The 72,089-nt window shown below is 34.8% G+C and overlaps 2 protein-coding genes and 1 long non-coding RNA gene across 15 annotated transcripts; 2 read left to right on the forward strand and 1 right to left on the reverse strand.

Annotated features, from left to right (window-relative positions):
* Positions 1-14,969: 14,969 nt before the first annotated feature.
* On the forward strand, positions 14,970-32,323 carry LOC141680438 (polyadenylate-binding protein 6-like). The gene is made up of 5 exons (XM_074486665.1): positions 14,970-14,998; positions 29,185-29,457; positions 31,391-31,650; positions 31,761-32,036; positions 32,127-32,323. Exons 1-5 carry the CDS (start codon positions 14,970-14,972, stop codon positions 32,321-32,323), a joined length of 1,035 nt encoding a protein of 344 aa, XP_074342766.1.
* An 883-nt stretch (positions 32,324-33,206) lies between these two features.
* Positions 33,207-33,846, forward strand: LOC141677428 (uncharacterized). The gene is made up of 3 exons (XR_012557418.1): positions 33,207-33,331; positions 33,514-33,563; positions 33,661-33,846. It is a non-coding gene; the product is annotated as an uncharacterized LOC141677428 (long non-coding RNA).
* Positions 33,847-34,584: 738 nt separating this feature from the next.
* LOC141677676 (protein disulfide-isomerase-like) lies at positions 34,585-38,098 on the reverse strand. Of its 13 annotated transcripts, none has more exons than XM_074483702.1 (10): positions 37,644-38,089; positions 37,366-37,435; positions 37,063-37,250; positions 36,899-36,984; positions 36,450-36,772; positions 36,232-36,262; positions 35,947-36,142; positions 35,491-35,608; positions 35,211-35,313; positions 34,585-35,089 (listed from the first exon to the last, which is right to left on the reverse strand). In XM_074483702.1, the coding sequence occupies exons 7-10, from the start codon at positions 36,082-36,084 to the stop codon at positions 35,023-35,025; spliced, it is 426 nt and encodes a 141-aa protein (XP_074339803.1). In that variant the 5' UTR covers positions 36,085-36,142; positions 36,232-36,262; positions 36,450-36,772; positions 36,899-36,984; positions 37,063-37,250; positions 37,366-37,435; positions 37,644-38,089; the 3' UTR covers positions 34,585-35,022. The 13 variants fall into 13 exon arrangements, 7 of the variants coding, with proteins under 7 accessions (XP_074339803.1, XP_074339807.1, XP_074339806.1 ...); XM_074483706.1 differs by having other exon boundaries at positions 36,450-36,575; positions 36,723-36,767; positions 37,063-37,435; XM_074483705.1 differs by having other exon boundaries at positions 36,450-36,575; positions 36,723-36,772; positions 37,063-37,435.
* Between the last annotated feature and the right edge of the window lie 33,991 nt (positions 38,099-72,089).

The following is a 72,089-nucleotide window of genomic DNA, read 5'->3' on the forward strand; positions in this document are numbered from 1 at the left end:
TAAATTTTGACTTAGCCAAAATTTCATCCAAAACAGAAAAATCAATTAAATTTCTGGCTACATTGCAACTTGCAAAAAATATCTGAAATGATTCAAGAAAAATTAAGCATACCTAACTCACTTATCGACCTTGAAAAGATGGATTCATCAAGTGGCTTGGTAAATATATATGCAAGCTACTTTTCACTTGGAACAAAATACAGTTCCACAGTACCATTCATCATATGTTCCCTTATGAAGTGGTACTTGATGTCTATGTGCTTTGTTCTTGAATGCTGTACTGGATTTTCAGTGATAGCAATTGCACTTGTGTTATCACTGAAAATAGGAATCCTATCCACTTGTAGACCATAATACAACAATTGATTTTTCATCCACAAAATCTGTGCACAGCAACTACCAGCAGTAATATATTCAGCTTCAGCTATAGAAGTAGAAACTGAATTTTGCTTTTTACTGAACCAGGACACAAGCTTGTTCCCTAGAAATTGACAGGTTCATGTTGTACTTTTTCTGTCTATTTTACAACCTGCATAATCTGCATCTGAATAACCAGTTAGATCAAAACCATAATCTCTAGGGTTGTCCTTGTAGCTTCAATAAGAGATCTGTTCTTTCTTTCCACTACTCCATTTTGTTGTGGAGTTCTTGCTGTAGAAAACTCATGCATTATCCCATTCTCTTCACAAAATGATCTTATCACAGAATTCTTTAACTCAGTTCCATTGTCACTCCTGATTCTTCTTACTTTAAAATTAGGATGATTGTTGACTTGTCTTATGTGATTGATAATGATTTCACTAGACTCGTCTTTAAAATTTAGGAAATATGTCCAAGAGAACTTTGAGAAATCATCTACAATTACTAGGAAAAATCTTTTCCTTGAGATGGACAACACATTGACTGGTCCAAACAAATCCATGTGTAGAAATTGCAAAGGTTCTTCAATTGTTGAATCAAGCTTCTTTCTGAATGATGCTTTAATCTGCTTTCCCTTTTGGCAGGCATCATACAGTCCATCCTTAGAAAACTCCACTTGAGGTACCTCTAACCAATTCTTTCTTGACAAGCTCATTCATGGTCTTGAAGTTTAGATGGGACAGCTTCTTGTGCATTTGATGAGTTAAAGTCATCTAGATACACATTTCCTCTTCTCACACCAGTGAGAACCACTTTGTTGCTCCTTTTGTTTGTCACAACACATGCTTCTGAGTTGAAGGTTACTGATTTGCCCTTATCACAAAGCTAGCTGATACTCAACAAATTATGTTTGAGGCCATCCACTAGGGCAACCTCTTCAATGATGACATTGTCTTTTGAAATCAAGCCATATCCCACAGTATAACCCTTGTTGTCATCTCCAAAAGTAATACTTGGGCCAGCTCTTTTCTTGAACTCAGTGAGCAGGGTAGAATCTCCAGTCATGTGCCTTAAACAACCACTATCCCGATACCAAAGATTCTTTATGTTTCCCTACACACATCAAAATCAAATCAAGTTGATTTTCGTAACCAAGTTTCTTTGGGTCCTGCCTTGTTAGCTTTCTTCTTTTGTTTCTTAGGTTTGATCTCATTTGACTTGGAAATTTCTGATTCATCCTTAGTCATTTGAGTTGGACCTTTGAAACTAGTCATTAAAACAGAATTATCATGCACAGTTTGATTAACAGGGAAAGGCATGCTATTAACAAACATGTTATTCCAGTAAGGCATGCTAAATGGCATTTGAGGCATACTAAATGCAACATAATAAGGATTAGGTGCAAATGGCATATTAGCAAATTGTGCATTCATATTCTGAGCAGACATAGCATTCATAGGCATAGAAGGCATGGCAGTCATGTTGGGAAAATAAGAGGGTATAGACATAGGAGTAGGCATGGCAATTTTGCAATTAACAGACAAGTGATTAACACTACCACACTTAACATATATTTTTCTTGGAGCATATTTATCTGGTGTGTAGTTGTTATGTTTGTTAATCCCTACTTTCCCATTTCTATTGTTTTTCCTTTTAGCTTATGTTTTAATCTTAATCTTCTCCAATCTGTCATTCAATTGCTTGATAGACATATGACCAACATTAACTTTCTTCTCCTTCTTCACTTGACTTGATTCTCCTGGAACAATGTTTTTGAAAACTGATCCATATTTCTCATTCAGCTTGGCAAGTTTGGCTTTGCTCACAGGTTTGCTTACAGCCGACGGATGAGGATATGTGTCACTCGACGGATAATCCTTTTAATTATCCGATGGATGACTCTCATCATCCGTCGAGTCAACATCTGTTAGCAATCCTTCAACCAAATTGGATTTCAGCTTCTCCTTACTCATTTTCCAGGCTGCATCACAAAAGGACTCAATACCTTGAACTTTAGTGATTTGAGCATGAACATCTCTGGATGATTTCCATGCCTTAATCACCTCTTGTTCTCGTTTAAGCTGCTTCTTCAAAATCTCTTCTTTCTTCAAGGACTCGGTTAATTCATCCTTAGCAATCTTACACTCAATTCTCAATTTTTCGAATTCAATAAACTGAGATTCTAGTACATTATTCCTCTCACTTAAAAACAAATTGTTTTCTTTAAGTTTAGTATTTTCTTTAGTGAGTGTCGTAAGTGTAACACGCAAGTGATATAATTCTGTAGACATGTCATTAATTGCATCATTACACTCAGCTTTAGATAAATGTGCTAGGTTAGTGGTGATTACCTGATTACTTGAAGAACTAGTTTCTGTTTCATCAGACTTGGCCATTTGGGCTAGATTGACATAGCTGACATCCTCATCTTCATCCAAACCATCAGCTGCCCAGTCATTTTCCTGTGTAATGAAAGCCCTTTCCTTTTGCTTGAGCAACTCAAAATACTTCTGTTTATAATCAACAGGCTCAAACTTCTTTTTAGTGAAATCTAACTTTCTACACTCACTGGCAAAGTGCCCTGCCAAGCCACATTTGAAACTTTTGAATTTATATTTATCCACCATGTTTTTATTTGGCTTGGCTGCTCCAAAGTTCTTTTTGAACTTGAGCTTGGCAAATCTTCTGGAAAGAAATGCTAAATGCTCATCAATATCATCCATGTCATCTTGGCTCAAATTGTCTTCATTTTCAGCTACCAGTCCTTTACCCTTGTTCTCACAGGCCTTTGATGTAGACTCAACAGCTTCTACCTTCATATCTTTCTCTTTTTCTAACTCAGCAACCAGTGCTATGGACCCTCCTTTCTTCCTTCCTTTCTCCATCCTCTCATCTTGCTCTATTTCAAGCTCATAAGTTTTCAAGATGCCATACAGTCTCTCCAAAGTAAACTCCTTGTAATCTTAAGAGTTTCTCAATGAGACTGTCATTGGTATCCATTACTTTGGAAGAGATCTAAGGAACTTGAGATTGGAGTCTTTTGTCTGATAGACTCTTCCATGCAACTTCAGAGCATTTAGTAGTTTTGAAATCTACTAAAAATGTCAGTGAGAGACTCACTAGCTTCACAATGAAATTGCTCATATTGCTGAATTAGCAGCTGCATCTTATTATCCCTTACTTGCTCAGTACCATCACATATAATCTGAATTGTATCCCAAACCTCCTTGGCTATTTTGCAGTTGATGATGTTATCAAACACATCACCATCAACTCCATTTAACAATATATTCATGTCCTTCTTGTCTTTCCTGACTTGCTCAATATCAGGATCTGACCATTCATGCCTAGGCTTGGAAATAGATGGTTCATTGCCTGTTGCAGCTCTCATTGGTACATGAGGACCTCTCTCTATGCAATACACATAGGCCTCATCTTGAGAAAGAAGATGTAGGTGCATCTTCACCTTCCAGTGGTGATAATTATCTTTGTCCAGAAAATGGAATCTTAACTCCAACATCCTTCTTGTTCATCTTGCTGTTTGTTGTGATCTTTAAACTCTTTGTAATTCAAGAGCTTGCTCTGATACCAATTGTTATTCCCTAACAATATAACAAGAATTACAGAAGGGGGTTGAATGTAATTCTGGCTTCTTTTTGCGATTTTTTAAAACTGTTCTAACTCAATAATATATAAGTGTTTGATTTGTAAAGTGCGGAATGAAAGAATTATATAAATCAAAGCACAAGTAATAAAAACACAGGTCTTTAAAACTTTCTGGTGGATTTGAATGTTCCACCATATATATATATATATATATATATATATATATATATATATATATATATATATATATATATATATATATCGAGAGAACCCTGTGAAGCTTGAATAGCTCACAACTGCTTTTATAAGTGAACAAACAAACTATAGAGAAATTCTTAACAGTTACAGCCTTTTCTATTTCTATTCTGAAATGTGTTTGCTTAGTTATTTATTCTACTAGCTACACTTGGTTTATATATCACCAAGTTTACATGGTAATAAGATAGGATAATAAAACAAAACCTATCAAGTCTAACTCCATGCTGCTTCACTACTCTATTCCAGCATCTTTGAACATCTTCATAATAGATGGAAATGGTAATGCTTCTTTGTTCTCATTTTCCTGCTAAACAGGCTGCCACATTCCTTTTGCAAACACCCAACGCATGTGATTGTGTTGTCACTATCAACAGATATTTGAATTGATCATCCGTCAGGTACTTTCTTGACATCCGTCGGGTAGCTTTGTTGCTCATCCGTCGGGTAGCTTTGTTGATCATCTATCGGGTAGCTATTTGACACTTGACTCCATTTCACTTATGCAGAATTACAAGACATCTTATATTTATAATTTATCAACCTATTATGCATATCTACTAGTAGTCAACATGAGTCATATGCTACTACAGAATCTACACAAAGTTGTTTGCAGAAATGTGTTGCTATACTTATTCTTACATAAGATACTCACTCGATGGATATCAAATCATCATTCCTCGGGACTATATTGAATCATCCGTCGGGACTATATTTGATCATCCGTCGAGTGCTACAAAATACACTAAGTTAAATCTATCAATGAGTTTTGTGTGAATTATCATCAAGTTCACAACATATTTCTAACAGCATTTACAGCCAAAGACATGAAGAAAGTTTAATGTTGGCTTCCTGTTCTTGAACAATTGGTAGCATGTCATGCATTTTGCTTGATTAAACAAAGAAATATTCTGAGTGTAGCATGCAGTATTCACAGCTTCAGCCCAGAAGTATGTTGGTAACTTTGATTCTTATAGCATTGTTCTTGCAGCTTCAATAAGGGATATGTTTTTCCTTTTCACCACTTCATTTTGTTGTGGAGTTCTTGCTGCTGAAAACTCATGCATGATCCCATTTACTACACAAAATAATCTCATCACAGAATTCTTGAACTCAGTTCCATTATCACTCCTAGTCCTTCTTACTTTGAAATCAGGATGATTGTTGACTTCTCTTATGTGATTGATGATGATTTCACTAGCTTCATCTTTGTATTTAAGAAAGTATATCCAACAGAACTTTGAGAAATCATTCACAATTACTAGACAGTATCTTTTCCTTGAGATGAACAATACATTGACTGGTCCAAATAAGTCCATGTGTAGTAGTTGCAAAGGTTCTTCAATTTGTTGAATCAAGCTTCTTTCTGAATGATGCCTTAATTTGCTTTCCTTTCTGACATGCATCACACAGTCCATCCTTTGAGAATTCCACTTGAGGAAGACCTCTTACCAAATCTTTTCTGACCAGCTCATTCATAGTCTTGAAGTTAAGGTGGGATAACCTCTTGTACCATAGCCAAATTTCATCTTGACTTGCCTTGCTAAATAGACAAGTGACAGATTCTGCATTTGATGAGTTAAAGTCAGCTAAATAAACAAATCATTTTCTCACTCCAGTAAGAACCACTTTGTTGCTTTTCTTGTTGGTCACAACACTGGCATCAGAATTGAATGTTACTGAGTTGCCCTTATCACAAAGTTGGCTGATACTCAACAAATTGTGCTTGGGTCCATCCACTAGGGCAACTTCCTCAATGATGACATTATCTTTTGAAATCAAGCCATATCCCACAGTATAACAATTGTTGTCATCTCCAAAAGTAATACTTGGGTCAGCTATTTCCTTGAACTCAGTGAGCAGCATAGAATCTCCAGTCATGTGCCTTGAGAACCCACTATCCAAATACCAAAGATTCTTTATATTTCCCTGGACACAACAAAATCAAATCAAGTTGATTTTGGTACCCAAGTTTCCTTGGGTCCTGTTTTGTTAGCCTTTTTCTTAGGTTTCTTAGGCTTGTCCTCATTTGACTTATGCATTTGAAGTTCATCCTTAGTCAATTGAGTAGAACCCTTAAAACCATTCATTATTGCAGAATTATGATGCACAGGCTGGTTAACATGGAAAGGCATATTTTATGCAAACATGCTATTCCTGTATGGCATGCTAAATGGCATTTGTGGCATACTAAGTGCAGCATAGTAAGGATTTTGTGCAAATGGCATATTAGAAAACCATACATTCAAATTATGTGCAGGCATAACATTCACAAGCATTGTAGGCATACTGGGAAATGAAGGAGGTGCAGACATGGAAGTAGGAATAACACGTTTGCAATTAACAGATAGATGATTAACACTACCACACTTAACACAGATTTTTCTTGGTGCATATTTATCAGGTGTGTAGTTGTTATGTTTGTTAATTCCTACTTTTCCATTTCTATTGTTTTTCCTTTCAGACTCTACTTTCACTTCAATTTTCTCCAATCTGTCATTTAATTACTTAATAAACAGATGACCTACATTGACTCTCTTGTTCTGTTTCACTTGACTTGTTTCTCCAGGAACAAAGTTTTTAGAAACTGATCCATATTTTTCATTTAATTTAGCTAGCTTGGCTTTGCTGACTGGCTTGCTTTCACTCAACGGATGTGACTTATTTTCTTTCGACGGATAATCCTTTTGATTATTCGACGGATAATGTTCATCATCCGTCGAATCCACATCCGTTGAATGTCCTTCAACCAAATTGGAATCAAGTTTATCCTTGCTCCTTTTCCAAGCTGCATCACAGAAGGATTCTATACCTTGAACTTTAATAATTGGAGCATGGATATCTCTAGATTATTTCCATGCCTTAATTACTTCCTGTTCTCATTCGAGCTGCTTTCTTAAAATATCCTCTTTTTTTAAGGATTCAGTCAGTTAATTTTTAGCAATCTTGCACTCTATTTTCAGTTTTTCGAACTCAACAAATTGAGTTTCTAACACATTGTTTATTTCACTTAAAAACAGATTGTTCTCTTTAAGTTTAGTGTTTTCTTTATTGAGAGACTTGAGTGTAACACACAGATGATATAATTCAATAGACATATCATTTATAGCATCATTAATCTTAACTTTGAATAAATGTGCTAGATTAGTAGTAATTACCTGATTACTGGATGAACTGACCTCTGTTTCATCTAATTTGGCCATAAGTGCTAGATTGACATAGCTTGTATCTTCATCCTCTTTTAATCCATCTGCAGCCCAGTCATTTTCCTGTATGATGAAATCTCTTTCCTTTTGTTTGAGCAACTCAAAATATTTCTGTTTGTAATCAACAGGCTCAAACTTTTTTTTTACCAGAATCAAACTTTCTGCATTCACTAGCAAAATGACCTGCCAAGCCACACTTGAAACATTTGAATTTAGACTTATCAACCATGTTTCTATTTGACTTGGCTGTTCCAAAATTCTTCTTAAATTTGAGCTTGGCAAACCTCCTAGAGAGAAAAGCAAGATGCTCATATATGTCATCCATGTCATCTTGACTAAGCTGGTCTTCATGTTCAGCTACTAGCCCTTTTCCATTGCCTTCAAAAACTCTAGGGTTTGGTGCATATTCAACAGCTTCAACCTTTATCTCCTTCTTCTTTCCTTGCTCGGTAACCAATGTAATGGATTCTCATTTCTTTCTTCATTTCTCCAGCTTCTCATCTTGCTCTATTTCAAGCTCATAGGACTTTAGAATCCCATACAATCTATCCAAGGTGAATTCCTTGTAATTTTGAGAGTTTCATAATGAGACTGTCATAGGTTTCCATTCCTTTGGCAGAGATCTAAGGAATTTGATGTTGGAGTCCTTTGTTTGGTAGACCAATCCATGCAACTTTAGAGCATTCAGTAGTTTTTAAAATCTACTGAAAATGTCAGTGAGTGTCTCACTTTCTTCACTATGAAAATGCTCATATTGCTTAATCAAGAGTTGCATTTTATTTTCCCTTACTTGCTCGGTTCCTCTTTAGCAGTTTTGCAGTTTATGATATTTTCAAACATGTCACCATCAACACCATTAAATAAAATGTTCATGGCCTTCTTATCCTTATGAACTTGTTCAATATTTGGATCAGACCATTCTGCTTTAGGGTTTGGGATAAATGCTTCATTTACTGTAGCAGCTCTCATAGGGACATGTGGACCTTTTTCAATGCAACCCATATATGCTTCATCTTGAGATAGGAGATGCAGGTGCATCTTCACCTTCCAATAGTGATAGTTGTCTTTGTCCAGAAATGGAATCTTTACTCCAACATCTTTTCTGCTCATCCTGCTAGTTGTTGTGATCTTTAAACTCTTTATTCTTCAAGAGCTTGCTATGATACCAATTGTTATTCCCAAAAAATCTACACAAGGATTACAGAAGGGGGGGTTGAATGTAATTCTGGCTTCTTTTCAATTTTAGGAATAGTTCTTCTATAAATATATAACTGTATTTGATTTAGCAATGGTGCAGAATGAAAGTGGTATTGAAATCAAAAAACAAAGTATTCAAATAGAAGTATTTAAAAACTTTCTGGTGGATTGATCTTTTCCACCAGATATATATTAAGTAGAGAACTTTGTATTACAATGTTGTACATAACTTCTTACAAGTTGAACTACAAGAACAGAGAAATTCTTTACAGATTATGTTATCTATTTCTCTGGTAATTGCTTACTAACTTGGATAAAAATTCTTATTGTTCTACTTGCTACACTTGTTTTATATATTATCAAGTTACATGATAAAAAGACAAACAAATAAGACAAACTGTATATAGTCTAATTTCATGCTTCTTCATTTCTCTATCCAACATCTTTGAATATCTTATATTTAGTATGGAAATGGAAATACTTCTTTGTTCTCTAAACCTTACAAATAGGCTGCCACATTCCATTTGCATACAATCAATGCATGTGACTGTTAAGTCACTATCAACTGCTCTTTTAAATTTGAACATCCGTTGAAACTTAGATTGATCATCCGTTGAAACTCTGGTTGATCATCCGTTGAAACTCTGGTTGATCATCCGTTAAAGCTTATTGAAACATCCGTTGAGACTGTCTTCGTGGCAGTTAACTCTATTTCATTTATACAAGATTACAAAGCATCTCGTATATACAATTAACCAACCTATCTTGCATATCAAGCTAGTAGTCAACATGACTTAAATATTCAGCAATATCTACTTCACTAAGGCATTATAATATGCAGTAATGTGCTACTAAACTTATTATTACATAAGCCACTCTTTCAACGGATGTTGAATTGATCATCCGTTGAAATTTACAAAATTCACTTAAATAAAATATACTAGAAGTTTTGTTCAAGTCATCATCAAGTACACATCATATTCCTAACAATTTATATATAATCAACCCATGTGACTGTCAAGTCGCTTTCAACTGCTATTCAGATTTGATGTTCTTTGAGACTTTAACATTATGCATTGAGTCTGTTATGAATCATCCGTTGAAAGTGGATTGAGTCATCCGTTGAGAGCTTTGCAGATTATCCGTTGATAGTGTTTCCTTGGCAGTTGATACTCTTTCACCTATGCAGAATTACAATGCATCATCTATTTATAATTAGTAAATCTATTCTGCATATCTTGCTAGTAGTCAACATGACTTGGAATTTCTAACAACTTCTAAACTTCTAAGATATTTTAGTATACAGGAATGTTCTAAGGACTTAATTAAACATAAGCTACTCTATCACTTTGATGGTTACAAAATCATTTAACTTATCTACTTAGAGTGTTTTGTTGAGTTATCATCAAGCCTACAACATATTCCTAATATTGTCCCTTAATAATAATACTTGACTATGGACCTTTAGGAATATTGATACTATTCTCATAATCTCATTTCTAAGTCACATACTTAGAGATATAGAATTCATATCATATTCCAGGGACATTTATTAATCTAACATTTATTTCGCAGTAAATTAAGACATAATAAATTATAAAGGGAATAATCGATAGAACATAAATATAAATAATCCAAATGTCTTAAACTTAAACATTATAGTGTTGTCTCTAGGGCAAAAATAGTAACACTTTTAACACAAAAACAATCCATTGTCGTTGCTTTTCATTTGTAAAGTGACAATGCCAAGAATAAGCATCGAGTTCATTTGAATACTTTCATTGATGTTTTCAGATTTTTGCTAAATAGTGCATTACCTTTTCGTGGTCATGATGAATCCTTAAAAGTCACTACGTAGAGGAAATTTCTTGGAAATGATAAAATATACTCAGAACCAAAATGAGATGGTCCATAAGGTTACACTAAAAATGCTCTTGGAAATAATCAAATGGTGTCTCCAAAAATTCAAAAAGATATTTGTCATTATTTTGCACAAAATTTTCTCAAATCTGTTATGAAAAAATCGGTGATGATGTATTTGCTTTTTTAGTTGATGAGTCTAGCGATGTTTTAAAAAAGGAACAAATGGATGTTGTTTTGCGATATGTTGATGACATATCTGGAACTGTGAAGGAGAGATTTGTGGGTCTTGTTCATGTGAAAGAGACATCTTTATTAACTCTTAAATCTGTAATTGATAGTTTATTTTTTGAGTTTGGTTTGAGCTTAGGACAGGTGAGAGGGCAAGGTTATGATGGTTCTTGCAACATGCAGGGTCAGTTTAATGGGTTAAAAATATTAATTATGAGAGGAAATAGCTCGGCATATTACATACATTATTTTGCTCACCAGCCTCCATTGGTTGTTGTGGCAATTGCTAAAAAAACTCTTTTTTGTAGGTGACTTTTTAGATATGATAGCGATCTTGATGAATGTGGTTGGTGGTTCTTGCAAAGGGACTGATATGCTTAGAGATAGTCAAAGAGAAAGGTTGTTAAAAGAGATGGGTCATGGTGAACTTGAAACAAGAAGTGGGTTAATCAAGAACTTTCTGTTATAAGAGCCAGATATACACGTTGGAGTTCACATTATAAAAGACTTTTACATTTGATTGATTTGTATCCAAGTGTAATTGAGGTGATTAAATATGTTAAAAAAAGGGAGACAAAAATGTGCAACAATGTCAAGCAAGTGGTCTTTAAATATATATCACATCATTTGATTTTTTAATTTATTTGCACTTAATATTGTATATTTTGGAGCTCCCGGATGTACTATCATAGGCATTGCAAAGAAAAGATCAAGATATATTGAATGTTATCTCATTAGAGTTGGTGGGGGGATTCTCTTTTGAAAAATATATTTCTTTTTATGACAAGTATAACATTGAAAAGTCAGATATGATTGAGGCTTATGTTAATCACCAATGAGCATTATTATTCTGTTAATTATTTCAATATTATTGTGGATATGCAAATTGCAGAGGTCAATGATTGTTTTAATGAGGTAAATTCTGAAATGCTTATTTGTATGGCTTCTTTAAATCCACGTGATTCATTTGTTGATTTTGATCCAGTGAAGGATGACGTTAACTGAGATTTATTTAAATGATTTTAGTCATCCTGACAAGATTTCTCTTCAACAAGAATTGATGATTTATATTGATAATGTGAAACAGATGAAATATTTGCCAACTTGAATGGAATAAGTGAACTTTCTAGAGTATTGGTTGAAACAAAAGAATCATTGATGTTCTTTAGTGTATCGACAAGTGAAGCTATCACTGGTTTTTCCAGTTGCAACCGTGACAATTGAGAGATATTTTTCAACAATAAAGCTTGTGAAATCAGATTTGCACAATCGTATTGGTGATGCTTTTTTAAGTGATTGTCTTACTTCATCTATAGAAAAGGAAGCACTTGCTAGAGTAACAAATGAAGATGTAATAAACATATTTCAAAAAATAAAAACTCAGTGAGAGAAAATTATATTATTATTAGAAATATATTGTATATATTATATATAAGATGAATATGGGAGAGAAGACATCATATGAAATTATATTTCATTCAAGTGTATATCTTACAAGATGAGACTTGAGTCCTATTTATAGGCTCACTAGAACATAGGTAGAGAAATCCAAAGGCCAAATATATGTACTTGAAAAGCCAAAAGCCAAGAGTTATGACTTTGGAAAGTTAAGTGGTTGTTCTAGAGTATTCTAGAGACATCCATATTCTAACACTCCCCCTTGGATGTCCAATTTTCTATAATCGTGCTCGTTAAAACCTTTCTAGGAAAAAAAACCATTGAGAAAAAAATCCTAGTAAAGGAAAAAAATTACATCGATTTTGAAAAGTTTATTTCAAGTTCTTAAGTCGACGCATGCCAATCTTATGTACCAAGATTTCAAAAACTGATGGGGGTAGCGACTTCGGGAATAGATCTGCAAGGTTGTCACTTGAGCGTATTTGTTGGACTTCAATTTCTCCATTCTCTTGAAGGTCATGTGTGAAGAAAAACTTGGGCGAAATATGTTTAGTATTATCGTCTTTGATATAGCCTTTCTTTAGTTGCTCGATGCATGCTACATTATCTTCGAACATTACTGTTGGTGTCTTGTCATGATGCATACCACATAACTCTTGAATATGCTAACATATTGATCTCAACCAGACACATTCTCGACTAGCTTCATGGATTGCAAGAATTTCTGCATGATTAGAAGAGGTAGCAGTCAAAGATTGTTTAACAGATCGCCATGAGATGGTTGTATCCCTATAAGTGAACAAATATCCTGTCTGTGATCGAGCTTTATCTGGATTAGATAAATATCTTACATCTGTATAACCCGTTAGCACTGCTTTGGATTTATTAAAATAAAATAAACCCATATCAGTTGTACCTCGAAGATATCGAAAAATATGTTTAACACCATACCAATGCCTCCGAGTTGGGGCGTTACTATATCTTGCTAATAGATTCACTAAAAATGCTATATCGGGTCGTGTATTATTAGCAAGACACATAAGCGCGCCTATAGCACTGAGATAGGGTACTTCAGGACCGAGTATCTCTTTATTTCCTCCTTTGGTCGGAACACGTCCTTTTTCTTATCAAGTGATCGAACAACCATTGGAGAGTTAAATAGATGTGATTTGTCCATGTAAAACCGTTTCAAGATCTTTTCTGTGTATGATGATTGATGCACGAAAATTCCATTTAGAAGATGTTCAATTTGTAATCCAAGGCAAAGATTTGTTCTCCCAAGATCTTTCATTTCAAATTCTGCTTTTAAGTAATCAACTATTTTCTGGAGCTCTACAGGAGTTCCGATGATATTCAAATCATCAACATACACAACCACTATAGAAAATGAAGATTATATTTTCTTTATAAAAATACATGGACAAATAGGGTCATTCTTGTAATTTTCCCTTAGTAAATATTCGCTTAACCTCTTATACCATATTCGACCAGATTGCTTTAATCTATATATGGATATTTGTAACTTAATAAAATAAAGATCACGAGAGTATAATTTAGATGCTTCAGGAATTCAAAATCTTTCAGGAATCCTCATATAAATATCTTTCTTAAGGGAACCATACAAGTATGTTGTCACAACATCCATTAATCGCATTTCTAATTTTTCAATAAATGCCAGGCTAATAAGATAATGAAAAGTTGTAGCATCCATTACAGGGGAATATGTTTCCTCATAATCTATGCCTGGTCTTTGTGAAAATCCTTGAGCAACTAAACGTGCTTTATATCTCACAATTTCATTTTTATCATTTCTTTTTCGCACAAATACCAATTTATAACCAACGGGTTTAGTCCCTTCAGGGGTTCGGACTACAGGTCCAAAAACTTCATGCTTGTTAAGTGAGCTCAATTCCTTTTCAATTGCTTCTTTCCATTTTGTCCAATCTTCCCTACGTCGACATTCTTCGACAGATTTTGGTACAAGATCCTCGTCTTCCATCATTATATCAAGCGCTACGTTATATGCAAAATTTTCATCGATGATGATGTTATTTCAGTTCCATTTCTTTCCCGTGACAACATATTTTATAGAGGTCTCTTCTATTTCAACATTTCCAGGTACCTGGTCCTCTTCCGGGGTTTGGTTATTCATGTCACGGGTCTCTTCTGGAGTCTCTCCTTGAGATTTTATTTCATCTATTTGGGCATCATCATATTTTGCTCCTTTTTTTTCGAGGATTTTTATCTTTGGAACCGATTGGTCTACCTCGCTTCATGTGAGGTCTTGACTCATTTGCCTTGATAATTTGTCCTTCAGGGACTTCAATTTTTGCAGGAGAATTTACAGCTGGTATGTGTGACTTAGTCACTCTATTGATATCATTGAATGCATCAGGCAATTGATTTGCTATGTCTTGTAAATGGATTAGTCTTTGAACTTCTAGTTCATATTGGTTTATACGAGGATCAAAAATGTTCAATGTTGGTGCATTCCATGTAATTTCTTTCTCCAGCTGCTTATTTTCTCCCCCTGATTTAGGGAAAATTTTAATCTCTCCCCCTAATTTTGGAAAAACATTTTCATCAAAATGACAGTCTGCAAATCTTGTATTAAATAAATCACCTGTCATTAGTTCAAGATATTTGATGATTGAGGGAGATTCATAACCAACATATATACCCAATTTTCTTTGAGGACCCATCTTTGTGCGTTGTGGTGGGGCAATTGGGACGTATATCGCACATCCAAATATTCTAAGATGGGAAATATTAGGCTCTCTTCCGGAGGCCAATTGTAAGGGAGAGAATTTGTGATAGCATGTAGGTCTGATGTGTATAAGTGTTGCTGCATGTAAAATGGAATGTCCCCAATCTGTGACTGGGAGGTTTGTTTTCAAAATTAATCGTCTATGTAACACCCCCAAATCCGGGGTCAAGATTTGGTGTCACTAAACAATCCTTACATAGAATAAAGAAATAAATAAATAAATAAATAACCCCTTGAATCCGGATCGTTTACAGGTTATGGTATGAAACAAGAATCTAATCTTCTACAACTTACAACAACTAATATACAATTGTAAATACCTCTGAACTAATGCTCGAATCATATTCTTCTAACTTCTTCAACCTCTCGCAGCGGAGATTTCTCGAACTTCTGCTGTCTATCTAAGCTATTCATTTGTATCCTTATCTGTTTCTGGCAGAAATAAGAATTGACAAAGCAAGAGTGAGCCAAAAATGCCCAGCAAGTATATAATTTGAGTCTTAAACATTAATTTCTCTGAAATATTTTGAAGAGCGAAACGCGAAATCATTTAAAGGATATACTTTATCAGCTTAAAATCAATTTGATTTGTATTGCTATAAATCACAAAGGACATAATGACATTTTTGTTAGAGCTTTTAGAGATCGCGTGTTTTCAAAATAGCTTCTGGTATCATCTCATAATTGAGCAATGGATGCACTAACTATTCATAAAGCGACGTTCAAGAAATTCCTAACTATTCAGTATCCATCATTATCGACTAAGTTTCCATAGACTTAGCCTGCTAAACCAGCCTGATAAGGACGGGTTGAATAATTAAGAAGATCTCAATTCATTCGAGATCCTAACTATCACTGAGCAACTAATGCTGCAGCAACAATCTGAACCTCGAATATATTTAGACACATTGTAATTTCCCAAAACTGAGGGCTAAGAAAGAATAACTTTAACCCATAATCACCTTTTATTTCAAGAGGGAATGCCATTAATGGCGAACAACAATAAATTGGACTGAACACTAGAAACCAACATATGCACTATAACCTGTTGATCAGTCAGAATATAGTGCGGATCTATACCCAACTGCATAGACCCAACCAACATTAGGAGTACTCAGGCAACTATGGCCTAAAGGGTCTGGTCCATCTCCGGCCCATAGGATCCAGCTCATCACTGGTCCTCATAATAATCATCCAGCCCGTAGAGTATTTGGATATCAAATCATTCTGATTTCAAAACATCCCAAATTAGGGTTCGCAAATAACCCGAACGAATGGGTATTTGCTCAAGAGAGCAATCGAATTATAGGAACAAGAATTTAAAAGAACTGGCATAATAAGAGTAATTGCAGTGAAATATAAAACAGTTAACTATTCTGAACTTAGAATATGAGCGAATAAATATTTGCAGTATTTAAGGAGAAAAGTTAGGAATACTTGTAGTATTTAAAAGAAACTCACGAATACTTGCATAAACAGAACTATTTAATCCAGCGATATGTAAAACATTTATATCTTCCGAACTGAGAATAGGGAAAGCAAATACTTGCATAATAAGTTTCAAAATAAATATCACTTGAACAATAAGTGATGATAGGGATACTTGCCTCAATAAGCTTTAACCGCTATTGACTTTGGTTCGACTTTGATCGTTCGGCTTTATTGACAAACTACTATTCGATTCTGGATACGATCCCGACACTCAGGTTCTTCGATTGGAACTTTATTAATCCCAACGTCTAATCACTAGATCATTCCTAGTCCAACGTCACATCTTGGGTCTTCCGTCTAAAACCTACAGGGTTGAAATACCCTAATTCAGATAATCGCTTAAGCTTACATCAAATTATCATCCTATTTTACCCATACGATTTCATAACTGAATTCATATTTATATGTATTATCAAAATACACATAGCAGTTATGGTTCACATCTTCGAAATTCGGTTCGGTATTCATTTTCAGAAAATACGTATACTCGTCGTTTTCAAAAACAGGGTAATCGATTATTTATAAATTATTTTGTCTCAATCGCAGTCCAGTTCATATAATATAATTGTATATGATTATTCGACGTCTCCGATAATTTATAGGTTACGTTCCCGAAATTTCGGAATTAATTTCCCGAAAATCGGGCAGCGTCTCCTTTGTTTATCGGCCTACCCGTCGAAATCAAATCGACGTCAAATCACAACAACAGCCACAACATAATTCAATCCACAATCCAATTACCAAGTCCCAAACTCCGATTCGCTTAATTATTATTACTATTCGTATTCTGCATTTTTATTCATATTTTTTTATTTAATTAATAACGTAGGACTCAGATTAAAATCATCACGGTCCACCGTTAGCTCACAAATGTTCATCGCTGACGGCGGCGAAATTCGCGGGTACCCGATTAATTCGGGTTTCCAACACGAAAGTCCGCCGATTAATATAATAATAATTCCCGTACGAATTTATTATTTATTTCACGAAATCCATCAAAATTTGATCTTGCAGAAAATAAAAATTCAACTCAGCAAAGCACTGGAGTTAACAAAACTACCACACACAGGAGCACCCACGGAACCACCACCATCTCGCCGGAATCCGGCGAGAGGCGGCAGCAACACAGACGCACACAAAACAACAGAACCAACTGAACACTCAAACGGAACAAAACAAGACAGTAACCCGAATTAAAACAAACTCAGCACAGCAAATATACATACGATATATACATTTACATGCGCCCGAGATCACCGTAGTCATCAAAAAGGTACCGATGGCTAGAAAATATAAAAACAGCCCAAAACAGAAGCTGCAAAGCCACCAACACACACACAACAGGCCACACGCACGATTGCATACAGAACCAGCACGTCACCGTGCCACAGTCGCCTCGCCGGAAAGCGGCAACGGCGGCAACAGCGGTGGCCGGAGATTACCAGGAGAGAAACATAGCAGCGGGGAAAGGAAAAAGGAGAAGAAAAAGAAATTGATAGAGAGAGGAGGAATCAAGAAAGATTGGATGAGAGAGGTCAGAGAGATTGATGAATAAAGAGAGATGTAGAGACGAGAGAAAGAGAGATTGAGAGGGTAGCAGAGAGAGAGAGTGGAAAGATTAGGAAGAGAGAGAGAGAGGGTTGTAATTATCCTTTATGTTAATCATTTTTAGTATAATTTCTGAATTCGTAACGGAATATAACAATTTAACGATCCATTTACGAGTAACATAACTCGAAAAATTTCCAAATTACCTTTTAAAATTTATCGAAGTAATTAAAAATTTAATAAATAAAATTTTCATGATTTTGCAGCATTCTGGAATTAAATATTGATTTTATAATTAAATGGGGTCAGGAAATCATTTTAAATTAAATTAAATTCATACAACTCGATAATTAATTATGACATTAATCTTCGCGTCCAACAAATCACAAACAATTAATACTACACATCGCATAGCTGACCGAATCATCACACATTGGATTTATTTAATAATTTGATAATTACATTTACCTTTTGGATCTGAAAATAGGTTACTAAGTCGCTAAGTAACTGAAAAGACGATACGATTTTAATATCAAAATTGGACAATTATCAAAACAGAGCTTCCTATAAAATACTTTATACGAAATTAAAGTGATAATGTCTCGCCTTTTGAGAATATAAATTCTTATCGATATATGAAATGATTTGCGTATCGAAAATTTCATACCGGTACTCCTACAGGTCAAATCGTAACCCGGATCGAAAAAGTCAAAACACGGAAAATGTTCGGAATTACCAGATTAGGTTAGGAAGGAGTTTCCGGAAGAGTTTCGGGTTATAAAAACGTAAAAACGGTTGAAGTCGGCTGATTCCCGGCTTTATAAATTAATTTTGTAATTATTCAGAAAATAATTAATAATTTCATAAATTATTATAAAATCATCTAACATTCCAAAAATTACCAGAAAAATACCTTAATTATCTATATTTTATTCTGGACATATTAAAATTAACATACTCACATTTTATTACATACAAACATCCAAATATTATTATCAAACACCAGATAATTCACCAAAAATTCATATAATATTCACATAATAATCATATATTGATATAAATAATTATACGATATTTCCCAAATGTTACATCCTTTCCCCCTTAAAAGGATTCTGTCCTCAGAATCACGCTAAGGAATAATACTATTATTTTTTTCAAGTATATAACTTTCATTTTCTCAGGTTAATCTCTCAACCTCATAAAAAAAATATTTTTTTTTTCATAACTTTAACGTATAATACCAATCTTTCCTTTATAGCCTCTTGCTAACATCATATTTTATTTATTGCTTGCATAACTCAATTCAACTCTCCATCTCCTATATATACTGGAGCTAACCTATTCCTTCCGAATATCTACAGATAAACGCCTTATGAATGCGCTGTATGGGTAACGGTGAAGCCAACTCACTTCTACTTATCATGTCTATTTACTACTTAGGAGGAGCAACATAACACATCTTAATTCTCTTTTTCTTTCTAATTCTAGTAACTCGTGCCTACATGCATTTCCCATTGTTACTCGGTGTTGAATCTCGTCCTCATATGTTTCTTCGTTCAAATAATCTAATTTGTAATCACTTCCTATCACACTGGAGGTAACCGTTCCTGTAATCTTCTTTTTTATTTGTAAATGATACACGGGAACCGGGGCGCATTGGCTTTCTGACGTTAACTATGATATTCCCCAATTACCTTTCCTATAATTCCTCGGTCTCATTATTTTAATCACAATTTAGCGGTCTTTTACTGACATTAAATCTGTCAGTTACTCACATAACCTGAATCACCCTTCATTTTTATACGTAGGGAACGAAATTACTTTTCTCAGCCATATATATTTAAATGTCTTATGAACTCGTTATGCCTATAACAAAAGGGTCAGCTCATTCGTAACCGTTCTATCTATCTCATTCTCTTGATGGATTAACTTGAGTTATACCAATCTGATTTTCTTTCTAATTTTAACAATTTGCGATTATGCACCTTCTATTTTCCTGACTGTTCAACTTTACTTCTCGCGTCTCCTTCTGTTTGGTTAATCTGGCCTATAATTGTTTTTAATCGTATTCGAGAACCTTTAGTTGGTTTCTTGTACTTTCACTCCGTATCCGCCCGATATACTAAACTCATGGCGTTTAATGCTTAGAAATGTTTTAAATATATCAAAACTAACAATTAAAAAGGCAATCTCGACCATCGCATTTAACTCACCATTTTGTAGTATTTTTCAAATTTTTTTTTTAAACAAATAGATTCATCAAGTGAAATCTTTTACTCTTTAAATAGAATATTAATTTGGAATAGAATGAACCATAACTTTATTCAAAACCGAATCTCTTGGTACTAATACTAATTTTATTGTCATATTAAATTAGATATAAATATGAACTTTGATGCTAACAACGTTCCATACTGAAGTCAACACCAATCATCTATATTAATACCACCTTTGATATTTAACAACAAAATAAGTATCAGTATATTCCAGAAGTCGGATCAAACCTGCTCTCAATTTCTAACTTTTCCTATCCCTTTATTCATTCCCCTGCTTACATGCATTCTTGGAACGAACTCCTATTTTCAACTATCGACGTTCCATCTTATTCTCCTAATAATTCTGGCACAACCGACGTTCCCAACTTATATATTTTCTGGATTATTTTATAAAATTTCTTTATCATCCTTTTGATTCCACTTCTTGTCTTGATTAATTCTTCGTTTTCATTATTCATTATCTTTTTCATACATAACAAATTTCTTTTTCTTAGTAATATTACTCTGTTTATTAGTGGATAGGTCATTTCTGAAGTTCATACTGGAATGAAGGCTTTTATATGTACTATTTAAATTCTTACTAATAGAATTATCGAATTTCCTCGGTAGCTAGTTTCTTATCCTTGCTTGGTGTATCACAAATCGCGTATTTGACTTCTCTTCATTGACTATCATCTCTTTTCCTGAGTTCACCTACGGACTTCATCAATCTCCGTCTTTCATCAGATGCTTGAATTTGCGAGCTTTCCATTATTCTACAACAACTTCTATTCAACCGTCGTTCAAAAGAAGTGTACATTCAAATATTTTATTAATTCATCATTCGATATGGGTACCCACCCAAGTTTTTCCTGGAACGCTATTGCATATGATATAATTTCTTGGTTTTATCTCATACCTTCCGGTCTTGAAATATTCTTCTTATTAGCATGAACCAATAACTTCCTATTCTTTTCTATTCATCAAAAAGAGCATATTCTTCTGGATCACACCTTACCCCTGATTACAATAACATCACGTTAATTGAACTAGGCCTTTTAATTTACGTTAACGCCATTACTTTCTCCAAATTTCTTATCACTCTAATTTCGGATCTGGAAATCATGTTAGAGTTTGACTCAATCTAATTGGAATCGATTTCCATTTAACTAACCATTAGTTGGCAAAGTGGATCAATTAACTCCTTTAAATGATCACTTAAACCAAGTGCTGACTAGCTAATTGGAATCAAAGACCAATTACATAAAGTTGGTTTTGGTCGTAACAACTTTCTCAAGCACCGAGATTGCAATTATTTGAAGTACTGACGAGAACGATAATATATTTCTTTGTTCTTAACTATAGGATAATTTCTGAAAATTTGGGCAGCACTTCCCCAATACCATTGACTACCAGTCGGATTCAAGCCGACATCATCAATCAACCAGATCATCCACATTCATATCCACCCACTTTTATTAACCAAAATCATCAATTTTTCCACAATTCACATTTTATCATCTTGATCAGCACCTGTCTGGCATATCATATATTTTTTTAAAATAAGACTTAAGGTCTTAAATCAACAAGGATTAACATAATCACTCCCTTTCCAGTTCTTTCAAAATCTTATAAAATTTTTATTAGTAAACTTTAAAATTTGTCTCGTTTTTCAAAATTTTATTTCGCGAGTATCTTAACTTATTTCTTATCATTACCCATTGTGTACAGTTACTTTTAAGAATTAAGCTGCGTCATTCCATCTCGAATCTTCACGATAGGTATCTTTCAGCGACGAAGAGATGTTTCACGTCGTAATTGCATGTCTGAGTCATTGTTCAGAATTTCCTTGATTGATGATTTTTTTTTTTTTTTGATCGTCGTCCCGATACTCGTTCGCTCCGTTTGACGCACACAACTTTACTTCCTTATTTTATAATTGATCTAATTATTACGGTTCACTAACGATTCGTTCCTTATCAAAATTTTCCAATTCGAAGTGTATCGCATTAACGTAATCTACCGTACTCATGAGATCCTTGTAACACGAACAACTGTCTTACTTGATATCTTTGTCATGTCCACATTTATCGGTGCATACATTTTTCCTCGTTCGCAGATGTCCACCATTCATCGATTTGCAGTCGTATCTATGTTCGTTGTATGGTTCCACGTATCACTCTATTTCATTTCTTTTGAAATCGTCAGAGAACAGACTCTACGCAAGAGGAGAGTTTGTGAATATGATTTTGATTGAAAATTGAATAAGAAATAACAATGCCACAGATAATCGGGAGAACTGGTAAATCAGAAAATTGAAAGAAGAAAAATGAGTGAAGAATGAGACAACCATATCCGTACTCAAGATGGCCAGTCTTTCATACTATATGGCATACAGCACATGATTAGGTGGCGTCCCACCCGACTCTTCATTATTTCAACAAAGCGTCATACCACAACACTGTTTGTCTCAATCAGAAATCAGTGATTTAAGGAGAGTAACAATTCAGAAGGAATACAACACACATGATTTATCCACATAAGAAACTTTATACGTATCCAAGAATCAAGAAGAATATATGCCATCATGTTAAGAAGAGGAATTTCAATGTTGATCACCTTCCACGCTTCACCTACGTATGCCTTCAGAAACCAACCGGATGAGAGATTCATAATTTAGGTCACATTATATCTTCGAAATGTCGTCTGAAAATGCCTCCATATTAAATGCTTTAATGATTTGATCGTAATCGCGTTCCTACGAAATTTATAATTTATTACTTCTGATTTCCTTCAGTCATCTGTTGTCCGCTCAAATTACGCATCTTTTAACAATTTCATGAATTGAAGAAATAATGTTTTAACAAGTTAATTTAATCATTAGTATTAAACAAAATTTATGTTCATCTTTCACAAAAAGTTTAAAAAAATTTTTTTCTCACTAGTGGGTCTATTTGGTCTTCCAGATTAATAACACTAAATCTACTTCCTTTCTTCTTTTTAGGTCATTTTCTGTTTATATTAACAAGAACATAAATAGTAATTCAACATCCAAATTATAAAACTCATTTAATACCAAAAATCTTCTGAAAGCTGATTAAGAAAATCTTTTCTTCAATCTCATTTTAAAGTTTTGGAAATCAAATATTTGGTCGTTATCACTATATAAGTTACTTGCTATTTTCCTGATTTACCAATGAAATGTCAAACTAAAATAATGCCCATATAAGGGTCTCTCCACTTTGGTACCTCTTCCACTTTTCCTTGGATTCTGCTCGCCCTTATTAGTCGCAGAAACTTCATTCGTCGTCGTAAATCATTGAATTCGCAATTCTATCACAACGCTGACATTTAGTAATATCTTTGACATTCTTGTCATCGTCCTTGACGTTATGCTTACAACCACACATGTGATTCGACGTTCCGTCTGTATATAGGGTCGCATCTTCTTGCTAGTTTTACCTATACCTATTAAGGTAGCTATTATTCCTCGCGCAGCTCCCGATGAGTGATAAGAATCTTCTCGCAACGATAGTGCCTTCAAAACATACAACATTGGTTCTTCATCAGCTTCCATCAACTGGTTGCCTTCGGCATGGAGCTCATCTTACTACCTAATTCTAAGTTAAATCGTAACTTTTCTTACACAAATTCTCACAAGAATCGATCGCATAGTCTTCAAAACCATATGAAAAGTAGGGTAACATAGCCCATCTTCGTCGATCTGTCGATCCCTCGTTACTGTAGGATCTAAGAATTCAATATACCTATAGCGTTGCGACATTCGCCTTACACTTTCTCAGCAATTCTATCTTAGTAACTCCATCTCAGATCTACTAACCCTAATTCGCAGTCAACTCAATTTATCCTGAATTTGCCTAGGGTTTTTCCTATCCTGTAAGACCTATCATTCCTATCTTACTCTCACCTATTCTTATTTCAGTGACCAATAACCTGTAGCTCTGATACCAAACTGTAACACCCCCAAATCCGGGGTCAAGATTTGGTGTCACTAAACAATCCTTACATAGAATAAAGAAATAAATAAATAAATAAATAGCCCCTTGAATCCGGATCGTTTACAGGTTATGGTATGAAACAAGAATCTAATCTTCTACAACTTACAACAACTAATATACAATTGTAAATACCTCTGAACTAATGCTCGAATCATATTCTTCTAACTTCTTCAACCTCTCGCAGCGGAGATTTCTCGAACTTCTGCTGTCTATCTAAGCTATTCATTTGTATCCTTATCTGTTTCTGGCAGAAATAAGAATTGACAAAGCAAGAGTGAGCCAAAAATGCCCAACAAGTATATAATTTGAGTCTTAAACATTAATTTCTCTGAAATATTTTGAAGAGCGAAACGCGAAATCATTTAAAGGATATACTTTATCAGCTTAAAATCAATTTGATTTGTATTGCTATAAATCACAAAGGACATAATGACATTTTTGTCAGAGCTTTTAGAGATTGCGTGTTTTCAAAATAGCTTCTGGTATCATCTCATAATTGAGCAATGGATGCACTAACTATTCATAAAGCGACGTTCAAGAAATTCCTAACTATTCAGTATCCATCATTATCGACTAAGTTTCCATAGACTTAGCCTGCTAAACCAGCCTGATAAGGACGGGTTGAATAATTAAGAAGATCTCAATTCATTCGAGATCCTAACTATCACTGAGCAACTAATGCTGCAGCAACAATCTGAACCTCGAATATATTTAGACACATTGTAATTTCCCAAAACTGAGGGCTAAGAAAGAATAACTTTAACCCATAATCACCTTTTATTTCAAGAGGGAATGCCATTAATGGCGAACAACAATAAATTGGACTGAACACTAGAAACCAACATATGCACTATAACCTGCTGATCAGTCAGAATATAGTGCGGATCTATACCCAACTGCATAGACCCAACCAACATTAGGAGTACTCAGGCAACTATGGCCTAAAGGGTCCGGTCCATCTCCGGCCCATAGGATCCAGCTCATCACTGGTCCTCATAATAATCATCCAGCCCGTAGAGTATTTGGATATCAAATCATTCTGATTTCAAAACATCCCAAATTAGGGTTCGCAAATAACCCGAACGAATGGGTATTTGCTCAAGAGAGCAATCGAATTATAGGAACAAGAATTTAAAAGAACTGGCATAATAAGAGTAATTGCAGCGAAATATAAAACAGTTAACTATTCTGAACTTAGAATATGAGCGAATAAATATTTGCAGTATTTAAAGAGAAAAGTTAGGAATACTTGCAGTATTTAAAAGAAACTCACGAATACTTGCATAAACAGAACTATTTAATCCAGCGATATGTAAAACATTTATATCTTCCGAACTGAGAATAGGGAAAGCAAATACTTGCATAATAAGTTTCAAAATAAATATCACTTGAACAATAAGTGATGATAGGGATACTTGCCTCAATAAGCTTTAAACGCTATTGACTTTGGTTCGACTTTGATCATTCGGCTTTATTGACAAACTACTATTCGATTCTGGATACGATCCCGACACTCAGGTTCTTCGATTGGAACTTTATTAATCCCAACGTCTAATCACTAGATCATTCCTAGTCCAACGTCACATCTTGGGTCTTCCGTCTAAAACCTACAGGGTTGAAATACCCTAATTCAGATAATCGCTTAAGCTTACATCAAATTATCATCCTATTTTACCCATACGATTTCATAACTGAATTCATATTTATATGTATTATCAAAATACACATAGCAGTTATGGTTCACATCTTCGAAATTCGGTTCGGTATTCATTTTCAGAAAATACGTATACTCGTCATTTTCAAAAACAGGGTAATCGATTATTTATAAATTATTTTGTCTCAATCGCAGTCCAGTTCATATAATATAATTGTATATGATTATTCGACGTCTCCGATAATTTATAGGTTACGTTCCCGAAATTTCGGAATTAATTTCCCGAAAATCGGGCAGCGTCTCCTTTGTTTATCGGCCTACCCGTCGAAATCAAATCGACGTCAAATCACAACAACAGCCACAACATAATTCAATCCACAATCCAATTACCAAGTCCCAAACTCCGATTCGCTTAATTATTATTACTATTCGTATTCTGCATTTTTATTCATATTTTTTTATTTAATTAATAACGTAGGACTCAGATTAAAATCATCATGGTCCACCGTTAGCTCACAAATGTTCATCGCTGACGGCGGCGAAATTCGCTGGTACCCGATTAATTCGGGTTTCCAACACGAAAGTCCGCCGATTAATATAATAATAATTCCCGTACGAATTTATTACTTATTTCACGAAATCCATCAAAATTTGATCTTGCAGAAAATAAAAATTCAACTCAGCAAAGCACTGGAGTTAACAAAACTACCACACACAGGAGCACCCACGGAACCACCACCATCTCGCCGGAATCCGGCGAGAGGCGGCAGCAACACAGACGCACACAAAACAACAGAACCAACTGAACACTCAAACGGAACAAAACAGGACAGTAACCCGAATTAAAACAAACTCAGCACAGCAAATATACATACGATATATACATTTACATGCGCCCGAGATCACCGTAGTCATCAAAAAGGTACCGATGGCTAGAAAATATAAAAACAGCCCAAAACAGAAGCTGCAAAGCCACCAACACACACACAACAGGCCACACGCACGATTGCATACAGAACCAGCACGTCACCGTGCCACAGTCGCCTCGCCGGAAAGCGGCAACGGCGGCAACAGCGGTGGCCGGAGATTACCAGGAGAGAAACATAGCAGCGGGGAAAGGAAAAAGGAGAAGAAAAAGAAATTGATAGAGAGAGGAGGAATCAAGAAAGATTGGATGAGAGAGGTCAGAGAGATTGATGAATAAAGAGAGATGTAGAGACGAGAGAAAGAGAGATTGAGAGGGTAGCAGAGAGAGAGAGTGGAAAGATTAGGAAGAGAGAGAGAGAGGGTTGTAATTATCCTTTATGTTAATCATTTTTAGTATAATTTCTGAATTCGTAACGGAATATAACAATTTAACGATCCATTTACGAGTAACATAACTCGAAAAATTTCCAAATTACCTTTTAAAATTTATCGAAGTAATTAAAAATTTAATAAATAAAATTTTCATGATTTTGCAGTATTCTGGAATTAAATATTGATTTTATAATTAAATGGGGTCAGGAAATCATTTTAAATTAAATTAAATTCATACAACTCGATAATTAATTATGACATTAATCTTCGCGTCCAACAAATCACAAACAATTAATACTACACATCGCATAGCTGACCGAATCATCACACATTGGATTTATTTAATAATTTGATAATTACATTTACCTTTTGGATCTGAAAATAGGTTACTAAGTCGCTAAGTAACTGAAAAGACGATACGATTTTAATATCAAAATTGGACAATTATCAAAACAGAGCTTCCTATAAAATACTTTATACGAAATTAAAGTGATAATGTCTCGCCTTTTGAGAATATAAATTCTTATCGATATATGAAATGATTTGCGTATCGAAAATTTCATACCGGTACTCCTACAGGTCAAATCGTAACCCGGATCGAAAAAGTCAAAACACGGAAAATGTTCGGAATTACCAGATTAGGTTAGGAAGGAGTTTCCGGAAGAGTTTCGGGTTATAAAAACATAAAAACGGTTGAAGTCGGCTGATTCCCGGCTTTATAAAATAATTTTGTAATTATTCAGAAAATAATTAATAATTTCATAAATTATTATAAAATCATCTAACATTCCAAAAATTACCAGAAAAATACCTTAATTATCTATATTTTATTCTGGACATATTAAAATTAACATACTCACATTTTATTACATACAAACATCCAAATATTATTATCAAACACCAGATAATTCACCAAAAATTCATATAATATTCACATAATAATCATATATTGATATAAATAATTATACGATATTTCCCAAATGTTACAGTCTAGCAATCAATTGGAGTCTTCTAATAAAAGATTCTGCAAGACCATTTTGTGTATGAACATGAGCTGCAGGATTGTCAACACGTATCCCAATTGATGCACAAAACTCATTAAAAGCTTTTGATGTGAATTCTCCGGCATTATCCAATCAAATTGTTCCAATATTATAATCCTGAAATTGTGCCCTTAATTGGATTATTTGCGCAAGTATTCTCGCAAACGCCAGGTTACGAGATGATAATAAGCACACATGTGACCACCTTGTTGATGCATCAATTAATACCATAAAATATTTAAATGGTCCACATGATGGGTGAATGGGCCCACATATATCACCCTGTATTCTTTCTAAAAATTTAGGAGATTCTGTTCCAATTTTTGCTAAGGAGGGTCTGATAATCAATTTTCCTTGAGAACAAGCAGCACAAGAGAATTCATTAGATTGAAAAATCTTCTGGTTTTTCAATGGATGCCCGTGTGAATTCTCAATAATTTTTCTCACCATAATTGATCCAGGATGCCCTAGCCGATCATGCCATATAACAAAATTATTTTTGTCAGTAAACTTCTGGTTTACTGTGGTATTTACCTCAATATTTCGAATATGGGTATAGTATAATACGGAAGAAAAGGCTGGCAGTTCTTCTATAACACATTTGCTACCCGAAGTGATACTTGTAATATAAAGAAATTCTTTATCCCCTTTATTCACCATTTCAATGTGATATCCATTTCTTTGAATATCTTTAAAACTTAATAAACTTCTTTGTGACTTTGGGGAGAACAATGCATCATTTATAATAACGGTAGTATCTATTTGACAGGTCACATGATGTTTAATGTTGGATGAATAACGGTAGTATCTATTTTGACAAGTAATTTATAAATCAAGTTCTCATGAAATATCCAATAAATGTATGAACTAGAGTCTTCTACTTCCCCTCTCCGACTTTTTCTTATTATACTATTCTTCTTCTGTATGTGTCAAAGCCTGGAAGAATTGTGAGCTATACCTCCTAGCAAACTTTGATGATACAATTTTATTTGCAGTGACATTGCCATACTTTCCGTCTCTTCAGTCTTCACTGGTAAACAAGCACGAAAGAATGGTGTTGCTAATCTCTATGTCAAGAATATTGACTCTTCAATTACCAATGCTTGCTTGCACACCATTTTCTCCAAATATGGAACTATACTTTCTTGCAAGGTGGCTGAGGAAAATGGAAAGAGTAAGGGCTTTGTATTCGTGCAATTTGATTCTGAGGACTCTACCCTTTCTGCTATAGCTGCTCTGCATCAATCTTTTCTTGAGGGGAAGCAGTTGTAAGCCCCCTACTCTTTCTGAATTTTTGCACTGTTTCTTATGTTATTTAGTAATATTTCATCTGTAACGTTAGGGTCAACTGCATCATGTAATTTCCCCTACTCATTACATGTATGTATTCAATTTCTACTGTAGTTGCTTCTTTGATGTTTCCTACAATTTAGGTGTCTGCTAATCTAAATGTCTACATGATCATTAACTTTGATACATGTGCTCTAAGTTATTTCTTCTTATTGAAGGGTTTTTAGCACATAAACGCAACGAAAAAATGTAAATTTAAATCTTAAAATCGAAACCCTCCGCAGGATCCATGCGAAAAACAATATTTAATTTGTAGTTCAATATGTTTACCTTAAGAAGCTTTACGTTAATGGAAAGATGGAGGTCTTGAATGATCACCACGTAGCCCATCGCTGGAACGATCTACGCCTTGAAGGTATCCACACGAATGATCGTCCGGAGGATGGGTGTGTACTATCACGTTCTTGAGGCCGCCTTCTTAATCTCTCTATCTCTCTTCAAGCTGCTAGGGTTTATGTTTTATCAAATAAAATGTGTAACCCTAATTCTATTAGGAAAAGATATTATATAGGCAAGAGCTAATGAGCCTTTAACCTTAAACTGAATTTTAGAGTTATTATTATTATTAAATTCAAAATTCTAATTATTGTATTATTAAATCTCACTTAATCATCCAATAACTTAATTTCGAATTTAATATTAAATTCAAATTTCCTATATATTTAATTAATTAAGTCACACTTAATTAATAACAAATAATTCGAATTACTTACATTTAATTTAAATCCGAATTTAAATTAAATAATCCTCTAATCATTCTTTGTGCGACCCTTTAGGTTATTATTACGTTGGCAACAATTTTAAATCTAATTTAAAATCATAAACAATAAGCGGCATCTAGTAATACATCATTGTATCAACTAAACCTTTCGTGAATAATGTATAATGTATTATAATCCCTTTAGCCTTATATTATAGATCAAACTCGAGGCATGCATTGTGTCATCCTCTAATAACGTTCAATCCTTCTTTCCTTGATCAATGAGTAAACTATTAAACAAATCAGTATTTGAGCACGACCATGTATTTTATAGTCCTACTCAATCAAGAGGCCAATAATATCACTCCTTTAATAAAGGAGGGCTAAATCCCATCTAGACCATTCATATTTCTCATACGATTCATAATGTACCCAATGTCTACTTTTATTATTACCCGGTCAAGGATAACTTTTAATAGTATCAAAGTATATTAATTCTCGTATAGAAATATAATGATTTCAGGTCAAAGAACCAATACATCATTATCACTGTGAGATTAACTTATGACACTATAAACATGTAGTATCTCACAACGGGTCAATCCAGTACCATGTATTTAATACATGTGCCTGTGTTTTGAATCTAGTATCATCATACCTATGATCAATGAGATATGATCATCAACCAACAATCACACTAGTCTCAATATATTTATTATCGTCCCTTAACAATAATATTTGACTAGGGATCTTTAGAAATATCAATACTATTCTCATAATCTCATTTCTAAGTCACGTACTTAGAGATATAGATTTACATATCATATTTCAAGGACATTTATTAATCTAACATCTTATCGCAGAAAATAAAGATATAATAAATTACTAAAGAATAATCCATATAAGCATAATTAATAATCTAAATGTTTCATAATATAAACATAATAGTGTTGTCTCTAGGGCACTAACACTAACATATTATCTACTTAATTAAGAGACTTCTTATACTGTCATGTTTAGTGTCATAAGTTGCCTACATTTATGTATATATTTGAGGCATTTCTAAGGAGCCTGAACTTTTTTAATTTCTTGTCATAGTTTCTTGGTGGAGTAAAAATCTTGTCCAATCTAATTATCTGGTCTATGTGTAGATATGTGTCCAAGTTTATAAAGAAGCGTGAGAGGGAGAATGCATGTGAAGAATCAAATTTTATAAATCTATATGTGAAGTATCTTAGTGAAGATGTTACAGAGGATGTCCTTCGCGGAAGGTTTTCAGAATATGGGAACATCTCCAGTATGGTCATCATGAAGGACAGTGCTGGAGTATCAAAAGGATTTGGGTTTGTTGGATTCAATTTACATGAAGATGCTAAGAAGGCCATGGAGGCTCTGAATGGTGCCATTATTGGTAAGCACACTTTCAACTTTTATCTTTGTGTGCATTACAGACTCATCAATGAATCTAAAAACTTATATGCTTCTTTCTGTTATGAACATGATCAAATAAGCTGTATGTAGGGAAGGCTCAGAGGAAAGATGAAAGGAAAGATCAGTTAGTATATGCCAAGAAAGAGTTGCTGAACTACCACAAACAGAAATTGAAGGCCTCAAATCTATTTGTAAAGAATCTCAACATATCCATCGACGACAGAAAATTAGAGCATATCTTTGGTGCTTACGGGAAGGTGACTTCAGCAAGAGTGATGCGTCATTACGATGGGTTTAGCAAGGGATTTGGATTTGTAAACTTCTCTACTGTGGAAGAAGCGAAAATGGCTCTGGATTCACTAAATGGTATTCTTTATATTCTTAACACTCTTCGGGACAATGCTTATTCAATATGTGCTTTATTTATCTATTAAATTGAATTTGTTTATTTTCAAGGAACTATTTTGGAAGGAACATGTATCCATGTGACTGCTGCTCAGTATAGAGAAGAACACAGAAATAATTGGCAAGATTGTTTTGCACTCCTTCCCCCATCTCTTTATACTCCCAACTACAGTGGTTTTCCTTCTCCTAACCTTGCATACAGCTACAGTGCCCCCTTTATTTCAGATTCTATTCTGCATCACGCATGAACTTATGCCAGAAAAACAGCAATCAGTATGCTACATCATCATGTACCTTTGCAGCACACAGTTACCAGGGAACTAAAGCACGCAGTTACCAGGGAAGCTATACCACATATGTAAGGGATCTCGTGTGTTTATATTCCTTAGCTTGTTATCTTATGCCAGGTTCTGCCTCTTATATGTATTTCCTTTAAAATGTTATGCAGATGCTAATGAGACAATCTCAAGAGGTGACAACTACCAAAAAGGTTTCAAGTAACTAGGAACATGTATGTTTTATTTTTGTTATATCTTTCGGATGCTCGAGTTATTGAGAACTTCATTTAACTTAATCTTGTTATCATAAATTATCACAGTATATATTCACTTCTATAATGAATTATTATTCCAGCATCTACGACCATTGCAATTATTGTTTCACATGTGGTTACTATTTTTTATGTTTGTATCATGCTAATTTTACTCTTATTCATTCATCTATTTACTTTACTTGACCACCTAAAAACACTGTAGATTTTCTTCCCCCAAAAAATTTCTACCCTTAATATGCTACTACTGTTTTCTTGGCAATGTAATATACAAACTTTTGTGTCAAAACCTTTAACATTCTGCTATGCCAATTGCATTTGATTTTGATACCAGGCCCTGTTTGAAAGGCTGTTGATTTTTTCTTATTAATTATATGAAAGGTTGTTATCACTCTCGTCTGGATTTAATGTTAGACTTTACCATTACAAGTAATTAACATGATCATTAGAATTTCCCACCTCTCTTTGTCTCGTTGAGGTCGAGAAGTCTCCTAAGACTGTTCCCTCTTGCGCTATGTCTGCACTTCCAGGTTTCAGATTCTATTATCTTATATTTATATTTTTATATCATTACTTGTGTTGTTTGTGTTCGTTTATAGAGGTGAAGGGTATGGAAAACATTGATGTTACAGATGCAGTTGGTTCTAATATTCGAATTGATGGTAGAGGTCCAGAGGTCATACGAATTATCCCGCGGTTAAATGAGGTATACGACACTACTCACTGAATGATACTATTATGGTTTTCTTCACTTACTTTTGATTGCATTAACTTATGATTTTAGATCAGCTATATGTATATATGTTTCTGTTTTGTATGTAATGGAAAAAAAACATTAGAAAGAAAACCTTTCTAATGTTTTTTTATATGTTTGATTCTTTTCATCAGGCAAGTGGATCTTCTATAGTGAAAGATTATGCAAAGCACTGACCCCTTATGTAAAACCTTTTTCTTAATCTTTTATAAACTTAGCATTTCTTTAATTAGCTTATGTTGTTATAGTATTGAGTAGAATGTGATGAATTTTGATTGCAGGTATGCGCTAGATGTGAATGTTGAGAGAGCAAAAGATGTTATTTTCCGCAAGAAGTATTGAATGTGGCGCATGACCCTGCTACTAGAATTGATAGTTCAAGATTATTTATTTTTGTAAATTCAGCTTATATTATATTGTTTAGAATTTATGAGATGAACATGTAATGAGGGATGGTAGTATGGTGATGGTGAAGGTAGTTATGTTTATTTGTGATAACTGATGTTATGGTTGGTGGATTGGTTGATTATGTTGGTTTTAAGACTATGGTCTTATTTATGGGCATGCCAATTTATAAACAGTTCCTTGCATTTTTTTTTTTTAAAAACGTTGCAATAGGTCTTTATAGTGTTGCTAATAATCAGTGTAAAATGTTGCAAAAAACACTAAAAACGTTGTAAAAAACATTAAAAAATGTTGTAAAAGGGTTGCATCAATACCCCACATGTGGGGCTCACATGTAGGGCCCACACATATTGTACTGATAGCCCAAAACCTGTTGTAAGATTTTTCAAGTCCTATTGCAACCCCATTGGTGTTACAATAGCATGTTTCTGTAACGGATAACCAAGGGTTGTAATAAGGTGTCTCCGGGATTGCAAAAAACTCTATTGACCCCGAAAAAGAGGCACAATAGCCTTTTTTTGGCCTTCAGCAACGCTTTTTTGGCCTTTAGTAATGATTTCTTGGGGTTGCATAATCCAATCTATGGCGTAGTGTTTTCAAAGTATAGCAACACATACATGATGTTGCAATAGGCATACGAGCTAACAAAATATGGGCCCCACATGTTGGCCCTGCATGGGCATGAGACGTGGCAGGACACATGGCATGACACATGATAGGACACGTTGCAAAAAAGAAATTTATGTGCATAATTTAACACTCTATTGCAACATACTAATAGGCTATTGCAACAACTGAACTGTAAAAAATTGAAATATACTTTTCAAATACTTGATTTCCCTTAAATTCAACCACATTCACAACCAATTCAATTCATCCAACTAGTCTTAACTACACATCCAACCATTACATTCTGTCCAACCAACAATTACAATCCATCACACCAAAACATAACTTATGAAATACAAGTACTCTTGCTAAGAACTAAACGTGCAAGATAACGCAAAAGCATACAAGGCTTTGAAAATAATGTAGAAGAGAGATAACAAATGGTCTAAGTGCTACAACCTCCGGTAAGAGGAGTACCATCAGATCCTGTGTCACCTAAAATTTAATACTTGGCTCTGACTTGACTAAGACTGGCTTCACATTGGTATCCCAGTTCTTTTGAACAAATTCAATCAAATCTTCTTTTGTTCTGTCTCCTTGATACTGCACCACTCTTCCGGTTGCTAATCTCAAGTACAAAGTGGGGAAGCCCTGAACTTCAAAAGTGTCACCTGGAACATCATTTGTTGTAGCATCCTACGCAGGCAAGCAAGAATGACATATTAAGAAGGCATGGTCAGTTGAACACTGATTTAGGAAACCAGCTGTTAAGAAACCCGATAAACTGGGCATACAAGATATGCTAAATTTTTTTTACAATATCACATCAGGATCATTCTCAAATGAGACAGCAACTTCGTCCAAAATTGGAGCCAGTTTCTTACAGTGTCCACACCTAAGTGCATAAAACTCGAGCAGAACTGCAAGATTTTGTGAAATGTAGTTACTGATTTTATTTTTATTTGTATATTTAAACACAGTGAAGGAGAAAAGTCAGTTTTAAGGCAAGCTCTTAACAAACCACAAACCATGTCTATCAAAATAAGCTAGTTATAGAGAGAAAATGGATCAGACAATAACAAAATTTACAAACATACCATTCTTTCCAGTGTTGAAAACCAAGTCTTGAATGCTGTCACAAACAACCACCTTCACAGGTTCATTGTTAACTTCAGGGATAGGCTCTGACTTCACATATGGCTTCAAATTTCTGTCCTAGAAAGTTGATGCAGAAGTTAAATGAGCAAGAATAGAAAAGAGAGTGATTGGTTGGGAAACAAAAACATAGTTGACCGACAACAGACCAATCGGAAAGCAGTTATCAGAGGACTATAAAGATAATAGGATACAATAGTAACACCATAAAGATGACAAAATTAGAGAACCAAAATACCGTGTCTTCCTTCAACCAAGGTGCAATTTGATCAGCTTCAACATTTTCCCAAAATATTGTTCATTCAAGACAGTAAGGAAAAGCCACATATCACATTAGATATCAAGTCAATAACACAAACCCAATACAAGCTTGATGATATTGCAAATGAGCTGATAACCTGAAAAGCGCCTTGACTGGCCTCAAGATCACCCAAGAGAAAGCTTACTCCCTTTCCTTTGTGTTCAGCAGCAACTTCATTGAACTTTTTCTTGAAATTGATTAGCAAGCTCCTTGTTTGCTTCTTCATTTGCATCATATTTCACCAAAACAATAGGAGGGTCACGACTGCTCAGTACTGAAGCACCTTTCTCATACTACACGTCAAACAAATGCATCAGTCAGTCTATCATAAACACAATACATAGATAAAAACTTATAACACAACATAGACAACTAGTAATACCTCTGGTGCAAGGTTTTTACAATGTCCACACCTGCCACAAGAACGAAAAATAAAAAATTCAGAACATAAAACATGTAGCTAAACACATAAATATTCAATCCATCTCAATCATCAATGAGTCTGATTAAAGGTCAAAAACATTGTAAAATATAAAGAAACAATTTTATTAAAAAAAATCAAATGGGGCCCACCAAATAGACTCATAAAACTTGTCGGACCTGTCATGTTTGACATCAGTAGACTACTTGATAGCTTCTATCGACTTGTCGGACTCTGCTGCTACGTTTGTCGAATTATCGGACTCGTCGAGGTTGATCTTCCAAGAGCAGTAGGGGAAAAAATATCTAACAATGCATCAAACGTAAAATGCTACGTCATTCGGATAAAACTTATAGACCCTGATGATGTGAAAGATCCTATTTAATTGTATTAAAAGGGTATTTCACATCACAGGGAGTTGGGAGTTTTATTCGAATGATGTAGCATCTTACGTCTAATACAATGTGAGTTTTTTTCTCGTCTTTTCACTCTCCATGCTGGCCTAAGTCAAAATCAATTAAATCAAAGACCACTAGAGCTCTGAACCTCATAAAAAGACAACAATGTACAAGCGGAATTGATGGAGATATTCGTTATAAAACTTATAATGATAACCAGAATAACCTACCAAAAAAGACATGGCCCTAGTTAAAAATCATCACTCAACTGGTTCTTTTGCACTCTTGTTTTGGACTCGCAAAAACCATAACGCTCCTGCAATATCTTGTGTTAGCTAATGTAAGGCTTATAAACTAAATGTAACTGTGAAAGATTCAATTTGTTAATTAGTACCTCAAGTTGATTTTAAGAGTGACCCTACAGTGACAAGTCCAGCATATTATCACTAAAAGCGACGGCAGGGTCTTCCACAAGGTTGCGCAATCGATTGAAATGGTGCTTGTTGACTATTTTACTGAGGTTCTTCAAACTCTTCACATTTCACCATAACACCTTCAGACGTTCCTTTTCAATAATTCTACCTGAATAGCATAAATTTTTACCTGATAATTCTATCTGATAGATTTCAAAATGAAGATAACATGTTAGCCTGATAAGAAAAAAAAAATTCAGGAATAACAGGGGATTTAAAATCACATCTTCGATTTAAGCAGGAGACTATAGAAGCTGTAGACGACGATGTTGGATCAAACATCTCAAGTATAATCTGTTAAAAAAATTAAAAACCAAAAAAATGTTGGAAGGGACAATACTTGCAGCATATTATCTAGCATATTATCAAATTGATCAAATTTGTTGCAACAGCAAATGGACAATACTTGCAGCATATTATCTAGCATAGAAATGATGAATTAGTTGTAAGGGTAATCATCTCATTAGTATTACATATGATAATATGCAGGAGAATTATTTACCAGGGAAGAAAGATGCCTTCAACTTATCTCATAGAATTTTTCAAAATCGAACCCAACGCAGCTTGAAAACGAAGGAAATGCTTAATACCAAATCTTTTCAGAAACCCTAATCCTCGGCTCACCCTTAACTGAACCGGAACCCATGAATCGAACTTGAAACTATTGCTTAAATATAGTTGAACTCGAAATCGAATTTCGAGAGAGAAAGAGAAGTTGTGAGTCGAGAGAGGAGAAAGAGATAAGAATGGGAAGGGAGAAAGATGAGTGTTTTGGCCCGATTTCATTTGATTTATTGCTTTGCCTAAAAATTTAGCCGCTCGCCTGCTTCTCTGGAAGAGAAATGAGTGTGTAGGCGGAGGAGGAAGACAAACCTTAATCAAATATGATAAATGTAATTGATTTCCCCCATTCTGTAGTCCAAAATTTTGTTTCCCACTTTTTCAAAACGTAGCCGCCCCTACCCCAATTTCACACCTCAATTTATGAAGCCCAGTCCAATTCATATACTTTAATTTAGATAAAAAAATATTTTATAGATATTATAATATAGAATATTATACTTAAATTGCATATATTATATTTATTATGATTAATTTATTATAATTTATTTTTAAATATTCAAAATTATTATAGACTTTTATTTTCAAGTAAAAAATTATTTTAGCAATTTTAATAAATATTTATAAATTAATAAAGCGTATTCATTTAGTTTTATATTCATATGAATCATTTATTAATTTTATGTGCATTTACTTTCTACAAAACTCCATAAACAATTTCATACAAATCACTTATTTTTAAAGATAAATTTTATTTTGAGTTAAATTTTTTAAAAAAATTATTCAGTCATCTACGATAACACAACCTTGTAGGTTGCAATAGGCAAGACATCTATGTCAACACCATAACTGTATTGAGCTATAGCAACATATCTCAGTGCCTATAGTAACACCAAAATCTGGGTGTTGTGATAACTCCATAATTTTATATCTATTGCAACGTTTTCTAAGGCAACACTAGATAAAAACGTGCAAATAAGTCATCTATGGCGTAGTGTTGGATGTCATGAACTCGGTTAAGTACCATTTCTTGGTTAAAAATTGCAGCTCCTTTGATAAAGCCACACAGTCATAAGCTTTGTGTCCATAATCTCCATGATACTCACACCATAATTTGAAGTCTGGATTTGCCTTAGGCTTGTTGCTCTTCGTTGGCCATTTAACTATATCTCCCAGCTCAGTGAACTCCTTCATCATGGTTGACGATGTTATTGTGAAACCGTAGTTATCGTATGTTGGTGGAAAATTAGGGTCCTTTCTCCAATTCATACGTTCTTCCTTTCTCCAATCATTTCCTTCTTGTGTTGTGTTGACATAGACTTTTTCCCTAGAAGGCCTTAAATATGGTTTGTATTCCCTAGACCTTGGTGTTGTAATCTTTCTCGAAGGTCTGTAATATTTCTCATCATCTTCTCTCCTATCCTCCTCAAGTCTCATTTGATCCATAGCCTTTGCTTGTACGTTATCCATAGTTCTACATGGGTACATTGTCAGTTCTTCGTAGATGTTAGGAATATGTTGTGTACTTGATGATAACTTGAACAAAAAACTTAGTAGATTGTATTTAAGTGAAATTGTAGCTTTCAACATATAATCATTTCAACATCCGTTGAAAGAGTAGCTTATGTAATAATAAGATCAGTAGCACATTCCTGCTTATTATAATGTCTTAGTGAACTAGATGTTGCAGAATGTTTAAGTCATGTTGACTACTAGCTTAATATGCAAGATAGGTTGGTTAATTATAAATATTAGATGCCTTGTAATCTTGTATAAATGAAATGGAGTTAACTTCCATGAAGACAGTCTCAACGGATGTTTCACTAAGCTTCAACGGATGATCAACTTAAGTCTCGACGGATGATCAACCAGATTTTCAACGGATGATCAACTAGAGTTTCAACGGAAGATCAATCTGAGTTTAAAAGGATGTTCAAATTCAAAAGAGCAGTTGATAGTGATTTGACAGTCACATGCGTTATTTATATGCAAATGGAATGTGGCAGCCTATTTGTAGGGTTTAGAGAACAAAGAAGCATTTACATGCTAAACTGAAGATATTCAAAGATGCTGGAAAGAGAAATGAAGGAGCATGAAATTAGACTACAAATGTTTTGTCTTATTTACTTGTCTTTTTATCATGTATCTTGGTAATCGTATTTGATTACTTTGTTTTTTGATTTCATCAGTACTTTCATTCCGCACCTTAGCCAAATGAAATACAGTTATATATTCACAGTAGAACTGTTCTTAAAATTGAAAAAGTATCCAGAATTACATTCAATCCCCATTCTGTAATTCTTTGTTAGATTGTTAGGGAATAACAATTGGTATCAGAGCAAGCTCTTGAAGAACAAAGAGTTTAAAGATTACAACAACTAGCAAGATGAGCAGAGAAGATGTTGGAGTAAAGATTCCATTTCTGGACAAAGACAAATATCACCATTGGAAGGTGAAGATGCACCTGCATCTCCTATCTCAAGATGAAGAATATGTGGACGGCATTGAAAAAGGTCCACATGTCCCTATGAGTGCTGCTACAGAAAATGAACCATTCATCCCAAAGCCTAGAGCAGAATGGTCTGATCCTGATATTGAACAAGTTCATAAGGATACGAAGGCCATGCACATTTTGTTCAATGGTGTTGATAGTGACATGTTTGATAACATCATTAACTGCAAAACTGTCAAAGAGGTATGAGATACAATACAAATTATTTGTGATGGAACTGAGCAGGTAAGGGAAAACAAAATGCAACTCTTGATTCAGCAATATGAGCATTTTTATAGTGAAGAAAGTGAGTCACTCACTGACATTTTCAGCAGATTTCAAAAACTACTGAATGCTCTAAAGTTGCATGGAAGGGCCTACCAAACAAAGGACTCAAATCTCAAATTCCTTAGATCCCTACCAAATGAATGGAAGCCTATGACAGTCTCATTAAGAAACTCTCAAGACTACAAGGAATTCACCTTGAATAGACTGTATGGGATTCTAAAGACCTATGAGCTTGAAATAAAGTAAAACGAGAAGCTGGAGAAAGGAAGAAAGAAAGGAGGATCCATTGCATTGGTTGCTGAGCAAGGAAAGGAGAAGGAGATAAAGGTTGAAGCTGTTGAATCTGCACCAAACCCTAAAGTTTGTGAAGGCAAAGGAAAAGAACTAGAAGCTGAACATAAGGACCATCTTAGTCAAGATGACATAGATGACATAGATGAACATCTTGCTTTTCTATCCATAAAATTTTCCAAACTCAAATTCAAGAAGAATTTTGGAGCAACTAAGTCAAACAAAAACATGGTTGATAAATCTAAATTCAAAATTTTCAAGTATGGCTTGGCTGGTCATTTTGCTAGTGAATGTAAAAAGTCTGATTCTAGTAAAAAGAAGTTTTAGCCTGTTGATTATAAGCAGAAATATTTTGAGTTGCTCAAATAAAAGGAAAAGGCTTTCATCACACAAGAAATTGACTGGGCTGTAGATGGATTAGAAGAGGATGAAGATACAAGCTATCTCAATCTAGCACTCATAGCCAAATCAGATGAAACAGAAGTCAGTTCATCCAGCAATCAGGTAAACACCACTAATCTAGCACATTTATCTAAAGCCGAGTGCAATGATGCTATAAATGACATGTCTACTAATTTATATCATCTGCGTGTTATGCTCAAGTCTATCACTAAAGAAAATACTAAACTTAAAGAGAATAATATGTTTTTAAGTGAATGAAACAATGTGTTAGAAACTCAATTTGTTGAGTTTGAAAAATTGAAAATAGAATGCAAGATTGCTAAAGATGAACTAACTGAATCCTTAAAGAAGGAGGATATTTTAAGAAAGCCACTTGAATGGGAAAAGGAAGTAATTAAGGCATGGAAATCATCTAGAGATGTCCATACTCAAATTACTAAAGTTCAAGGTATAGAATGCTTCTGTGATGAAGCCTGGAAAAAGAGCAAGGAGAAACTAGATTCTAATTTGGTAGAAGGACTTTCAACGGATGTGGATTTGACGGATGATGAATGTTATCCGTCGAAAGACCAAAAGGATTATCCGTCGAAAGACAAGGAATCACATCCGTTGAGTGAAAGAAAGCTAGTTAGCAAAGCCAAACTAGCTAAACTTAATGAGAAATATGGATCAGTTTTCAAGAACTTTGTTCCAGGAGAAATAAGTCAGGTGAACAAGAACAAGAGAGTCAATGTAGGACATCTGTCCATCAAGCAATTGAATGACAGATTGGAGAAAATTGAAGTGAAAGCAGAGTCTAAAAGGAAAAACAATAAAAATGGGAAAGTAAGAATTAACAAACATAACAACTACACACCTGATAAATATGCTCTAAGAAAAATTTGTGTTAAGTGTGGCAGTGTTAATCATTTTTCTGTTAACTGCAAACTTGCTATGCCTGCTTCCATGTCTGCACCTCCTTCATTTCCCAGTATGCTTACAATGCATGTGAATGTTATGCCTGAACATAATTTGAATGCACAGTTTGCTAATATGCCATTTACATAAAATCCTTACTATGCTGCATTTAGTATGCCACAAATGTCATTTAGTACGCCATACTAGAATAACATGTTTGCACAAAATATGCCTTTCCATGTTAACAAACCTGTGCATGATAATTCTGCAATGATGAATGGTTTTAAGGGTTCTACTCAATTGACTAAGGATGTACTTCAAATACCTAAGTCAAATAAGGACAAGCCTAAGAAACATAAGAAAAAGGCTAACAAAACAGGACCCAAAGAAACTTGGGTACCAAATTCAACTTTATTTGACTTTGTTGTGTGCAGGAAAATAGAAAGAATCTTTGGTATTTGGATAGTGGGTTCTCAAGGCACATGATTGGAGATTATACCCTGCTCACTGAGTTCAAGGAAAGAGCTGGCCCAAGTATTAATTTTGGAGATGACAGTAAGGGTTATACTGTGGGATATGGCTTGATTTCAAAATATAATGTCATCATTGAGGAAGTTGCCCTGGTGGATGGACTTAAGCACAATTTGTTGAGTATCAGCCAGCTTTGTGATAAGGGCAACTCAGTAACATTCAATTATGAAGCCTGTGTTGTGACCAACAAGAAAAGCAACAAAGTGGTTCTTATTGGAGTAAGAAAATGAAATGTGTACTTAGTTGACTTCGACTCATCAAATAAAGAATTTGTCACTTGTCTATTTAGCAAGGCAAGTCAAGATGAAAGTTGGCTACGACACAAGAAGCTATCCCACCTTAACTTCAAGACTATGAATGAACTAGTCAGAAAAGATTTGGTAAGAGGTATTCCTCTAGTAGAATTCTCAAAGGATGGACTGTGTGATGTGTTAGATATATTTGTGATGTCATGTCTAATATGATTTGTGTTTAGTTTTCAGATCTTACTTAATAGGTGAAATCAGTACTTAACTGGAAATCAGTACTTATACTGAAGTCAGGACTTACGATATCAGAACTTAAGTTGTCAGAACTTAAGTTATCAGGAGATAATATCAGGACTTAAGGAGACGTTCCGATAAGGAAGGCGGCTGATTGAAAGGAAAGAAGATCAAGACAAACATAAGAAGAAATATGCATGAAGAAGAATTCTATAAGGAATAGAATACTTGGAAGAAAAGATAACTGATTGATATATATTAGGAAGCAAAATTGTATTCGATATCAATTAGAAGATTATCTTGTAACTATGTAGTATATAAACACAGACATAGGGTTTACACTATATGTGTTATCATAATCGAGTTTATTATTCATTATAACCCTAACAGCTCTCATGATAATTTGTTCATCACTGAGAGAGGACAGTTCTTTGTAACGGAGTTTATTGTGTTGAATAAAATGTGTTTTATGTTACTTGAGTTTTTATATTTGATTTGATTGTAGTAAACACTGTATTCAACCCCCTTCTACAGTGTGTGTGACCTACAAAGTGGTATCAGAGCAATCTGTTAACATACATACAGTAAAGATCCAAAAACAATCATGTTTGAAGAAGTACAAACTCAAACCAAGCCCACCAAAACTAAAGAAACTCCAAAGACTCAAATTCATAATCGATATGAGACAATTAGGGTTCCCATACTGAAACCTTTCGAGTATCCCATATGGAAGGTGAGGATGTCTATGTTTCTGGAAGCTACAGATATAGAATACCTTGACAGAATTAATGAAGGACCACACAAGCCAACCAAGCTCTCTGTTATAGTTGCAGATCAGCCATCACAGACTGTACCAAAGGAGAAAAGTGAATATACAGCTGAAGATATCTCATCTATTGCAAAGAATGCAAGGGTAAGACATTTGCTGCACAGTGCCATTGATAATGTCATGTCAAACAGGGTAATTAACTGCAAGACTGCAAAAGAGATATGGGATGCCTTGGAGATAAGATGCCAGGGAACTGATTTAATTAAGAAAAATAGGAGGACTATACTCACTCAAGAGTATGAGCACTTTGACTCAAAACCTGATGAGTCATTGATTGTTTTATATGATAGATTTATCAAACTCTTGAATGATCTGTCACTAGTAGATATGGAATATGATCTTGAAGATACTAATCTCAAATTCCTTTTAGCTCTTCCTGAAAGTTGGGATTTGAAGGCCACAACTATAAGAGACAACTATGCTCTTAATGAAACTACTCTTGATGAAATTTATGGTATGCTCAAGACTCATGAACTTGAGATGGATCAAAGAAGTAAGAGGCATGGGAGAAAGTCAAGATCTCATATTAAAGATCCACAAACTCAGGGGGAGTTTCTAGCAATCAAAACTCAATAACACATCAAGACAACATTGAGGTCTCTTCATCTAGGGCTAATCTACCTCAACCAAGAAAATGGACAAAAGATCACCCCTTTAAACTGATTATTGGTGATGTTTCTTCCAGAGTTCAAACCAGGAGAGCAACTCAAGAAGAATGTCTATACAGCAGCTTCATGTCTAAGGAAGAACCAAAGAAGGTAGAAGAAGCCTTGTTAGATCCTGATTGGATTTTAGCTATGCAGGAGGAGCTAAACCAATTTGAAAGGAATAAAGTATGGAAGCTGGTACCCAAGCCTACAGGAAAGAATCCAATAGACACCAAATGGGTATTCAGAAACAAGATGGATGAAAATGGCATAGTAGTAAGGAACAAAGCAAGATTGGTTGCTAAAGGCTATTGTCAGCAAGAAGGGATAGATTTTGATGAAACATTTGCTCCTGTTACAAGACTTGAAGCCATCAGAATCTTCTTAGCCTATGCAGCCCATGCCAATTTCAAGGTCTATCAAATGGATGTCAAAAGTGCCTTTCTGAATGGAGATTTGGAGGAAAAAGTGTATGTAAGTCAACCTCCTGGCTTTGAAGATCCAAATTTCCCAGAGTATGTCTATTATCTACTGAAAGCACTTTATGGACTAAAGCAAGCACCTAGAGCCTGGTATGACACTTTATCAAAGTTCCTTTTGGAAAATCACTTCACAAGAGGTACTGTAGATAAAACTTTATTTTTCAGAAATGTTAATGGCTCTAGCATACTTGTTCAAATTTATGTAGATGATATTATTTTTGGCTCTACAGATGAGAAACTTTGTAAAAAGTTTGCCAAACTGATGCAAAGTAAGTATGAAATGAGTATGATGGGAGAACTAACTTACTTTCTTGGTTTACAAGTTAAGCAAGTTAGTGATGGAATATTCATTAGTCAAACTAAATATATTTTTGATCTTTTAAAGAAGTTTGATCTAATGGATTGCACATCTGCAAAAACTCCCATGGCCACTGCAACTAAGCTTGAACTAAACACTACTGAAAAGTCTGTGGATATTTCAAGTTATAGAGGCATGGTTGACTCACTTCTGTACTTAACAGCTAGTAGGCCAGATATAATGTTTGCTACATGTTTATGTGCTAGATTTCATGTAACACCCCTAAATCCGGGGTCGGGGATCCAGGTTGTCACGAGTTCCATTTCCCTTAATAACACCCAATCTTAATACACAATCAACTACTCTGTACGGTGACCCCACAATAAACACACACACCACAAGTTATAGTCTCAGAGATGAATATCCAAAAATAATCATAAGTCGTTTTATTCCACAATTATATGTCAATACACCTTAAAAAGGTTTCTGAATAAATTTACATTTTTTTGCCATTATTACAATTCATAATTATACATAAGTCTGGTACATCATAAGTTGAAAGCCTAGCCTATTGGTAGTTCCTACCTCAGCTACAGCGACATCAACGCCTATAGGAAACTACGGAACATTTCCTAATCGCTTGCGAATCGGGAGCTTGGTCATGTTCATCTTTTCTATCTGTTGTTGTGTGATGAAAGAAGAAAGCAAGGGTGAGCAGCAAGCCCACCAAAATAATATATATAATGATTAACAATATATGAGCCTTCTCATAGTACTCATGAAAGTCTTGGTCAAAAGAAATGAACCAAGTTTGATATCTTAATGCGATGAAGTCGCAAAATATTCAGTATATATACATATATACTTTTCAAAATCTTGGAAGTCCTCTTCCATACATAATATACACAGAGTTCCAGTTTATAACTGTATAAAACTATCGTTGCAAGGTGATCTCATATATCTAACCTTGACTCAACGTTTTTCTGAAAATCTTTGACATGCATAAGATAATCATTTACTAGATATAAGTTTTTAAAAGATGAAGTTACAAGATACTCCAATATACTTATATCTTTTCCAAATACTACTTAAACTACCACCGTTCAAGTTATAATTAGTTTCAAAATTAAAGTTCATCACATAGATGAGACTACAAGACAAGATTTGAATAGATTCAATCTTTGAACATCATTATAAATAACGAAGTTACGAGATACTTCATTAAGTCCCGATATATATATACACCTATATATATATACATTTCATACACTCCTTGAAAACCTCTGTTATGAAAATTATAAACAGAGTTGCAATATGCAATGAATTTGGAAAGGAGAAAACATTGGCATAAACCTGATATCTTGCTGATCAGGCAAAGATACCAATAAGTAACCTTTTCTACTAGTAGATGGACGAATTCTCCACTGGTCATCACCCTGGTCGTAATAGGACCTTATGCTGGACTGCCACTCAGCCACTTATGCATTTGATGGACTCCCACTGAGCCACTTACACTATCATGGACGCCCACTGAGCCCATGTTGCTTATGCCGGCTCGATAGATGGACTTACTTCCCGAACGTTGGGTAAGTAATCAATTCATTTACCAAAACAGCAACCTCGTTGCGAATATAAAATACACCACAGAGCCAGATCCCTTAGGTTTTGAGCGAGTATTTAAATCCCCTTTAAAAGGAAGATCTTAATTATAAAAATGAGTTTTGGGATCCGCTCTAACTTTTAAAAATCATTTTGAAGACTCGAAAACACTTTAAAGAGTTTTTGGAGTAATGCTGATTTAATGAAGTAAATCAGCCCCAATATATTAGAAAATATCTGAATATTATTATTTAAATAATATTCCCATAATGATAATCCTTATAAAAATAATTGAAGTAGAAGTTGTAAAACTTATACTTGAAATGAGTATTAAATAACCAAAGATATACTTATACGAAAGTACTATCTTTATTTGAATAATCAAAAATAAGTTTGATTATCGACACCTTATTCTTTAATAAAATAAAAAATATATTTCAGTAAATAATCGGAGTCATAGGTCCTCAAATGAATATTCAAATAATATTCAATTAATAAAATAAGCTGAGTCATAAGCCCTCGAATGAATATTCGAAATAATATTCAATAAATAAAATAAGCTAAGTCATAAGCCCTCGAATGAATATTCGAAATAATATTCAATAAATAAAATAAGCTGAGTCATAAGCCCTCGAATGAATATTCGAAATAATATTCAATAAATAAAATTAGCTGAGTCATAAGCCCTCGAATGAATATTCGAAATAATATTCAATAAATAAAATAAGCTGAGTCATAAGCCCTCGAATGAATATTCGAAATAATATTCATTAAATAATATAAAGTTATCGAATAAACCTTATTCGATTAATAGTTTTTAAAAACCATATCAATATATATATATATATATATATAAATATATATATCATATACTCGGGAACATCTACTCCCGGTTTTAGAAAAGGGTTCACCTTTGGGTCCCCTATACTCAGGGTATACGCAACTACTGCTTATCTCTAGCATAGGTATTATGCAACTAATAAGCATTTGAATCAACAGATATATATCAAGATTACGAAACAGACATGCATATATACCATATCAGCATGCTCCAATATATCACAAGAATTTGCTAATAACAATTATGCATTTATCGCAAGATCATGCATATACACATATACATCACAACAACAGTTATACGGGTAGAAAACTTGCCTGAGTGCTCCCGGATAGGATTAAGCTTAGAGTGGGTCCGATAACCTATGAACAACAACATAAGTCAGAATTAAACCCAGGTCGCTTAAGAAACTAGACTTTAACCATTTAGAGTCCTAACGTTCGCTTTCGCGCTTACTGATTCTCTTAAGTCACTCGAGTACCCTCGGCTCCACCATTTTTAATAATTTAACCATTACGAGTTTTAAGGCGATTCCTTCGCGGGTGTCTTACCAACTGCCTTTTACACCTTACATAAATGTTTCATACTTCAATTAGTCCTTTAAGGTCTTTAACCTATGTTTCAAAGTAAGGCGAGGGGTAAGGGTTCGTTCGCGAAACGTCGTTACTTAAAACGGCCGTTTCTCCTAAACCGTTCATCGGAATCAAACGAACCACATATCAAAACGAAGCTCGTAACATGAACTATCTAAACATGGCAATGGTCAAAACCTAGCAGGGGGTTCTCGGGTCCTAATGTTATGAACAAAAGCAGTCTAAAGTAAATCAGACATTACGACGGCTATGTTTACGCGATTTCCCAAATTTAAACCATTCCAAAACCATCACAATTCAATCCACAATCACAACCAAATCAAAACTCCATCCATACTACATCATAACAGCCCCCAACAACTCAACATTAACAATTTATACTTATTCCCCACATGAACTAAAAGCTTTACTTAAGTTCTTTAACTAATTAACAAGATTTACAACTCCAAAAACACCACAAAACCAACTAATCTCTACAAACTCAACCAAACTTTAAACAAACAAGCATCATGCTTCAAATATACTATATCAATCATATTCATTCCTAATTACTCAAAATCAAAGCTAGGGTTTGGAGTTTATACCTTCCTTGGAGCTTTTAATCCATGAAAGATCCTTGAAATGCCCATGGAAGCCTTAATCTAACCTCCTACAAGCTTGTTCTTTCAAAGAAATCAAGAACACAAAAATTAATTTCAAGAAAGTACTATTCACCATCTTCTTCCATGATTTATAGAAAAAGATTGGCTTGGAATTAGAAGCTTAAACTTATAGGAAGTATGTAACTATCCATGGGGAAGCTTAGATAAATACCTTGCTAAATATTAAGTGGTGGAGCTTGGATCTTCATTTTGCTAAGAAAGAAGCCGAGAGCTTCATGAAGAAATGGAGGGTTTTGTGTTTTGTTTGGTGAAAATTTAATGTTTGGCTTGGTTGGTTGATTATTGATTTGTTTTGTTTTTGGTTAATTACCTTAATAACCTTGTCTTTGTGTGGTTATAAACCAACCACATCTCCTTCCTCCCTATGTCATGCTTATGTCATCATGTGGTATCATCCTTCCCTCTTTGTCCTCTTCCCATTGGTTGGATGACATCATCCCCTCTAATCTCTTTGATTAACTTCCTAATTGTTTGCCTAATGACCGCTGATCTGTTATACGGTTCGCTTAACTTTCGTTTTCGTTTATCATTTGAGGGATCATACCCGGGATCTTATTACTTAGGTTCCCTTAACCTTTCTCAATATATTGTATTCCTTTTATGATCCTCTCTTATAATCCTTTAATTTAAATCCTTTTTATCCTGTTACCTTATACTCAATTCTTTCCGTATCTAGTGGATTTCCGGGAAAAACCAAAGTGTTCGGAATTGGATTCTGACGATCTTTACATACACTTATATACCATATAGAGTACTAATAAAATCTCAGAATATCCATAACAGAACCCCTACATAGTGTGGCATGAAAAGTTTTCTCATTCAGCTAAAACACTATTCATAAGGGTTACAAAAAGTTCAAAATTTTTGGGGTTATTACATTTCAGGCTGATCCTAGAAAGTCTCACTTAATATCTATTAAGAGAATTTTCAGATATCTCAAAGGAACACCAAAACTTGGCATTTGGTATCCTAGAGATTCTGGTTTTGATCTAACTGGTTATTCAGATGCAGACTATGCAGGTTACAGAATTGACAGAAAAAGCACAACAGGAACCTGTCAATTTTTAGGAGACAAGCTTGTGTCCTGGTTCAGTAAAAAGCAAAATTCAGTTTCTACTTCTACAGCTGAAGCTGAATATATTGCTGCTGGCAGTTGCTGTGCACAAATTTTATGGATGAAAAATCAATTGCTAGACTATGGTTTGCAAGTTGAAAGGATTCCTATTTTCTGTGACAATACAAGTGCAATTGCCATCACTGAAAATCCAGTGCAACATTCAAGGACAAAGCATATAGACATCAAGTACCATTTCATAAGGGAACATGTAATGAATGGTACTGTAGAGCTACATTTTGTTCCAAGTGAGAAGCAACTTGCAGATATTTTTACCAAGCCACTGGATGAATCCACCTTTTCTAGGTTGGTAAGTGAGTTAGGTATGCTTAATTACTCTTAAATTTATCTGAATTATTTTGCAAGTTGAAAAGTAGCCAGGAATTTAGCTGATTTTTAGTCTTGGATGAAATTTTGGCTGAGTCAAAATTTGCATCTCGAGGGATGACCATTATCCATCGGGTTGAGTCATCCGTCGATATACAAATTGTAAATAAAATCAATTACTTTTCTGGAATAGTTTAAAGCTCGACGGATAACAGTTTATCCTCATCCGTCGAAGTGTCTAAATCGTAACCGTTAATTCCCTGAACATTATCCATCGAGTATACTTACAGTTTGTAAGCATTACACGACGGATAATGGGTGGAATTTTTACAGTTTATTTTAAAACGGCTATTTTAGGCAATTTCTATTGGGTAATTTACTTCTCTTTATTATTTTTATCCGTTGATTCTGAGTAAAGTATAAAAGCTTATTTCATTCTAATCATTTTCTTTTATCATTCTCAAATTCAACTGTGTTATTTCATTCTCTCTCAAGCAAAAATCCTCTTTCTCTTCAAGCCTTTCTTCTCTAACAATGGCACCCGTAGTAAAGATCATGTCACAGACTGGGTTCATATATGAAAAGAACAACTTCACTGCTTTGGTCAATAAGGGTATTCAGCAATCAGAAGACTATCATAAGATGATGGACTTCGTGAAGAACTGCAAGTTAAGTTTTGCCATGCTGGAATCACCCACAATTTATTGTGAAGTTGTTGAAGAGATGTGGACAACAGCAATCTACAACTCTACTGACAAAACCATCACTCTGACCATCAAAGGTAATGAATTCTGTATCAATAGTGATGTAATAAAAGCATGTTTCAAGATTCCTGATGATAATGTAACTGCACCACACACTGACACTGATATTGTCAATATGCTCAATTCCATTCATTATGCACTTTCTACTACAAAACTAAGTGACATTAGAAGACTAGGTCTTAGGAAGGAATGGAGTTACATGTGTGATGTTGTAACTAAAGTCTTTTATGGAAAAATCAGTAATTTTGATTCTGTGAACATTTCCATGCTTAACATGCTATACATGCTATACATGCTAGTTACAGACAAATTTTACAATTTCAGTGACCTTATTGTGTATGAGGTAGGTTTTAAATTAGGTGACTTAGCCAAAAGAGGAAAGAATGTTTACTATGCTAGATTTTTTATGCTTTTGGTTAACCATCTTTGTCAAGAGATTGTGCTTGAGAACCCAAACAACAAATTAGCTTGTTGGGTTCAAGAGAGAAGAATCATTGCAGACTTGAACAGAGCCAACCATCACAGGGATGTGCCAATGTTCTATTTTCCTGTAATGTTGACACCTCAGGTAAGTGAGGTAAGTTCATCCATACCCTCAACTATTCCAATATCTTCTATTTCTTTGACTTCAGGCATAGCTATGGCAACTGTGACAATGACCAAACAGTTGCCTACCAAAGCTGCCAAATCAACTGTAATTTCCAAATCCAAATCAAAGAAAACCCCCTCTGGTATCTCTCAAAAGGTACCAGTTGAAAAATCTACCAAAGCCAAAGAGGGGAGTGTGAAGGAGAGTAAGATAGGTGAGGGAAGGGGTGAACATCAAAGAAACCCCAAGGATAAGATTGGAGAGTTGAGTGAATCCCAGCCTAGCCACACTGCAGTTTCCCAACAAACTGCTGTGCTTAAAAAGGACAAAAGCTCACTTCTAGCTGCATCCTCCCAAAAGGATGTGGCTATTGAACAAAGCTCTCATCCAAGAGCACAGGCCAAGAGGGTTAGGGACACAAGCTCACCCCAAACTTACACTAGAAAGAAGAAATCCAAAACAACTGGGGATGCACAGGGCACACACTTAGTGCAAACTGGTGCTAAAGACACAGTCCCTGTACCTTCTCAAATTCAGATTGATGTGGCTCCAATAAATGTGGAGTCACAGCCAAAATCTCTCATTATAGAAGCCACAGAAACACAATACTCACCAACTAACTCACTGGAAGTGGACATGATAAACACTTCAATTCCTGATTCCCCTTCTTTAACTCTGTTGGGGAAGCCAAAATCTAGTGCAAGTGAGCATCATCTTTTAGATGATTTGTTGGCTCACTTGCCAATTCTTTCAGATTCTATTGTGACATATGTGCCTCAAATAACTTCAATCAACACAGAGTCAACAATAGTTTCTCTTCCCACCTCATTCATTTCTACTCTCTCGATGGATATTGCTCATCCGTCGAGTAGTGATTGTATCCCGACGGATAAGCTTAACAGCAGTTATCCGTCAAATAGCTTTACGACTCACCCGACGGATATCACTTATCCGTCGAGTATCTCTGCACAACTTCAAACTTCAATAATTTCAAGTGCAGAAGATTTAGTGGTAATACAATCACTCTTAGGACTGAGAGAGGAGAGTGCATTGAGTGAGAGGCTGGGTTGCTCCTAGGCAAAAGGAGAGGAAAAGAGTGAATCTCAGCAATCCATTCATTTAGGATTGGCAAAAGTGAGTGAGAGGAGTCCCACCTTAGTAGGTGAAGGTGAGGGTGTGAGGGTGGGAAGCCAGAGTGAGACCCTGATGCAACAAAAGAGAGAATATGAGAGAAAGACAGGTACTGGAGAAATAAGGATGGAACCAGCCATTGCTAGTGAGTCAATGATTGTGGATGATGCTGAAAAGGAAAGACAATTTCAGCAACATTACAAAGCTGTAATTGATAACATTTCCTTGGATGCTGACACTTTTACTCAGCCTATTTCAGCCTATCAATTGTTGGCTGCTCAGGGCAATGTGGAGGCAGAGCAGACTTTGAATTTAGTGCACACCACAGAATCTCTTCAAAGAGATAAAGCTGCTGTGAACAGAATGCCTTCTCAAGCTGGAGAGCCATCTGAAGAATTTGGAGTAAATTCTGATGATGATGACTCTGGTTCTTTGGATGGAAGCATGAACTTAGGGGGAGCTGAAGGCTCAAGTTCTGCTTTAAGTTTACCTGAATGGGCATGGGCAAAGGAATCTACACCAGGACAATTTGAGGTGTCTTTGGTCAAACAAGTAATAGCTATTCAACAGGCCCTTCAGGAAACTTCAGATGCTGGTACCAAGGCTGTTCTTCAAGCTCACCTGGACTCTCTACATCTAATGAAGATCCAACACTTAAGACAGAATCTCAGTATGGATGAATTGAAAAGGGATATAGCTGACTTGAAGACCTATAACTCTGAGAAGCTGGATTCAGAAATGCCATATGGTACCATGCAAGATCTATTACTGAGATTAAGGAGAGAATCAGATTCTGACAAGAAGATAGCCAAGCTGGAGAACAGAGTTCAAGTTATTGAGAATTCAGTGGCTCTACTTCTTCAAAATCAACAGACTCAGACAAATCTTCTTATGCAACTAGCTAAAGCACAAGGCCTAACTCCTCCACTTGATGATAACAAAAAGGGGGAGAGAGAATCAAGTAAGGGGGAGAAAGGACCAACCGAGGGGGAGAAACGTCTAGTTCAAATCAGCAAAGTAATTGTACCTTCAATTACTATCTCCAAGCCACCAGTTGCAGATGGTATAGATCTTATCAATGCAGCAGCAAAAAATTTGAAAGATGCTGAAAAAGGAAAGTTGACTCCGATCAACTGGAAAAAGATTGATGAGGACATACAGAAAAAGTTTGAATTAGTCAAGGAACCAGTTCAGTCAGCCATCCATCACTCTCATGTCAAGCCAATCAGTGTGAATGAGATGAGCATGAACTATCTGGAGAAAGGACAATCTTCCTGCATCAAGACTACAAAGGCTGAGATAATTCTTAAACCAAGGGCAAACTATCCAAAGTCATCTTTGAAGAACCCTATGGATACTGTATATGAGATACCCAAGCCTGATGAAAAGAAGCTTTTGTCAAGATCTATTGTCTTCTACAAAGATCCAGCTGATTCAGCCTCAAGAAAGAGAATTGCAAAGATATTCAGAAATGGGAAGGAAATTTGTGTGGTAGCTGGACATCCACAATTTGCTCATGCAAAGAAAGAAGAAAAAGCCAGATTGAAGCAGGAAAAGAGGCAAGCTGCTCTAGATGCAAAGAAGTCTAAACAAAAGAAAGAACAGTTTGCTATCTTGGCCAAGCTACAGGCTGTGAATTCTTCTCAATAAATTCCCTCTCAACCATCTCAAGCTACTGAATCAAAGAAGAAGATTGAAGAATAGAAGAAATCCCCAAGAAAGAAAGAGCTGGCTAAAAGAACAAAAAGGAAATTGGATGTTGTTGACAAGGAATTGGAAGATCAATTTCCTAAGGAATCCACTCAAGCTAAAACTTAATCATCAAAGCCCTCTGTGGTATTTGAAAATATAAGGGTGGTGGACCCCTACAGGAACATACATGGAGAGCCTATTGTGCCAAAGGATGAGCCAATAGAGTGGGATAAATTACCAATTCCTGACTTCAACTTGCCAATTCTTACTAAGCCAAGAAGGACAAAGTCAAGGGCAGTCAAGAAAGTGAAGTTGTCACCTCTCAAATCCAAGTCAGTAGTCAAGGCTCAACCCAAGGTCAACAGGGGAGACTACTTGTACATATGTGACATCAAAGAATTCTCAGATCTAAACCTTTATCTGGAAGAGCTGGATGAGGTAAGGGCAATTGATGCATACAGAAACCTACCTGAAAGGTTGGTGTTCAAGTACAAAGGAGGAAGGGAGATTCAGTGGCCTCTTCACAGGATACTTCAAGAAAGCCAAGCTGTGTTGATCAAAGTCTATTCATCCTTCAAGAAAAATTTTGGGTTCAATGTAACTGCAAGAAGATTAGTATTGAAGAAGATTGAAGAGCTAAGGAGTGTTAGAGCCAAAGATGCACTTCCCAAGACTCTTATCATCCCATACACAGGGAGAAGAGGGCATCTAAGGCCCTACTGGCTGATGGAATTCATGGATGACAAGGGTGTGAAAAGATTCTTCAGATTAGAAGACCAGTTGAGTATCTCTAGCAATGAGACTCTCTTGGAGATGCAAGAAATGTTAGATCTCTCAGAATCTGATGAATTAGAATTCCACAGGCAGCTCCAGAATCAAATTGAAGAAAACAACAGAAAGCTTGGAAGAAGATCCAGACCTTCAAGAAACTAGAAAAATCTGCTCAGGCTAGAGGAGCATTTTGAACTGACTGTGAGCCAAACCTTGTACATTTTGTTTAAATTGAAGCACTTTCAATTTTATCTACTTATCTTTAAAGATATATGTTAAGGATGTTTTGTAATCATCAAGTGTCTCTTAATTTATGGCTACAATTCCAGTAGACATAAATTGGGGGAGATTGTTGTGAATATGTTGTGTACTTGATGATCACTTAAACAAAATGTCTAAGTAGATTTTACTTAGTGAAATTATGTAGCACTCGACGGATAAGAGTTTTAGTCCCGACGGATAACTCATTATAGTCCCGACGGATGATTAACTTATTATCCATCGAGTGAGTAGCTTATGTAATAATAAGTTTTTAGCACAGTGATGTATGCACCTTTGTATAGAATCTGTAGTAGCGTATAAGAAATGTTGACTTTAACTAGATATGCAGAATAGGTTGATTAACTGTACATAAGCAATGTCTTGTAATTCTGTGTAAGTGAAATGAAGTCAAGTGCCAAAATAGCTACCGATGGATGATTAACAAAGCTTCGACGAATGATCAAATGACTATCAACGGATGTTTAACATAGCAGTCGACGGATGATCAATTAAAACATCGACGGATGATCTGAAAGTCGACGGATGATCATATCTAGATTCAAACATCAGTTGAACAGTGAAAGCTGACACACAGCCATCGAGTTGGATACAAACACACTGTGGAAGCCCATTAACTGGGTAATAGAGGACGAAAAGCAGCAAAGATCAAGACTGTTAGATTTTATATTTGTTCAGTTCTTTTGACTTTGTAATCTTGGTAATATATAAACCAAGAGAGTAGTAAATAGAAAAATAACTGAGATAGCTGAGAAACATAAAAATAGAGAAATCTTTGTAAGCAGAATCTTTAACATTTCCTGTATTCTCAGCAGTTCCATTTGTAAGCAGCTGTGAGCATTTTTGCACACAGAGTCCTCTCGATATATTATATATATCTCTGGTGGAATTGTTTAAATCCACCAAAAAGTTTTTAAAGACTCTTGTTTCTAATTACTTATGTTTTGATTCATTCAAGTTTATATTCCGCATTGTGCTAATCAAAACAAATATATCCATAATCGAGTTGAACATTTTTATTTCAAGAAAAAGGTTCAAGAATTCCATTCAACCCCCTTCTGTAATTCTTACTTTATTGTTAAGGGACTAACAGCTCTCATCATAAAGTCTGATTCAGAGTCATCATATTCTGATAATAATGATTTAGAAACTGAAAGTTTACCTGAGATGGATGCTGATGAAGAGATGATGAAATTGTATGCTTTTATGGTGAAGGGTATCACAAAGATAGCCTACAGGAAATTCAGAATAGGCAAGAAGTTTTCCAGGAAAAGTGGAAGTTCTGATAAGAAAGGGTTCAGAAAGTCTGAAGGCAAGGGAGGAAAGTCTGACAGAGGAGACAACTCAAATGTCAAATGCTACAATTATGGTGATGAGGCCACATATCTCCTGACTGTAAGAAAGGAAAAAGTGACAAAGGCAAAGCACTAGTCACAAAGAAGAAAAGCTGGACAGACACTTCGGATTCTGAATATGAGGTGAACTATGCCCTGATGGCAAATGCTGATAGCAGTCATGAAACTGCTGAATTGAAGGTACCTCAAATAACTTATGCCTTTCATACTGATGATATTACTGAGTTAAGATTATATCTTAAAACCATGTTCATTATTTATAGAGATCAGACTTTAACATGTGAAAGAATAACATCTGGAAATCTTGCTTATAAAAAGAGAAATGATTATTTAGAAAAGGAGTTAGTTTTTCTTCATCAAACTAAGAAAGTAAAAGATGATGCTTTATATGTTAGAGATAAAGTGTTAAAATTAAATGAATCTCTAAAAGCTGACTTAGAAAAGGAAAGAGAGATTATCAGAACTTGGACTAACTCTGGAAGAACAACTCAGAATTTATTAAGTAGTGGAAACTGGAAAGAGGGCTTAGATTATGGAGATGATAAAAGTGAAAAAGGAACTGAACAAATTGAGCCAATTATTATTAAACAGACTGCTAAGCCAAAGGTGAATCATGTTAAGTTTGTAGCAAAAACTGTAAAGTCTAATTCTGAAAAGATGAAAGAATCTAGGACAGAAGTAAAAGAAAAATCAACTTTTGACAAATTAGAACAGGATAAACCAGCTGAAGTAAACATAGGCTTAATGATAAAGAAGCAGCTTAAGCATAAGCTGAAAGAGATTAGGAATGTCAACAAGGTAAAGAAAGCTAGGAAAAATATGAATGGAAAGGAAGGTGTGAACAAAAACAACAATTATATGCCTGTTCCTAATGCTCCTAGAAAGAAATGTTATAACTGTGGAAACTCTAACCATCTTGCTTCTTTTTGCAGGAAGAATAAAGATATAACTCATTACCTCCTAGATCAGGAGTTAAGAGTCAGTTTGTTAGGTTTAAACCACAAAATCCTTATTTTCATTGTGGTAGTTTATGGCATTCCATTTATACTTGTAAGGAATATCATAGTCTGTACTATGATTATTATCAAATAAAACCTTCTTTGAAGAAAGTTACTTTAATTCCTTCTAGTGTAAAGTCTGATGCAAAGTCTGATATAAACTCTGATAAACAGAATGTTAGCATAAACTCTGAAATTAAATCCACTGCAAATGCTAATAAACTTGAAAAGGCCAAAGGATCCAAGCAAGTCTGGGTCCTTAAAACTAACCAATAGTGGTCTTTGTGATTGCAGGGCAACAGGAAAAATATCCTAGTTTTGGACAGTGGATGTTCAGGACATATGACTGGAAATAAAGCCCTGCTATCAGACTTTGTGGAGAAAGTTGGCCCAGGAGTTTCTTATGAAGATGGAAACATGGGAAAAACTCTGGGATATGGCAATATCAATCTTGGAAATGTCACCATTGAAACAATAGCTCTTGTCTCAGGACTTAAACACAATCTGCTAAGTGTGAGTCAAATCTGTGACAGAGGTTATCATGTGGATTTCTTTGAAGAACACTGTGAAGTTGTAAGCAATTCTATAGGAAAAGTGGTTCTTAAAGGTTACATGCATGGTAACATTTATGAAGCTAGACTTTCAACAAGTTCTGATGGTTCTGCAATCTGTATGTTGAGTGGAGCATCAATTAAGAAAGCTGGAATTGGCACAAAAGACTCTCTCATTTAAATTTCAACAACATAAATGAGCTTGTAAAGAAAGATCTTGTGAGAGGACTGCCAAAATCAGTATTTGCTCTTGATGGCCTTTGTGATTCATGTCAAAATGCAAAACAAAGAAAATCTTCTTTCAAGAGGAAAACTGAATCTTCAATTCTTGAGCCTTATCATCTACTGCATGTTGATCTATTTGGTCCAGTCAATGTCATGTGTATTGCAAAGAAGAAATATGTTATGGTTATAGTGGATGAGTTCACAAGGTACACTTGGGTGTATTTCTTGCGCAAGAAGAATGAAATTGCATCTACTCTAACTGATCATGTCAGAAAGCTGGATAAGTTGGTCAAAAATTCTGTTAAAATTATAAGAAGTGATAATGGCACTGAGTTCAAGAATTCAATCATGGAAGAGTTCTGCAAAGAGCATTGAATCAAACAGAAATTTTCTGCACCTGGAACTCCACAGCAATATGGAGTTGTAGAAAGAAAGAACAGGACTCTCATAGAAGCTACATGAACTATGCTTGATGAAGCAAAGCTACCAACCTACTTTTGGGCTGAAGCTGTGCAGACTGCTTGTTTTACACAGAATGCAACACTGATAAACAAGCATGGAAAAACACCATAAGAGATGGTGAAGAAAAAGAAGCCAAATCCGAAATACTTTCATGTATTTGATTGTAAGTGTTTTGTTCTTAAGACTCATCCTGAACAACTGTCAAAATTTGATGTAAAAGCCGATGAAGGAATTTTTGTTGGATATCCACTTTCCACAAAAGCCTTCAGAGTCTACAATTTAAGAACAAGGGTTGTCATGGAATCTATCAATGTATCTTTTGATGATAAGAAGATTATTGGACTTGAAGATTTCAATGATCATGATCAACTAAGATTTGAAAATGAAGATTTAAATTCTAATTATGTAAATTCTGATGACTTAAACTCTGATCCCGTAAGTTTTGACGGGTTAAGTTTTGATGTCATTGAAACTGTGGTAACAACTCCAAAGGAAAATGCACCTGTCCAGGGGGAGCAAGCTGAAGATCCTACCACAACTCAAGGCTTTCAAGAAGCATCAGAACCTGTCACTGGCTCTTCAAGTTCTGATTCATCAAGTTTTGATGAGCCAAATTTTGATAATTCTGAAAACTCTGATTCTTCCAATCCTGATGGATCCAACTCAAATTCTGAAGTTTCAGAGAGCATAACTACAGGGGGAGCATCAGAAAATGCTGATGGAGACAGCATGGATCATGGGGGAGGATCCAGTTCTAGAGAACAACTTCCATCTGCAAGGAAGTGGACAAAATCACATACACCTAACTTAATAATTGGAGATCTTGAAGCAGGTGTTAGAACTAGAACTGCAACATCAAATTAATGTCTCTTTCATTCTTTTCTATCTCAGACTGAACCAAAGAAAGTGGAAGAAGTTCTTCAAGATGCTGTTTGGGTGCAAGCAATGTAGGAAGAGTTAAATGAATTTGAAAGAAATAAAGTCTGGACCCTAGTGCCAAGACCAAAGAACACATCCATTGTTGGCACAAAATGGGTGTTCAGAAACAAAACTGACAGTGACGGCATAATTACAAGGAACAAAGCAAAACTGGTTGCTAAAGGCTACTCTCAATATGAGGGTATTAATTATGATGAAACATTTGCACCAGTTGCTAGATTAGAAGCCATAAGAATCTTTTTGGCGTATGCTGCTCACAAAAAGTTTAAAGTTTTCCAAATGGATGTGAAAAGTGCTTTTCTTAATGGAGAATTGGAAGAAGAGGTATATGTTGAACACCTCCAGGATTTGAAGATCCAAAATTTCCAAATCATGTCTACAGATTAGACAAAGCACTTTATGGCCTCAAGTAAGCTCCACGAGCATGGTTCCTTCTGGAAAGTGGATTTCACAGAGGTACAATTGATAAAACTATGTTCTACCTCAACCATGGAAAGGACTTAATTTTGGTACAGATATATGCTGATGATATCATATTATGATCTACAAATGCCAAGCTCTGTGAAAGTTTGCAAAGCTAATGCAGTCAAGATATCAAATGAGTATGATGGGAGAACTTAGTTATTTTCTGGGACTTAAAGTCAAGCAAAATGAAGAAGGTACTTTTATCTGTCAATCCAAGAACACCAGAAATTTACTCAAGAAATTTGGAATGCAAGACAGTTCAACCGCATCCACTCCCATGGCCACTACAACCAAGTTAGATAAAGATACTGGTTCATCAGTAGATATTACTAACTACAGAGGTATGATTGGCTCTTTACTCTATTTAACTGCAAGTAGACCTGATATCATGTATGCTACCTGTCTTTGTGCAAGATTTCAGGCTGATCCAAAAGAACATCATATAATAGCTGTGAAAAGAATTTTTAAGTACCTTAAGGGTACAGCTGATCTAGGATTGTGGTATCCTAGAGAATCAGATTTTAAGCTAATAGGTTACCCAGATGCAGATTTTGAAGGATGCAAATAGACAGGAAAAGCACTAGTGGAAGCTGCCAATTTCTTGGAGGCGGATTGGTTTCTTGGTTTAGCAAGAAACATAAATCAATTTCCACATCAACTGGAGAAGCAGAATATATTGTTGTAGGAAGCTATTGTGCATAGATTCTTTGGATGAAGAATCAGTTACTGGATTATGGGTTAGAATTTTCTAAAATACCTATTTACTGTGATAATCAAAGAGCTATTGCTATGACAGGTAATCCAGTTCAACACTCAATGACAAAGCACATCACCATTAGGTACCATTTCATAAGGGAACATGTGATGGAAGGTACAGTGGAATTGCATTTTGTTCCAACAGATCAACAACTAGCAGATATCTTCACAAAACCACTATGTGAAGCTATTTTTACAAGACTGGTAAATGAACTTGGAATGGTTTCAGGTTCTTTTTCTAAATCTTATTTAGTTTTTGTTCTCATGCATCAGACTTTATGATCAGTGTTTATAGACTGTCTTATCTTCATGTAATCTGTGCTTAAAATATAATTCATTAAATGCTGATTGTTATCTGATGTGGATCTATATACTCTGATAGTGATTTAAATGTTCTGTGACTATTCAACCCAATGAGGATTACTATGCTAGATGATGACCTAATAGTCTTTAACATACTAGAAATCCAATGTCTGAATTAGTTGTTTATGTGGAAATTCTTTAACAGAAGCAAATTCTGATTTTGAGCTTAGTCAAATTTACTTTGTGTATCTTATTACTAAGTCACAAACTAGATTCTTGCTTCTTATCTATCAAATTCTGATGTCAGTAAATCTTAAGGATAACCTAAATGCTGATAACCCTCACTTATCTGAAGAAAAGAAAAGAAAAGAAAATTAAAGTCAGGTACTCATTTGAGATCTAGAGTAAATATGTGGAAGGGAAGACCCAAGTGCATTGCTGGTATTAAGTAATATGCATTAGAAAAGCAAATAAATTTTTCTTGGTGACTTTTCACATTCTCTGATTACTGGAGAAATACTCTGATAATAGCATAAATTCTGATAGCAGTTGTGACTCATTTACACTGAGAAGCCACTGTGAAAAAGAATTCTAAAAGATGCATAAAATGAGCACAAACAGTTGAGGTGGACTCATGCACAAATTTATCCTATAGTACACTTCATTATTAATGACAGATTTTAAGCACTTTTCTTAGTTATGTCTTATTTCTAAGATGTACTGAAGTTTATCAAACTTTAATCTTTATCTGATATTCTGCTAATGCACACACTCTCACTCCATATGAATAATGAAAATTACTGTGATGATTAAGCTGTTTTTGACAAACAGTTAAATATTATTTGCATAAATTCTGAGGACAAGTTCTGATGGAAGTTTTGATGATTAAACTCTGAAGAAACAAGTCAGTATTTATATGAAGAATCACAGAAACAGACATTTACTTTTTAAGTACAGAAGCCATGTTCTTATGACTGTTAAAATCTGATAATAGTCAAGTTCTGATATTAAATCCTGATGGAAACTCTGATGCTTACGTGGCATTATTCTTTACTTGACTTATTTGTGGTAAATACTGTAACGGTCATATTTAATCTGAATATAATTAGGTGAGATAAAAATAACCATAATCATTTGGGTTAGTGGTAATCGTGCTTGTCTTAAAAAACTGCATGTGCACAGTAATTATTACTTATTTCCCATGCCCACTAACTCCTGCTTTAATTATTGACTGTTCACATATTTCCAGATGTAAACTGTCTGTCATACTTCATGTGGGTTGTATAAATAAGAAAGTTAAAAGATTTTACAATCTTTTACTTACTTTTCTCATTCTCTTATCTCTCTTATTTTCTCTCACCCACTAATATTCTCTGAAGCTCTTTTTCATACAGACATTTTATCAAACACCTTACAAGCACTCTTTTTCTCACTTGATTTTTAACAGAAATGGCACCAAAAGATTTGATTTTCAATGGAGCTAAGTTTGTTCCTAACAATTACTTAGTTATTCTGAGCAAGGATGAAGCCCCAACAGATCTTCATTTCATCCAGGATTTCCTTGCTCACAGTGAGATAGGCTATGCTTTGCCTCAACCTGAAGCTATCTCAGGGACTCAAGTGCTGGAGTTCTGGAGGTCAGGTTTGTATGATGATGGTGGAGAAAATGGGTCCCCTAGACTGATTTTCACAACTGGGGAGGATGAACATGTGGTGACTATGGCCACAGTTCGACTAACACTCCATCTGCCAGAAAACTGCAATTATTCAACAGTTCTGTTATAATTAGGAAAAGGAGGTACATTATCTCACGAATGACTTCTGAATAAAGAAATCATATGCAAGAACCATAGCATTTCGTGATTCATTGGTAAATCCGCTTTGATTCTCTATCAACCAAAAATGTGGGACCATTTACTATTGAGGAGTCAGCTCTTTAACAAATGATGGCCAGTCTGGGGTATGAAAAGACATTGGCAAAGTTGGGCCAGTTGAAGAGACCGAACATAAGGAGGGAATGAAGTTTCTTCTTCGACTGCATCACAAGAACCTTTGCAAACAAGTGTTCAAATTTTGATGTCATTCCTATCCTCAGTCAGCAAATTGGGTATGCTCTAATTACTCAATCTCATTTTGACTGTTCTAGTGATGTACTAGGTTTTATTGGTGATAGAATGACAGAAGACAGAAACACAGTCTATTTTGCTAGATTCTGTCAGCTATTATACAGTTTTTGTTGCTCTGATGCACCACAACTTGCCAGTGAGTTGATCTCACCATTTAAGCTAGCTAAGAGAGCTTTCACTTACTTATTATCCACTGATAATAAGAAAACTGTTTTGAGACCCCTCCAAATTCCAATTTTAGTCAAACAGTTTTTAGTAAACTCCAGCCACATACACCTCCATATATACTGATGTACAACCAACCCAACCTCCATCAGCACCTACCACCACTACACAAACACCTCAAACTTCTCAACCTTAACCAACTCAACCCTCCATCAGGATATATTTCAAACCAACACAATCATCTCAACCTCAACCATCAGCACATACCATCAAACTTTCATCTTCCAGCCTAAAAAGGGCTCAATCTATTCCTAAATCTCCAATAAAGAAAAGAAGGAGTTTCTAAGGGATGAGTCTGATGATGAGGAGGAAGCACAGGTTCATGCATCAGAACCTATGATAGTTGAAGCTGAAATTGTGGATTCTCAGAAAGCAACTATAGCTGAAGGTTCTGATACCTTAAAAAGAAAGAGAACTGTAAACTGTGATGATAAAGCAACTACTTCATTTGCAAAGAGATTAAATAAAATGAGGGCTAAGAGGCATTTGGCTAAGCCTCCATCAGAGAATACTGAAGAAGCTGAGGAAAGGGATCAGGAATCTCTGATCTCAAATCCAATTGTGATTGAATCTCTACCACCTCCAGCTACAGCCCCAAGACACTGTTCCTAATACAGTGGTTACACCTCCAGTCTCTCCTCTTCATGAAGATATTACAGTTGAAGATTCAGGCTTTAAGTCCTGAAATTGACATCAACAGGCTATACACTCCTACTATTCTGTATTTGGAAGCTCCTACAACAGCTCAGACATCTCCAACTCATTCTCCAATTTTAAATGTTGATGGTGAGATACCATCTACTCCAACAACACCTATTTTGGAGATAAATTCTGATGCTCAGAATCCAGATGAAGTGATTCCTGAATCTCCAGTTGCTTCACACACTGTAGTGTTGTCAGAACATACTGAGTCTTCTTCAAGTTCTGAAGACAGTGTTTCTGTTCATACTCCAGCTCATGTACTTGGAAAGGAAGCATTGGTCAAGAAATTTGTTGAAGAAGATACTCATGTACCTTGGGATGAAACTCATAGATGAGTAGAGTGGACCAAGAAGTGGAATGATTCTGATTTCATTCCAAGCTCTAAAGTTCTGACTAAGCACATTGCTAAAGCTGATGAGCTGATGGTGAATTCTGATATCAAGACACAGCTCAAGATCACTACTCTATCTACCAAGGACCTTCAAGGTATCCACTCTCAAACTCAAGTAAAGGCTGATACACTACAAGAATCATTTAACAAGCTAGATATGCAAATCAAGCTTGACAAGACAAGGATTATCAGACCTACACTTGAGAAAGTAGAAGCAATTAAGAAAGCTCAGGAGAAGCAACAGGCCCAAATCTCTGAGGTCCTGGCTAATCAAGCTTCTCAACAGGCTCAATTGGATGAGATCCAATCTTCAGTAGAACTTCTTCTCTCACTCCTACTATCAGATGATGCCAAAAAGGGGGAGAAGATAGTTAAGTCCAAATGCTCAAATGATCAAATACTAAAGAAGAAAGATGATGAAGCTGATGACTAGGGAAACCCTAGCAAGGGTAGAGGTCAAGTTTAAAGTAAAGGGCAGAGCATCAAGGTTTCTTCAAGGAAACTAATTACTGATGCAAGCAAATCTTCTATTCAAAAGAAGACAAATTCTGAAGCTGCTCAAACTCAAAATCTGATAGCAAGTACTGATACTCAAAATCTGATATCAAGTTCTGATGAGCAAAGTCTGGCGACAAAGCCTGATGTTCTGATACAAGGTCGAAGTCAAGGTTCTCAAAGGTTTATGCAAACTCTGAAGTTCAAGGGAAAGCAGACTATTGTCTACTACAAGGATCCCAAGATTCAGACACCTGATGAGGAAATTGCTAGAAGATTATTTCTGAAGCATAATCCAGTAATGGATTTAGAAAATCTCAAGGAGGAAGAAGCTAGATTTAAAGCTGAAAAGAAAAATCTAAAGCCAAAAGTTTCTGTTACAAAGAAACCTCCAAGGCCTAAGGTAAAAGGCATTGTGATCAAGGAGAAGTCACATACTGAGGCATCAAAGCCCAAAACAAGATCACATATTGAGATTGATCTCAAAGACAAAGGGAAATGAAAAGTTGATGAACCAACCAAGCCACGGGAGATGAAAATTCCTCAAATCCTGATAAAGCCAGTATGCAAAATGGTTCAAGTTACTGATGATACTCTTGCTGAAGATGAAGATGTTCAAACTCTGAAAAGAAGGAAGATTTCTGAAGAATCCAAGACAACCTCTGACAAGGCTCAAGTTGTTTAGAGTCAAGAACAACAAGCTATAACAGAAACAACAAGTTCTGATAAAATGACCAAGATATCAATGTATGACAGTGCTCAAGTTGATCTAGACAAGATGGAAGTAGCTGATAAAAAGAAACTACAGTGAAAAAATGTCAAACCATCAGATCCAAAGAAAAGCCAATCGCTGTCTACTTTCATGACTATTGGGTTAAATGCTAGAGAACCAAGAGACAGGGCTGGACTAGGTTCTGATGAAGCTAAGATCAAGACAGAAGTTTAAGTTGCTACTAGAGATCCATTTTTATTGATTGACAGACCTCTTGAAGATGTTACACAGAAATACCTTGATAAGGTTATCTCTGTTCAAGTGGTACTGGATGTTCATAACAAGCACAATGTCAAGGAAAATTTGATTCTATTTCTTGAAGATGGAAGGACATATCAGATGTCAGAATCAGATGTGCTGAAAAAATCATTGAAAGAACTTCAATTCTTTCATTACCTTTTAGAGGTAAAGTCTGATATTACCAGGAGATGGTCAAACTTCATATTGAAGACCATCAGAGATAAAGCAAGAATTTCTGGTTCAAGAGTTACAGAATTCATTTTTAGTATTGTTGAAAATGATGGAAGTGAAACTCCAATAAAGAAGGATTCTGCTAAGCTTGAAGTGTTACTGAATGAGAAATGTATGTGTTACAATGAAGATTCTTCTCATCCTAGGGTAATAAGACTGAATGATGGTTTAGAAAGAAACCATATCTCTGCTTTAAGGACTACAATCTACCATATTGGGAGTCAGAATGAAGAGATGAAGTAAGTCAAGACTAAAATGTCTCAAGTTCTGAGGATTAAAGAAGAAAAGCTGATATCAAGCTTTGTCAAGAATCATTATGGATTCAGATTGACTCAGTGAGATTGGTAAAAGCTACAAGGACTGTAAGTTGTAGTTAGCTATCTAGTTAAACTCTTATTTACATTTGTACTTAAATGTTTTTGACATCATCAAATCTATTAACTTGTATATTTTGCTTAATTTACAAGTAGGGGGAGATTGTTAGATATATTTGAGATGTCATGTCTAATATGATTCATATTTAGTTTTCAGATCTTAACAAACATGACATATCAGGACTTACTGGAAGTCAGAACTTAATATTAGAACTTAATGTCATATCGGAACTTAAGTGCGGGAAGACTTTCATATAAGGAATGAAGTTGATTTACAGTAGAAGATCAAGACTAAAATAAAAGAAGATATGCATGGAAAGAGTTAGAAGACTGAAAGACTTGTAGAAGATATCTGATTGATATATTTTAGGAGACAGAATTATATTCCATATTTATGGATGGCAATCGGGTCGGATCGGATCGGATATTGCAGAATCCATATCCAAACCCGAAAATTTTATCCATACCCGAACCCGACCCGAACCCGAAAAATACCCGAAAATGAATACCCGAACCCGATCCATCGGATTTCGGATCGGATTCGGGTATACCCGAAACCCGAAATTTTTTGAATTGGATATTCATACCCGATCCCGAAACCCGAATCCGAAATCTGAAAATTTGTATAATTATTGATATTGCAAGTGCTTGGGATTGAACACGCGACTTGTAGAGAAAGAGTTTTAATGTGTCATCTCCAACCACTACACTACATCATTAATTGTGTTATTATATGTATAGCTAATATTTAAAAAATCAACTCAATTGATACCCAATTTTTTAGATTTATTACTAAAAGATGTTTTGTTAACCTTATAAACCTTATCACCCGTTTAAATGATTGAATAATTATATTTAATTAAACTTTATAATTAGTTAATTTTTAACATAAATATAAAAATATATGTTCTAAAAATTATATAATAATATGTATAATATATATTAATATATATATATATTATAATATTATAATATTATAATATTATAATGTGTAACATATAAATTTCTAATATTATATATATAATTAATATATATATATAATAATTCGGGTTTTTTTTTCAAATTTCGGGTTCGGATCGGGTTCGGATAGAGTTTCGGATTTCGGATCGGGTTTCGGATCGGTATAACTAATATCCAAATCCAAATCCAAAAATTTTCGGGTTTAAAAATTAAATCCATATCCAAATCTAAATCCAAAAAATCAGGTTCGGTAAATCCAAAATTTCGGGTTTCGGATCGGGTATCCGTCGGATCGGATTATTTTTCCATCCCTATCCATATCAATTAGAAGTTATCTTGTAACTGTGTAATATATAAATACAGACTTAGGGTTTACACTATATGTATTATCATTATCGAGAAGATTATACATTGTAACCTAGCAGCTCTTAGTGATATTTGTTCATCACTGAGAGAGAACAACAGTTCTTATTGTAACAGAGTTTATTCAATATACTTGATTTTTGTTACATACTTGTGTTAAATCGATTTGATTGTTAAAACACTGTATGCAACCCCCTTCTACAGTGTTGTGTGACCTAACATAACCTATAAGCTCTTAAGAATATTGTTCTTGAGAGAGTTTTGTAACAATTTATTAAAGATCAATATAAACTGTTATTTGATTCATCTGTTCTTACTTTACTTTCATAATACATCAATTTGTTTAGTAATTGCATCCAAACCCCCTTAAACAATTACTTTAATGGGCAACAACAACATCATCTTCTTATTCCATAAGGTGTAGTTCACTTTGTCAAATACATGGATCTTGATACTTCTAAGCTTATGTGCTCTCATACTTCCAAGATCTAATCTGTTTACTTTCAAATTTTGCTCTAATACCACTTTTTAGGTATGAAATGCAACACAGAGGGGGTGAATGTGTTTTCTTGAGTTTAACTATGAGTATTTGTGGCTTATTGAACTAAACAACTAGATTAAATTATAGAGATAATATACTAATATAAACACACAAGCAATTTTATTAAAAACTCACTTGATTTATATTAAATCAAATTTGTCTTGCTACAAATCTGTTTTATTGAAAATAAGAACTCAGCTACTTCTCTTGAGATAATTACAAGATTTCCTAGATCTGGTTGTTACTTTTAAAATAAATGAACTGTGACATGTTTTATAGATCAACATGCACGGTTTACATAACTTGCAGTAAAATGGACTAACACACTTTCTAAAGCTCCTTTGTCTATTTCCATTTCTAGTGCAGCATATATGTGTAGAATTTACTAGGTCTGTGACTCTCCTTTGTCCAGTTCATCTTATCCCTTGATCTTGTATTCTTCAAACTGCATTTGTAGGCTTTCTAATTTAATGATAGAATTGTGTGTTGACTGATAATCTTGGATCTTCAAGTTGTCTGTATTCTGAATTCTGAAGTTGTTTATCGAGTTCTCTTTTGTTATGTAGAGATGTCACATATCGATAAATAAAATGACTTATCGACATCTCAAGTTCTCTACGTAGGCTTTCTACTTGCCGAGGTCTCCAGTTCTCTGCAAGTAGAATGACTTGTCGATATCTCTAGTTCTCTATATAAGTTTTTGACTTGTCGATATCTCCAGTTCTCTACATGAGAATTTGACTTATCGATATCTTCAATTCTCTACATGAGGATTTGAATTGTCGATATTGTTGGATTTTAAACGCAGCGGGGGCATGGCAAAACACTTTTACACACATAAAATCCAAATAATAGCATATAAATCATGGTAAAAACGTAGGGATCGATTACTAACATTTAATATGTGATCCAAAAGCAACGATCGGAGATCCTTAGCAGCTGCTCCTCAAACGTGAAGCACTCCACCGGTATCCACCAAGAAAACGATGCTAAGGAGGAGGAGGAGGTTGAGAGAATTTGATTTTCTAAAACTTTTGGGTTTTTTTGGGTTCGAATAAAAATAGGGTCTATAATAGTATATTTATAGGCAAAATTTTCAGCTGAAATTTTCCCATAAATATTATTATTATTATCCCATTTATTATTCTCATTAATAATTAAAACACCTTTTAATTATTAATCCTTTTTCTAAACACTTTAGAAATAATTCTCTCTCTTGATTTAATTTCCAAAAATTAAATCCTTAATTAATAATATTAAGAACTTTTCTTAATTAATTTATAATCAATTAAATCTCATTTAATCAATTATTAAATTTGCCAATTAATTATTTATTTCACAAATAAATAATTATTAGCCATTATTAATTAATTCCTCCACCATAAAATCATTCTCTTTTTATGGTGTGACCTTGTAGGTTCAATATTAAGCCGGTAGTAGAAATAAATATTAATAAAACTATTTTATCATTATTTATATAAATTCTCTAATTTATTAAATATGATTAATTAATTAATCACATTTATTCTACATCGTGAGGGATACTTCTCAGCATATCACGACTATCCGGATAATATGAATTCACTGCTTAGAATACCAAGAACCTATTCAGTGAATAGTTACCATACAATAAACTCCTTCTACCTTACAATGTCCCGATTAAATACAAGGCATGGATCTCGTGTCAAGCCTATCTATAACAATCACTTGCTTACCATTTACTATGCTTAGTTCTATGTAAATTAGAAACTCCTTTCTAATTTCATTTACTCTGGCCAAAGATTCCTGAACTAGCATAAGTGGATCAGCCTTGAACATTCGCTTCCTTCACTGGAAGGGGTAGATCCTTTATTGATCATACACTTTCTTCGTGTACAAATTCCTATACCCAGTAGAGCCCTAATAATTGTCCCTGGAGACTAAGAACTAAACCAAAGCATAGTTCAGTGTACACAAGATGACTATGATGACCTCAAGTCTAAGGATACTTATACAACTATCACTATGTGAACAACTGCTGACACGTGAGTGAACTCCATCAGTTGTTCAGCTGTGCGAGTCATGTTTAGTGAACTTATTCTATAATAAGCACCTACATACTAGCTATAGTGTCACCACACAAATATCTATGAGAACAGACATCCTTCATAATGAAGCAAGTATAGTATGTACCGATCTTTGCGGATTATTAATTACCAGTTAGTAATCCTATGATCAAGAACTATTTAAGTTTAGAGTTATCATCTTTTACGTCTCACTATTATGATCTCATCATAATCCATAAAAAGCTTTACTATAAACTATGGTATATCTTATTTAAACACTTAAATAGATAGAGCCCGTAATAAAACAAAACAAGTCTTTTATTAGAATCAATGAAATCAAAACAGATTACACAGGAAGTTATTCCTAAATCCTAATACCTGATTGGACTTAGGACATATTCCTTTCAATCTCCCACTTGTACTAAAGCCAATCACTCTGGTATCTAATACCCATCTTGTCTTTATGACGATCAAAGTGACTTTCATAAAGTAGCTTTGTGAGTGGGTCTGCTATGTTGTTATGTGTGTCAACTCTAATTCAATACAATACAAGAAATGTTACCGTGGTCCCACTAACCCTTTTGTAGACGCATGGTTCATTTACGTTTTTAATAAAATCAAACTCTTTGATTGTCTCATCAAAACGAATGTTCCATCTTTCGAGAAGCTTGCTTTAAACAACATATGGTTCGCAGTAGCTTACACACTAGGTTTTCATTTCCCTCGGAAAGAAAACCATCTGGCTATGTGCCAGATCTCATAGTCGTAGTAAGCGACAATCGCAAGCAAAATCCGAACTGATTTTAACAGGGCTACAGGTAAAAGGTTTCATCAAAGTCAATCCATTGCCTTTGTTTGAATCCTTTTGCCA

Source organism: Apium graveolens, chromosome 8 (genome assembly GCF_009905375.1).
Source record: "Apium graveolens cultivar Ventura chromosome 8, ASM990537v1, whole genome shotgun sequence".
NCBI lineage: Eukaryota > Viridiplantae > Streptophyta > Magnoliopsida > Apiales > Apiaceae > Apium > Apium graveolens.

What these genes read in the sequence shown, in the direction of transcription:
- LOC141680438 (XM_074486665.1), top strand. Translation starts at nt 14,970, where the DNA reads ATGGAATGTCCCCAATCTGTGACTGGGAG. An exon ending in CCCCAATCTGTGACTGGGAG is followed by an intron (nt 14,999 to 29,184) that starts GTTTGTTTTCAA and finishes TTTTATTTGCAG; the next exon opens with TGACATTGCCATACTTTCCG. An exon ending in TCTGAATGGTGCCATTATTG is followed by an intron (nt 31,651 to 31,760) that starts GTAAGCACACTT and finishes AGCTGTATGTAG; the next exon opens with GGAAGGCTCAGAGGAAAGAT.
- LOC141677676 (XM_074483703.1), bottom strand. Translation starts at nt 36,084, where the DNA reads ATGATGCAAATGAAGAAGCAAACAAGGAGCTTGCTAATCAATTTCAAG. An exon ending in CCAGTCAAGGCGCTTTTCAG is followed by an intron (nt 35,609 to 35,946) that starts GTTATCAGCTCA and finishes TCAACTTTCTAG; the next exon opens with GACAGAAATTTGAAGCCATA. An exon ending in TTTCAACACTGGAAAGAATG is followed by an intron (nt 35,314 to 35,490) that starts GTATGTTTGTAA and finishes AAAATCTTGCAG; the next exon opens with TTCTGCTCGAGTTTTATGCA.